General features: G+C 43.6%; 1 protein-coding gene and 1 long non-coding RNA gene across 4 annotated transcripts in view; one reads left to right on the forward strand and one right to left on the reverse strand.

Moving 5' to 3' along the window:
- Window positions 1-6892: 6892 nt before the first annotated feature.
- On the forward strand, window positions 6893-56669 carry SP4 (Sp4 transcription factor). Of its 3 annotated transcripts, none has more exons than XM_072650893.1 (6): window positions 6893-6994; window positions 8146-8288; window positions 8769-10344; window positions 42912-43134; window positions 43652-43851; window positions 52362-56669. In XM_072650893.1, exons 2-6 carry the CDS (start codon window positions 8217-8219, stop codon window positions 52607-52609), a joined length of 2319 nt encoding a protein of 772 aa, XP_072506994.1. In that variant the 5' UTR covers window positions 6893-6994; window positions 8146-8216; the 3' UTR covers window positions 52610-56669. The 3 variants fall into 3 exon arrangements, with proteins under 3 accessions (XP_072506994.1, XP_072506993.1, XP_072506995.1); XM_072650892.1 differs by lacking the exon at window positions 6893-6994 and adding an exon at window positions 7626-7667; XM_072650894.1 differs by lacking the exon at window positions 6893-6994 and having other exon boundaries at window positions 8198-8288; window positions 8803-10344.
- A 14398-nt stretch (window positions 56670-71067) lies between these two features.
- Window positions 71068-71498, reverse strand: part of LOC140532433 (uncharacterized) — a 2084-nt gene continuing 1653 nt past the window's right edge. Inside the window, exon 2 of the long non-coding RNA XR_011976512.1 lies at window positions 71068-71362. This is a non-coding gene — a long non-coding RNA (uncharacterized lncRNA). The remainder of the gene's footprint in view (window positions 71363-71498) is intronic.

Here is a 71498-nt window from a genome sequence, read left to right on the forward strand (position 1 = left end):
AGGAAGGTCAAGGCTCAGAGGCAAAGTCAAAGAGAGGATGCCCCCCAACCCAAGAAGGATGGAATCGGCTAAGAACCATGAACCCGGATGGGCTAGAATGACCTCACTCAATTATTCTGATTTCAGTGCAAGCGTTTATACCTCAGAAATCAACAAATGCCACAAATTAGGGTTTGGCTTATCATTTGGTTATTTATCTAGATTTAATAGAGTGATATAAACAATGTGTCTCTTGCACACATCTTTTCTCAGAGAGGTGGTGGTTAAGCATTTATTAGCACATTCCAGGCTAGAATACAGAATAAACTAGAAAGGACAGTGCAGCCTAGTGCAGAGGGGACACCAGCTGTGTAACCTTAAGCCAATCAGCAAACCTCTCTGGGCCTTAGTTTCCTTATGTATATAATGAGAGGGTTGAGCTGTGAGCCTAAGGAATGGTGAGTAGAGCTGGGAAAGCCACTTAAATATTTAAATCTATCCCCCTAACTATTTTTCCCTCACCTGAGTCACTGACCAGGCCACAAGGAATCATTTGACAAATGTCATCAAGGACCTGCTCTGTGCAGGGCACTAGACTGGGCCCAGGGCTTTAAGGGTGAAGAATTAAAAATCCACATCTGCAGGGGGTTTACATTCTAATGGGGAAGCAACCAGACACCTAAATAAACAAACATAAGTCAATATTACCTGCCCATGAAGGTGGCTAAATCTATTGATTCAGATTAGGCATCACAGCTAAGTCTTGCCCTAGTGAGAAGAATTTGTCCTTGGCACCCCACTGCTTCCTGAGAGGTTGATTCCACTTCAGTTTGACAGCTAGGTTCCTCCCTACCAGTCTACAGTCCATCACCAGGCCTGTCCCATTTAGGTACAGTCTTGCTGGGGACCAAGGAATCAGACCTTGATAACACACTCATAAGAGGTTTAAGGTCCAACATAATGTGTCAAAGGAAAACGGTTGCCAGATCTAGGGCTTAAACATATATCATCTCACTGGAACTTTGTAATAAGCCTGAGAAGCAGGTCTTATTTGTGAAATGGGGAAACTGAGGTTAGTACTGCTGGTACAAGGAAGGCTAGATTTCGAATTAGAATATCTGCTTTTGAAGTCTGGCCCCTTATGACCCATATAGCTTTGGGTAGGTCACTTACACTCTCCAGGCCTCAGCTTCCTTATCTGTAGTTGAACAAAGGTAAGTTTACAGATGACTGCTAACCTTTGCTCTAGTTCCAAATTCTATGCTCCCCATCATACAACTGTCTCAGAGTCACACAGCTGGTAAGTATCCAAGGCAGGATTTGAATCTACTTCAAAACCAGCATTCTTCCCATAAGAATATATACTTGAAAGGGTCCTTGGGGATCTAATGGAATTCCTTCCTTTTACAGGTGGTCTAACTGTATATACATATAGCAATCTCCTTGAGGACAAGAATATTTTTCTTTTTCTTTGTAGCCCCAGTCCTTAGCACAGAGGAAGTGGTTAATAAAGGCTTGTTGATTGATTTATTAATAGATACTAATTCAAATCAAGTTATAGCTTTGCTCTTTGCCACTTAAATCACTCATTTTAGGTCTTAGTTTCATCATATCTACACACACATGTATACATATGTAGGTACACACACACACACACACACACACACACACACACACACTAGTTAGTCACAAAATGGAGGCTCAGACCAAAACGTAGTTCATTGCTCATCCCAAGTTAATGGTCACAAAAACTAGCCTTATAGTGATTCTAAGCATGTGATGCTTACATTAGGAGTGGACATAAGCACTGATATCACATTTAACATGAGAATGTCTTTAAAATTGTCCTTAATGGACCATGGAAAACTAGGCTTTTTCAGTTGTCCCAAGATCTCTGGTGGCAAGTTTGAAGCAGGACAAGGATATTATCCATGTATGAGAAAATGGGGCATGGGTTTTTCATCTTTTCCTCTCTTTATCTAAGCCCAACAATCTTTTGCCTACTCCTAATCATTATGTCATTCATAAACATCTTTTTCTTGCAAAGTCCAACTTAGTTTTTTCATTGACTGCCCTACTTCTTGGTGGTCCTTGAGAAATTGTGGCTGTGGTCTGATAGGGTTGTGTCCCTGCTTCTTCCCCTAAGTATCTAAGAAAGGAAGCATGTGCACCTCCTTCTCTGCTGGAAAATCTGGGATGTTGGAGGTGATAAGATTCCCCATTGTCATAGCGGTGATGCTTTCTATCACTGTCACTTCAACTCCATTTAGACATGGAACAATCGTCCAGAGGATGTAAGCATGTTTTGTTAAAGTGATGTTCAAGAATGGACACCCAGAGAGATATGCTCAGAACACTAACAGGATGCTGATGTCACAGCCCTTGCATACCTTTCAAAAAGAAAAAGAAGCAGGCAGGTCTCTGGTGAGGAGTTATCAAGACCCACAGTCTCTGCTGATTTCCTGCTCCAGAGGTCTTTACAGGAATAAACTGGAGGCCTGCAGGTCAACTCCACCACATCTTGGCTTCTTCAAGTGTTCCTCCTTTCTGAAGGAACCAGGAAAAAAACTTTGAAATCAACAGGGAGTGGAGCTATAATCTTAAATTCATCCATGGAGGGGGCCAACTTCTGCCAGGTCTATCTGTTATTTCATTGGCTTACAACAGTTCTAATAACTGTTTTTCAACCAGTAACCTTGAAATGGCTTCCTGACATCACCAACCTTTGTTTCCCCTACACATTTTTAAGCTCAAGTCTTAAGCATCTGATTGAATCTCTGTGCCATCTCTGCCCCTTGGAGGTTACACGCTAAATGAGAGTTGCCCATAATTTCGCAGGCTTCAGCCCAATTCTTATCTTTGTAAACAGGGAAGTATAATCCTTGATCACTCTCAGCCACTACAGGCAACCACAATAACCAAACTCAGTGTTTCCATAGTGAGGTCAGCATCTGCCTACGTGCAGGGGAGAACAAAAGCTAGCCCAATGCATGTGCAGAACGGAGTTTGGCAATAATTTACTAGTTTTATCATTAAATGGGCTAATATAGCTACTTGTCAGGCTGTTCTCAGAGCCGACAATGGGGGACAGATCAAGGGAACAGTTTCTATAATGATCTCTCCTTGTGACCAATGGGGCGGAGTAGTATTGTAGAGCAGATCACCACTTCCCCTAGCCTTGGTCCTGTTTTCTCTTCTATCTAAGATCAAAGTGCGCTGGACAGCTCAGTGCCCATTCCATAATGATTCTATCCCTTCCATAGATCTCTCTGTCGCTTAGTAGAGTCTTTGAGTCAACCAGCCTCCTGTCCAAGGATTTCTTTGGAACTTGGCCAACTGCAGCTATATAAGTATACATTCACACACTCATGCATACATACATACATACATACATACATACATACATACATACTGCATGCATAGATATATATGTACACACATAGCTATGTAGCTAAATATGTACATATACCTATCACCCAGCCTGTACCTGAAGCCCTTCAAGCTTGGCCAAAATTTCCAGAGCTTGAATTCACTGGCACATTCATCCTCAGTGGAGGAGAGAGCGTGATGTAATTCTTTTAGAATAATTTTGTCTTGCCGAAACAACTTGCTATCTGCCAACATTGCCACTGTCTTAACAAAAACGGGGAAATGCCTTATCTCGTACTCTAGCAAACCCAGGAAACGACTGTCAGTAAGGTAATTCTGGGTTCAGAGGACTAGGTTTGAACAAGGAAGAGGCTAGGCTCTAAGAAGCAGGGGACATCCGTGAGCCTTTGAAAAGGAGAGTGCATAAGGGTTTGGAAGGCCAGAAGGGCAGACAGGTCAGCCTAGCAGAAGCAGTGAGGCATCCTGAAGGACAGACAGGAGGCAGCATGTGACAGGAAAGTCGAACCACTGGGTGGCAGGTAAACCCAGGAGCCCCAGGAGTGACAGCGACACCAGGACCCTCAGGACAGTTTCCTGCCCCATCCCCCAAACTATCATCCCAGGGAAGCTAGCCTCCAGGAGAGATGGATGATCTGCTAATTGCTTTTGCAGGGGCTCCAGACACAGCTAATGAAAACCCAGGAAAAAAGTGTTCTGACCACCAAAGTCCTTGGCCCTGTCAAATGGTTCAGTAGCAGAAACCAGAATGTTTTCATCAGTAAAAATGGCACTTAAGATAAATGACCACCTGCTTGGCTGCAGCACCCTAAGAAGCATCGGAATGGGAGCTCCTTGAAAGCAGGCCCTGCCTTTTCCATCTACATTCTGAGTGCTTAAAAAGGGCTCTTTCACTTGTTTATTCACTCCCACAATGGCATCTGGAGGACTCAGGCCTAGCTCTTTACCACTTTCTAGCTATGGAACCACAGGCGAATTGCCTCATCTCTCCAAACAAGGAGACACCACCACCTGCTCTGCCTGTTGCAGAGATCAAGAGAGACCGTGTATGAAAGTGCTTTGTAAGCCTAAGCTCTATATCACGTAAACTAGAAAGCCAATATTCCAGGACTGCTACTCCCACACTCTCAAGGTATTCCTGATGCCTGGTACCCGCCTGGTACTTGTCGGGTTCTGGTCCTCTCGAGGAGATGTAGCCTCTGCCTGCAGTGGCTGCCTCTTCCCAGCTCCCTTCGGCCTTCGGAAGCTCCCTTGTCCTTCAAGGCCCAGCAAACTCGAGGCTAGCCCCTGGGTGAAGCTTTCTTTGGAGTCCAATCACAAATTCTTTCTTCTCTGACCTCTTCAGCTCTCATTCTCTTCCAAACTATCTGCATGGTTTTCAACCCCATGAGGGCAGGCGCCATGTTTTAACTGTGCTTGGCACATTGCTTTTAAGAAATGTTATTAAAATGCTGCACTTGGATAAGAGGTAGCTCAAGGTAGATATAGCTGTAGACCACCGGGGATTCCTAACCTGGGTCAAATAAAGACCGCACACGGAAGCCCCGTTAATACATCAGGCGCCCTCCATGTGCCAGGCACTGGGTCTATAAAAAAGACAACTGTTTCTGAGTTCTTCAGTGGAGGCCGGGAGGAATCCCTGACACGCACAACCGGGCTCCTTACAGCCTACAGAACTCATTATACAGACAAGTAGGCTCTGCGCACACAGCGGGGTCCACAGACCCCAGGGGGTCTCTGCTGTGCTCAAGGGACCTCCGCTGTCCCCAGGGGGCCTCTGCTGTCCTCAGGGGGCTTTCGCTGTCCGCAGGGGCCTCCGCTGTCCTCAGGGGCCCTCCGCTGTCCTCAGGGGGCCTCTGCTGTCCTCAGGGGGCTTTCGCTGTCCGCAGGGGCCTCCTCTGTCCCCAGGGGGCCTCCGCTGTCCTCAGGGGCCCTCCGCTGTCCCCAGGGGGCCTCCGCTGTCCTCAGGGGGCCTCCGCTGTCCTCAGGGGGTCTCCGCTGTCCCCAGGGGGCCTCCGCTGTCCTCAGGGGGTCTCCGCTGTCCCCAGGGGGCCTCCGCTGTCCGCAGGGGCCTCCGCTGTCCCCAGGGGGCCTCCGCTGTCCTCAGGGGGCCTCCGCTGTCCCCAGGGGGCTTCCGCTGTCCCCAGGGGGCCTCCGCTGTCCTCAGGGGCCCTCCGCTGTCCCTAGGGGGCCTCCGCTGTCCCTAGGGGGCCTCCGCTGTCCTCAGGGGGCTTCCGCTGTCCGCAGGGGGACTCCGCTGTCCCCAGGGGGCCTCCGCTGTCCTCAGGGGCCCTCCGCTGTCCCTAGGGGGCCTCCGCTGTCCCCAGGGGGCTTCCGCTGTCCGCAGGGGCCTCCGCTGTCCCCAGGGGGCCTCCGCTGTCCCCAGGGGGCTTCCGCTGTCCCCAGGGGGCCTCCGCTGTCCCCAGGGGCCCTCCGCTGTCCCTAGGGGGCCTCTGCTGTCCTCAGGGGGCTTCCGCTGTCCGCAGGGGGCCTCCGCTGTCCCCAGGGGGCCTCCGCTGTCCTCAGGGGCCCTCCGCTGTCCCCAGGGGGCCTCTGCTGTCCTCAGGGCACGGGGTGATGCTCCTTTGGGTGGGTGTGAGAGCTGACCACCAAGGCCCCCCGTTCCGTGCTCGGGGGCGCAGTGGAGGCGCTCGGGACGCCCGGCCAGATGCTAGGCAGGAGAAGCCGGCGGTCCTCATGCCGGGTCCAGACAGGACCAAGGCCGGCAGGCGGCTGGAGGCTAAGGCTGGGGCAGAACTGGGCCCGGAAAGTCACGAGTCCTGGATTCGAGTCATCCGGTCCCAAGGAGTCCCCGAGACCCGAGCGGGGCAGGAGCCTTCGGACCCTGCGCTTCGGCCTCGGGGCACTGCGTGCCTCAGTTTCCCCCTCGGGCCTCTCACACTTCGCCCATCCCAGGAGAGAACGCGCTCCCAGGGCCCTGGATTCCAGGCCTGCCGAGCCTCAGTTTCCCCATCCGCAGGGCGTGAATGTGAAACAGACCAGAGGATCGCTTTTCTGCCCCACCCCCACCCCCGGCCTCAGTTTCCCCAGGTGTCCCGGGGGCGGGCCCGTTGCAGGGCTGCGGCCTCCCGCTGCGGGGCGGGCCCAGGCGGCACCAGGCCTCTCCGGGATAGGCCCAAGCCCCGGGCCCGGCCGCTCCCCTCGGCCCATTCGCCTCCCACAGCGGCCGGCCCCGCCCTGCCGCGCGCCCGCTCGGGCCTGCCCCGCCCCCCGCTCGCGCTCCCGGGCGCGAGGCGGCAGCGGCGTGCGTGCGTGCGTGCGTGCGTGCCCGCCTGGCCAGGCCGGCTGGGCCACCGCCCCCTCCCGAGCGCGCGCGCCCTTGTGCGCGTTCCCTCCCGAGCGCGCGCGGCCTTCCCCGCTGCCGTCACGAGCCGTTACTGCACAACCACCGCCCCGCCTCGCGCCGGCCCCCTCCGCTCCCGCCCTCCCTTCCCCGCCAATCAGCGCGCGTCACTCGGGTCCCGGCCAATAGCGAGCCCGCTAGGAGAAAGAGGCGGCTGAGGCGGGAGGTGCCTGCGGGAGCCACGCTCGTTCGGCGCCGGCGGGGGCGGGGCCCTCAGCTGCCGGAGCGGGGCGGGGCCCTTCGCTTTCTCCCCGGCTCGGTGAGGTGTGTGACTGTCTTTTCTCCCGCGGCGAACCCTACTGGGACGTTAGGCCGCGGCGCCGGGCGCTCTCGCAGGACAGCGCGCAGGCCTGGGTCCGGAGCTAGGCCAAGGGCAGAGAAAGAAGGCCAAGCGCGAGAGCGAAAACGAGGCGCGGGGGGGAGGGGAAAGCGAGCGCGCCGCGGCGGCCAATCGGCTCGCCGAGGGGCGGGACCTGGGCGGTGACCTCGCGGGAGCGGGGAGGGGCGGGGGAGGGGCGGGAGGGATCTGCGCGCGGCCCCGCCCCGCGCCGGCCCCGCCCCCGCTCGGCCCCGCCGGCTCCTCGCGCCCCCGCCGCCGCCGCCGCCGCCGCCGCTGTCAATCAGGCGCGAGTCCGCGGGGCCCGGGCGGAGAGGATCTGCTACGCCACAGCCCCGCGGCGGCCCTGCGCCCAGAGCCGGGCCGGGCGGGCCGAGCCGCCGCAGCCTCGGGAGCCGCCGCCTCCTCCCTGTCCCTCTCCTCCCTCTCCTCCTCCTCGGCCGCCGCCGCCTCCGCCTCCTCCTCCTCCTCCTCCTCCTCCTCCCCCCGCGGGCGGGCGCCCGGCCCGGCCCGCCCGGCCCTCTGGTCCCCGCCCCGCCCCGGCCCCGGCCCCCGCCCGCCCGCCCGCCCTCGGGCCGCGCCGTGAATGCGGGATGAGCGGTACGTTCGGCGGGCCTGGCCGGGCCGGGCGGGCCGGGCGGGCCGGGATGCTCCAGGGGGAGGAGGCGGAGGAGGGGCCGGGGGCGGCGGCGGGCCGCGCGGGGCGGGCCGCCCGGGTTTTGTCTCCGCCGCGGAGCCCGGCTGCCGCCGCCTTCTGGGTGTTGCTCTGGAGCCGAGGGGTCGGGTTTCCAACCACGTTCCGAGCGCTCGGCCCTCCTCCCCGCCGGCCGGGCCCGCCTGCCCGCCGCTGCGCCGCCGCCGCCCCGGGAGGGAGGGGGCGAGGGGCCGGGGGCGCCCCCACCCTCGGGATGGGCCCCCGGAGCCGCGGGGGCCCGCGAAGGAGGCACTTCACCCGGGGGATGAGCCCCCGGATCCGCGGGGGGCCGAGGGAGGGACCCCACCCCGGGATGAGCCCCAGCGTGGGAGGGAGTCCCGGGGCGAGCCCCCCACTAACCAGGAGGGCGGGGGGCTCTTGCAGATCAGAAGAAGGAGGAGGAGGACGAGGTCCCCCCCGCAGCAGCCGTGGCTGGGGCAGCCGCCGGGGCTGCCATGGCCCCCGAAGGAGGGAAGGCTTCGGAACCGGAAAACAACAATAAAAAAGCCAAAACCGCCGGTTCTCAGGTAAAGGTTCCCTGCCGCCCTCCCAGCTCCTTGGGGAAGGGGCAGCTTCTCCCCCGGGGGTGGGGACCACTGGTAAATGTAGGGTTTACCTGCTAAAGGCCTTGCGGGCTGCAGGCTCTGGGGGTGCTTATAAGTTGCGTCTGGAATAAAGAAATGGCACCCAGAAGCCCTGACAGGAGATCCCCCCACCCCCAGGGGTTTTTCCGTCTTGTTTGTTTCTGCTTTTTTTAAGTAGTCTGTCTTGGTCTCCAAAAACTTTCCAGCGATTGACCCTGTATGTGAAGCTTGGGTCCCAGAAGGTCCCATTTCCCCATTCGGGCTTCTCAGGTCTCTAACTGGCTTTTTTTTGTTCAAAGCACTCTTTGATTTCTGCCACTTCCTGGGTAAGTTTGGATATTTAGAACTGTCAAAGAAAAAAACCTGCCCCCTCCTGCCTTCCACTAAACCCGCCCCTTTTCTTCCCATCCCCTCTGCGGGCAGGACTCTCAGCCTTCTCCTCTGGCTCTCCTGGCAGCTACTTGCAGCAAAATAGGGACTCCTGGTGAAAACCAAGCCTCCGGGCAGCAGCAGATCATCATCGACCCGAGCCAGGGGCTGGTGCAGCTTCAGAACCAGCCCCAGCAGCTGGAGCTGGTGACCACACAGCTCGCGGGAAATGCTTGGCAGCTTGTTACCGCTACACCTCCCTCTTCGAAGGAAAATAGCGTGTCCCAGGCAGCCTCGAGCGCGGCCAGCTCGGCCAGCAGCGCCAATGAGGGCAGCTCCCCGACCAAGGCCAAGCCCGGCCAGCCTGCCACCTCGGGGCAGTTTCAAGTCATCCAGGTACAGAACCCGGGCGGCAATGTTCAGTACCAGGTGATACCCCAGCTGCAGACCGTGGAGGGCCAGCAGATCCAAATCAACCCGGGCAGTGCTGCCTCTCTGCAGGATTTGCAGGGTCAAATCCAGCTCATCCCTGCGGGTAATAACCAAGCTATCCTCACAGCCGCTAACAGGACAGCTTCTGGGAATATTCTTGCCCAGAACCTGGCAAATCAGACAGTACCGGTCCAAATTCGGCCTGGGGTCTCCATACCGTTGCAGTTACAGACAATTCCAGGCACTCAGGCTCAAGTTGTGACAACGTTACCTATCAACATTGGAGGAGTGACTCTAGCTTTGCCTGTGATCAACAATGTGGCTGCTGGAGGAGGCTCCGGACAGATTGGCCAGTCGGCTGCTGATGGGGGGGCATCCAATGGAAATCAGTTAGTGTCCACCCCTACCTCCACCCCCCCCACCACTACTGCCTCTGCCAGCAGCACGATGCCTGAGTCCCCCTCCTCCTCCTCCACCACCTGCACATCCACTGCTTCTACAACTCTGACGAGCAGTGACCCGTTAGTGACTCAGGTGGACTCAGGCCAGTATGTGAGCACCGCAGCCACTGCTGGCGGCTCAGAAAGGGCCCTTGAAGAATCCCAGACCCCTGCCCCGGAAGCTGAAGCCCAGAACTCTGGTCAACTCCAGCCCAATGGCCTTCAGAATGCACCGCAACAGGAGCAGGCCAACTCCCTCCAGCAAGTGCAGATTGTAGGCCAACCCATCTTGCAGCAGATCCAGATCCAGCAGCCTCAGCAGCAGATTATTCAGGCCATCCCACCCCAGTCATTTCAGCTCCAGTCAGGACAGACTCTTCAGACCATCCAGCAGCAGCCTTTGCAGAATGTCCAGCTTCAGGCTGTAAGTCCAACTCAGGTGCTTATCAGAGCACCGACCTTAACCCCATCAGGGCAGATCAGTTGGCAAACTGTGCAGGTTCAGAATATTCAGAGCCTTCCCAATTTGCAAGTTCAGAATGCTGGGTTACCCCAACAACTCACCATCACTCCAGTGTCTTCGAGTGGTGGCACAGCTCTTGCCCAGATTGCCCCAGTGGCTGTGGCTGGGGCCCCAATAACATTGAACACTGCCCAGCTGGCATCGGTGCCTAACCTTCAGACGGTGAGCGTGGCCAACCTGGGGGCTGCAGGTGTCCAAGTGCAGGGAGTTCCAGTGACAATCACTAGTGTGGCCGGTAAGTCACAGACCACATCTCCTTCAGTCACGTTAGACCATTGTCATAATTGCAAAGTTATTGATAATTTTGCTAATAACCCTTCAGTTTGACCCCTACCTCGAGGGGAAGACAGGAGAAAGAAGATGTTAAGTACAAAGACACTGGGAAGCTCCACTAACTCCTTCTGCTTTGTCTGTAGCCACCATTGGGCCCACTTCACCTTGGTGGGATTCTCCATGTTCAGGATTTGCGTCTGCCCCGGGACCGGAAAGAGATTGTCCTTAGCACCTCCCGGGCAGAAGGTTGAGTGGTTGGGTCCAGTTGTAAAGTTTCCATTCTGAGCACTAGCCTCCTCCTCCAAACCTCATGTTCCTTTTTGGGCCATCCCAGGCAGAGTGGAGCCTCCACTCCCAGAGTGCACATGGAGAGCGAATGAGGCTCAAAGCCCTGTGATTTCTTGTGTGTTTGGGGTTTGGGAGGCTGCTCTGACAGCAGGTCACAGAACATTTTTAAAAGTGGACGTGATGGCTCATGTTTCCTTGTTTTGTTTCTGCTTCAGTGTTTCCTTGCCCTGGGTTGTTCTTTGAAACCAGCGACAAATGGCAGCAGGTGGGAGAAGCTACCACATTTAGCTGCAGATTTTTTTTTGATTAACTTACACATGGTGATTGTTCTGCCAGAATGGAGATTGGGAAAGAATTTTGAAATGTCATCATTGCAGTGGGAGGGCAGGGCTTCCCCAAACAGGCTTAATTTACGAAATTCTGTCTTCATTGTGTACCTTGGTGTGTTGATGTCTGAAGGGCAGGTCTCCGGTTTCCTTTTCAGTATTTTATTGTGGTGGAAGGGCAGTTAGGAATAGCAGCATGTAGAAGATTTCTCCAGTTTGTAATTGCTGGAAAGAGGTTGCTATGAATTTGGGGATATTTTGTCCACATACTGAGTTTTGTAACTTTTCAGAGCTTCAAATCCATTCAGACTTGCTGCTCTGCACTAGTAGAGGCCCTCTGGGCAAACCTGTTTTCCTTAATAGATTGGATTTTTCGTTACCTTCATCCTGTTTGTAAATGTGCTTGAAAAGTTCTGTTCAGTATTTTAAACTTGACCTACAGTCGCCTCATTGGTACACATTAATAATGTAATCTAAAAAATTGATTTTCTTAGGGAATATAAATTTGAACCCAACTAGTGAATTCTGGATTAATGGAGTTCTTGGTGCCTTTGTGATTTATTCAGCCATTTTAGTTAAGGAGTCCCATTTTGATAAATTCTACATCATCTTGCTTAGTAGTCTTTCTCTTGAACAAAAGTGAACCCAAATTATGTGGATGCAATTCTCTTATGGTTGACAACTCAAAGGGACCTTTTATATTTGAAATTCTGATTTTGTTACCCACTTCCTAGACACAGTCTGAAAGAGTAGAATATAGTGATGTTTGAATGAGTTTGAGAATCTTTGAATCAACTTTTGCAACTCAGAATGTCTGGCCGGATTTGAAATTTTTACTTAATAATCTGCTTTCTTTCTTCAGTAAAATGGGATAATGTACACAAAACAGTCCAAAACTTTTGGTAACCAAGAAATTTGAGTTGTGGCTGTTGAATGGGTTCACTATGATATGAGTCCTTTTTAGAGAGTTGGAGGGGAGTGTTTCCTGCTCCCCAGCAGAAGTTAATCTTTGAGGATCCACTTATAATCACCTGTACTTATCTTTAGTAATTGCTGAATTGTTGGATGCATATAAGAAGTGAGGTTATGTAGGATTTAGATTAGAAAACCAGTCAGCTGTTATTAGATAGATACTTATTCACTGAAGAAACATTTGGCTGTCTGTTGCCTAAGGAGGCACTTTGGGGAAACAAAAATGAATGAGAGATGCCCTCAGAAGCTTAGTGAAGTTTGCACATCTTGCAATTTAAGGCTTCTTTCCCTGTGTTCTGCTCATTCATATTCCAGATTGCCAGCAAGGAGGCTGGGCATGGAGTATGGTATTGTGGTTACTGATTGGAGCCTAAAAGCTGTCGTACTTAATATCATCTACTCTTTTAATCCATTCTGTTTCTCTTATTGTCATAGGGTTTGACTTTTAGAAAAGATATACTCTTTTATATAGAAGTGTCTGAAGGATTTATTTCTGAGTCCATACTCCAGGATTTTTTTGTTTTGTTTTGTTTTTAGAGTTCTAAATACAACATATGTAGCTGAATTTTTGCATTTTGCTAAAGTTTTAACTCAAATTTTATTACATGACAACATTGTTACTCTGGCTCTGCCAGCAGTCCCAGTGTCTTAGTTCAGAATGTCCCATTCTAATTCTCACCTCATATCCTCGGACACTTGTCAGACCTTCCTGATCCACCTTTGCAGTATTTTTCTTCTCTCCACTCCCACATCTGCCACCTTGGCTCACGTTCTCATCATCTGTCCTCTGGGATACTGCCCTGGCCTCCTAATTGATCTTCCTGCCCCAAGCATCTCCCAACTCCTGTCTGTCCTACATGCTGCTGCCAGTCATTTTCCTTAAGCTCAGATAGGACTCAGAGGGGACTCTCCTACTCAAGCCACTCCAGTGATTTCCATTGCCTCAAGAATAAAATGTAAACTTCTCTGTTTAACTTCTAAGGCCCTATATAACTGGGCTTAGCCTCATTCTTCTTAATGTCTTTGGACACTACTTCCCAGGGTGAATGTTCCACTTTTTTCTCTGGTGCTTACCTAAAAGACCACTTCTGTGGTCCCTAGGCACCTGCACTCTCCAGGGTTCTTGGTGGTTCCCCATGCCTGAAATACTCTACTTTCTTACTTCTACCCCACAGAGTTCCCCTCTCCTTTAAGAAAGACAGCTTAAACACCATCTTCTATATGACATCTTTGCTGATCCTCCCAACTGCTAATGCCCTCCCTCCTAAACAACTTGTATTTAACTACTTTGTTTATGTGTATGTATGATATATTTGTATTTATTCACTTTATATGTGTACTATATATGTATGTGTATGTGTCTGTTAGTTATCTATCTACCTACCTATATATATGCATACTTCTCTCCCCCCTTTAGAATGTAAGCTTCTTGTGCTTAGGTATTATTTTGGTTTTTGAACTTGTATCCCCAGCACCTAGCCCAATGCTTGGCACCTGGTAGGTCCGTAATAAATTTACATGTTGATTGATGGGTCCCACAAGTAAGTGCAGTTCCTGTTGGGCCAGTTCAGTTTCCTTGGGAGGGAGTAAGAGCCCATTTGAGGGGATTGGAACTGACTTGGAATATAGCCTTGCAAACTTTGACTTCATTTTTGAATTGGATCTAATGTTAGCAACCTGAGGTAGGGCTGTACTTCAGGTCCTTCTGAGCAGGGGACAGAATAGTCTGCTCAAACGCTTAGCCCCTCTGTGTGTTCAGCAGTCCAGACTAGAGGGAGCAGTGATGCTCATTAAAAGGGCCAGCCTTGCCATTATTTCCCATCAGAGTTGTGCTGATCTGCTTTTTGGTGGCCTTTGTGTGGTCCTGAGGTGATGCTCATCACCTTCATTTTGACACAAAGTTACAGGGAAAGCGTTGCAGGATGCCAGTAGGAAGGAAGACCCCTAGGGCTCCTGCCCTCCATGCAAATAGTGGAAATGACAGCTGTCTTTTATATTGAATTTTGTACTTACAAAATAGTTCCATTTTCTTGTTCGATGTTATGAATGAGAATTTCAGTATAAAGGAGAAGCCAAAATTCAGTGATACATTTTTGTGGACCATAAGTTTTATTTTCTTTCTAAATATTTATGGTATTTGTAATCAATTGTTGAGCAAGATTATTATTGAAACTTTTTAAATGAATAAAGTATTATTTATTAAGCATTTTCTTTGTCCATAGCTGCATTAAGTGCTGAGGATACAAATAGATACTAAGCTATGTCTAATGTATAAATGGTTTGCCCAGTTAATCAAATGCATTTATGTAGCGCCTGCTCTATGGCAGATCCTGTGCTAGACATTTCATATACAGGGACAAACATGAAACAGTCATTGATCTCAGAGTTCACATTCTTTCTTCAAAAGTACACCTGTGCTTTTGAGGTACCAAAACTTGTCAATATTTTGTTTCAGTGACATTCTCCATATATCCTGTTGTATACCTTCGCACTCCAGATATCCCTTCTTTACAAAGAGTAAGAGAAAAAGAAAGTTGTTCACCATAACTCCCCAACGTCTCCGAATATGACCACGTGGGATGTTTCACCCCTTGGATCATCCCGCCTCCTCGGACCCTTCTCTCACCTCTCTGGGGCCGGGCTTGGGCGGTGGGATTGTACTCTTCACTTTACATTGTTACAGGGATGCTTAGAACAGAGAAGATGCTGAAGTGTTTGTTGGTTGATTTTGTATCAGTTCACATGCAATCTTCCTATGCTTCTCTGTATTCTGAGTAAAACATTTCTTAGGGTGCAGTAATGTTGCATTACCTTCATGTACCATGCTTAGTTTAGCCATTCTCCAGTTGATGGGGGCTCATCTGCTTTATTAGTTCTTTGTTACTGCAAAGAGCATTATTATAAAGATTTTGTCATATGTGGGACATTTTTATCTTTTAGCAGCTCCTCAAGGTATATGTCTAGCAGTGAGATCTCTGAGTCAAAGAATATGGAGATGTTAGTCCCTTTCTCAGCATAATTCCAGAGTAGGAAGTCACATTCCATTGAAGGGGAAAGCACGTACACATAAGTATTAGGGGGAGGTGCCACCAGATTCAGGGGAAGGAAGGAAAAACCTTATACAGGAGGCAACTTTGCAGAAAACTATGGGGGGAGGCATCCCTACAGCTTTCAACAAATCAAGGAGATGGCAGATGTGTACTGGGAAAGGTCATGTTTGAGTCACAAGAAAGCAGCCAGTTTGGCCTGAGCATAAAGTATGCGAAGGGAGAGCCATGTGTAAAAAAGCCTGAGAAGGTAGTTGGAGCTAAATTGTGAAGGGCTTTATATGCCTAAAAGAGGAGTTTGTTTTGCATTCGATCCTAAGGCTCCAGGGAACCACTAAGGTTGTGACCATGAATGAGAGAGCTATGGTCGGATCTCTGCTTTGGGAAAGGGAGAGACTAGAGACCTGAGAAGCCAGTTAGGAGGATTTGTCAAACATCTAGTCAAGAGGTGATAAGAGGTTGAATGAGATTTTTTGTAGTGGGAGGGCAAAGAAAGGGCAAGAGGGGGTGTGGTTTTGTGGCTGTAGAAAGAACAACACTTGGTGCCGTGTGGTAGGAGGGAAAATGAAGAGTCCAGGATGCCCCTGAGATTGAGAATATGAAGTAACTTGGTGAAATAGAGTTTTTAGGTTATTAGGAAGAGCTGCTAAGTGCAACCCTGTGATGGGGCTCCAAGATACCTGCAAGGAAACTCTCTGTCTCACTCATGTCATTGTCCTGAGTGCAGACCGATGATGCTGTTGCTTGTGGATGGGGACAGAGATGCAGGAGGGGCTCAGGCACTTGAGCAACATTCCAAGAGAACCAGGGCTCAAGACCTACCTCCTATTTACTGTGCTCTACCAGTCGCTTCATCTCTTTGGGCTGAACTTTCTCATTCGAAAATGTTCTGGTTTCAGACTTGATGACCTTGAAGACCCCAGAACCTCAGAATCCTGTGATCAATTTTTGACCTTTCTTGCTATGGATGCTTTGAGGGTTCTTTGTGTCTAAACTGATAATTCTACAACGTTGGTTGGGCTTAAGAGTAGAATGAAGATGACCTTAATTTGATTTGGAGTAGGAAGAGTCCATCTGATCGGCCTTTGATAAAAACCACATTTTTAATAAAATTGTGAACCAGATTAAAATCAGTACAAGTTCTGCTCTTTGTGACAGAGAGGTTATGTGACCAAGTTCGATGCTGAGAAGGCAGTGAGAATGGCTGTGGGTAACGAGGCTCATTACCTTGAAAGATGTCACCCTCATGGTCTGTTGCAGCATGTGAAACAAAGCAATACAAGGTAGTCCTCGGTCCTGGGCTTACCCTTAACACCCTTCTGTGGTGATGGCAGGCAAACCATTGAGCCAGACTGCTACATAAGTCAGGATAACTTAACACTGTTTCCTTCCCCAGCCCAAGGGTAATACAATTGAATTTGAATCTCAGAGAAGGTATCTTGGGGCAGAGAGCCTGGACCTAGTTAGGAAGACCTGATTTCAGACACTTAGTAGCTCCGTGACCCTGGGAAAGTCACTTTACCTCCGTCTGCATCAGTTTCCTCCTCTGTAATTGGGGATAAAAATAGAGCCTCCCTCACAGTATTGTTTTGAGGATTGAATAAGATAATAAATAAGTAAATGATAGATAAAGAAGTAACGCACTTAGCTCGATGCCTGACACGTAGGAAGCACCATGTAAAACCTAGCAGTTGCTACCGGGTTCTTTCTCATCCTATTGCAGCCGTATTCGGCTCCCTGCTGACCTTCTGACTCCCCATTCCAACACACACCATCACTGGGATTCTGAGATAAAGCAAGAAAAAAACAAAAATCCAGGAAACATTTATTATGTACCTGCTACGTACAAGACAAGCTCTGGGTGTTCAAACCTTAAAAGTTCCCATAAAATAAATAGTGGAGGAATTTGAGCAGCCTCAGTTTTCCTTTGACCTGTCTTAGAGATGGGAAGGGATATAGCCCAGAGCTGGGGGCTCTTGGCTGAAAGGGAGGATCAGCTGCCTGTTTCCACAACACGCTCTGTGGCCAGAGGGCTTTTATGGAGCAGGTCTAAGGAGAAGGTGAACTTCTGTCAGTGCAGGTACTTAGAAACTTCAGATTTTATAGCTTTAGTTTGTTTATTGACTACAGCTGTTTATCTTCAAGTCAGGAGCAATGTGTCAGTTTGTTTTTAAGCCGTGCTTGTGTTATGGCAGCTTCATGTTGTTGGTAACAGGTTGAAGCACCTGCATTTTATTTCCCAGATTTTTCTAGCTCGCATTTTCCTCCAAGTGACCATATTTGGACTAGAACAATCTTAGACCATATAATCACATCCAAGCCTGTGACTGTATGGATAAGGGGGCTCAGACCCAAAGGGCTTAGGACCTGTTAATTCAGTCACAGAAAACCACCATGAGAATCTAGGATGCCTGACTCCCAAGGAAGATTAATTTGGTTTTCACACAGGAAAAGTTCAAGTTCGTAAATTAAACAGTGATGATTCTTCCAGAACTTTCCTCTGCTTTCCTTTTTCTCTCTAGAGAATTTGAGACTTGAAACTAGGGACATGTAAGCATCAGAGCCCAGGTACAGAAGAGGCAACTAGCTCTTCCTTACAGGTGAAAATGAGTACCTGAGGGATCCATTCAAATTAACACTCAACCTGAAAACCTTGCCTTAACTACTACATCTAGCAGTGGCTTTACCGCCGCCAACCCCTTTGGACAAGTTTTTACCCCGAGCTATTAATGTGCTGGGTTCCTTCACTTTACATGCTTATCTGTTCTTATTTTGGATTTTATTTAAATGGGACACTCCATATGAACATTCATGTGGCTACATGCATATATTTGTGTCATTTCATTTCATAGTACTTTCTTTTTTCACCCATAATCATAAAGGACTTCTCTAAGACAGTATTAATCGTTTGTTTTAGAGGAAAATGTATGTTTTTGCAGCTACAGGAGGGGAGTTTTGGGTAACAAAGTTACCCCAAAGTGGGGGGGATCTTACAACAAGCACTCCAAGGCATCTGAGGAGAGTTAGCGAGTTGTCCAGATGTACCTAATAGCTTAACAAAGCTAGCTGGGAAACCAGTTTTAACTTTCTAACTTTACTGAGGAATAATGACAAATAATAAAATAGTGGCATAATTTCTGCATTTGTAAGAGGAACCTTTTGCTTTAAATCTTCCATGGTGCCTCTGTTCAATATAATTGGAGTAGGCAGATCTATTTAATCTTATTAATCTGGCCAAACTGGCCAGAGCTGAGCCTTGCAGATGCATGTGGCCTACTTGCTGTTTCCTTTGTGTGACGTGCAGTCTCCTGCCATAGCTCCTGAAGGTCTCCAGGTTCAGACCAACTCTCCTCATGGCTACCTGGTGGAATCCCAGGCTCCCACACACAGCTCCCACACTGCCTCCTCTCCTGTTCTTCCCCATTTGTTAGGGCTGTCTCCTTGAAATGGCTTCTGTATTACTTTGCATTCTCTGGTCACATGTCAGTCCTATCTCAGTAGAAAATAAACTTCTCAAGGGCTTGCCTTTTTTTCTTTAATCTTTGTAACCCATTGCTTGACATAGTACCTTGCACATAGTAGGCACTTAATGAATGGCTGAATTGAATGAATAATAACAATTATATTTGTGTAGCATTTTAAGGGTCACAACCAGCTTTATATACATTATCTCATTTGAATTACCAGTGGTGGAATACTAGATATTCATCTTCATTTCTCAAGGCTCTAAAAGGTAACAGAGTCATTTGTTCCCATTTTGAACTAGTTATCTAAGCCAAAAGAATCTGAACCTGTGTAAGAATTCCCAGAGAAGAGATTCCCTTCACAAAAAAAGATCCCAGGTTTCTCTGCAACAGCATCACGCTGTCTTAGAAAGTTAATGAGAGGTTAATTTAGTTGTCTAGGATCACTCCTCCAGTAGGTGTCAGTCAGGACTTGAACCCAAGTCTTTCTGATTCCCAATTTTCTTTTCACTATACTCCATTACCTTTTCTCTTGCCTTATTCACTTGGATGTTTTGTTCCTGACTCTCCATGCAGTGTTATTCCTAGAAAGAATGCTCACTACACTAGGATAATCATTCTGTTACTCCCTGATTGATTTCCTTGCTCCCCACAAAAGCTGCGCAGACCTGAACAGGAACTGTTCCTGCTCCCCTTTTCTTCACTGCAGAACCCCTTGGCATCACCCTCTGCTCTTTCCTCCTTTTCTTTTTGTCTCTGATAATGATTTGACCACCCGTCTGGCCCATCCATTCCCATCTTCTCCAGCTACTTGCTTCCTTAGTTCTCTCTCTCTCTCTCTCTCTCTCTTTCTCTTTCTCTCTCTCTCCCTCCCTCCCTCCATCTCTCCTTACTCCTTTCCTACTTCCTTCAGACATGCCCTACACTCCCATCTTTCATAAACGTTGCCTAGACTCCAACATCCCCTCATGCTACCCAGCCTCTACATTGCCTTCCTTTCTCAGTTACCTTTCTACAAAAAGCTATTTGTTGACTCTACTTCTCTGCTTTCCCTCCTCAACTCTCCTCCATTTGTCTTCCAGCGTCATCACTTAAATGAAATTGCTGTATCCAAATGTAGCAGTCATCTCATTTTTTCAAAAATATTTTTCATTGATTATTGTTTAATATCATATACACTTCTCACTGAATCTCCTCCCACCTTTGCCTACAGATCCATCCCATGTCACAAGGAATATTTTAAGAGACAATAATCTATTGGCATGCAAGAATAAAATATGAAAATGTGCAATGTTTGGGGCCATGCTTAATGTTTCCAATTTTGTAACATTTTCTTATGATTATTTTGTGGTTCTTTCCATTTTCATTGCTGTAGTCATTGTATTTACTGTTGTATTGGTGCTGTTGACTTCATTCTGTATCAGGTGATGTAGATCTGTACAGGTTTCCCTGTAGTCATCATGCACATCATTTCTTATAGCGCAGTCCCATTCAGTTCCATTCACCAGAAAGTATTTAGCCTTTCCCCAATCGATGGGCATCTACTTTGTTTCCATGTCTGCTTCCACAGAAAACAGTGCTGTAAGTATTCTGGTCTGTGTAAAAACTGTCTTTTTATCAATAATCTCCTTTATGTACATACCTAGTAGTGGAGTGTCTGGGCCAAAGAGCATGGACATTTTAGTCACTTTATTTGCATACCTCCAAGTTACTTTTCTTAGTGGTTGTACTGATTCACAGCTCCACCAGCAACGTGTTAGTGTCCCTGGGACACGGTAGTGGTCTCCACGCTCTCTCAGCATCACTTCTTCCTAGTAGGTCACTCTGGATGACCTCATCCTCTCTGCCAGCTTGTCCGCTTTGCCCCATATGCAAACTTCGTTCTTTTCTCTCCTTCCTCTTGGGTCTGTTCTAGGCTTTGTTCCATAATTGCCTTCTCTTCCTTTCCTTCCCACCCGTCAACCTCTCTCGCCTTTACCTGTCCCTTTCATTTCATTAAAGTATTTTCCTTTATTTATCATTTAAACAACTCCTGAAGTCTCCAGAAGAGAAGAAAAGTTTGAGTCAGGCAATGACAAAGAGGGGAAGATACACACAGGTTTCCACTTTGTTGAGCGTTGTCCTCATCGAGGAGCCTTTTAGGAGTTTCCAATCTCCACTGGTTTCTTTCCCCTCTGCCTAAAAGCACACCAAGGGCTTCCCTCCTTTGGAGGAAAGCAATCTTCAAGCCATTCTCTTTCAAATCTCCTAAAAGAGTAGACCCTTGGTTCCCAAAGGGGTCTTGTAGTGTATTTTAAATTTGAGGGGAAACACCTCTCTGTGATTCTAGACGCATGCCAGGCCCCTATTGTACAAGAAGTCAGGATGGTTCTTGGGTTCAGCATGAGATCAGTGATGTTCTTGAATGTTTGAGATCGGTTTTGATTGCATTGGAATTTCCACTATGAACTTTCTTGTTTGTGACATCATATTTTTGCAAAGCTGAGTTTTCAATAGTTACTGTGATAAAAGCAAGTCTTGCATGAAAATCACTGTGGAACAGGAAATGAGGGTGACAGTGGCCAATCTGCTACCCAAGTTTGAGAAGTGCATATCCCATATCCCATAGTAAAGAGTTATAATTTAAGAATGAAATAAAAGTATTTTTTTTTTCAGTGTATGTGCATGTGTTTTTTTCAAGTGGTTATTAAGTTGTTAGAACATAAATGTATATGTAAGTTGTTTGACACTAACAGCAACTGTTTGGTATTTCTTTTGGGTGCCAACTATGGAGATACACAGGGCCTTAGGAATGGAGGAAGTTTGAGAATTTCTGGAGTAGACTATTCTTGCTCATTTAATTTTTTTTGAGACTGAGTCTCTCTGTCTTAGCCACACTAAAAATGCAATGGCCCCTCATAAACATAAGCCTACCCCAAGTCTTCCCCCAAGCTGTAGCTTGCTCCATTTCTGACCTGAGCCAGTCAGGTGGGGAAAGGAAGGAAGGGAAGAAACATTTATTCAGCATCTACTAGATTCTGGGCACTCTGCTAAATGCTGCTAAGTCTGCAAGCATGGTTCTGTAATGATCCCCATTTTACAGTTGAAGAAACTGAAGCAGACAGAGGTGAAGTAACATGCCCAGGGTCACCCATCTAGTGTCTGAGGCTGGATTCGCACTTAACTCTTCCTGAATCCAGGCCCAGTGTTCCTGTGTATTCTTGGTACCCTACACCCCCTCATAGGTGCCAGGCAGCTCATTGCAGATACCTAGAACCCCTGAATTCAAATGAAGTACCACCCTCCAGCTCCCAGGAGCACTGCAGTGCCTCACCTTGTCTCATCACTTTTCCTTCCTTATAAGCTTCTGTCCTGTCTTGTCCACTGAAACAACCCTTGAAAGGGTCCTGGGCACTTTCACCCTTGACTGAGAAGCTTCCAGAACATTTCTGGAAATCCTCCTCTCCTTGGGCTTCCAGAACCTTGCCTTATTCTCATGCACTTTCTTCCCTGATTGTAGATTCGAATTCAAGTATTTACTTTTTCTGATCTTCCCATTTATACATCTTGTTCTTTCCCCAGGCTTTAATTATGACTTGCATTTAGATGACTCTCCACTGTATCTGTCCTCAGACTCTTTTCAGAGCTCCATCTAGTGCCACATGGCCACCTGACTGGATTTTTCTGTTTTGATGTTCCATTGGCATTTCCAACCCAACATGTTTCAATTTGAGTTAATCAACTTCCCTCCACAAGCCTGCTTTAAGAGCCATTATGGGGGTGGGATTGAAGGGGGAGCTCACCCTCTCTTGCTTAATGAGCTTTCTTCTTTCTTTATTAAGCAAATTTACTGGACAAGTATTCGACAGCTCTCTCTCTGAGCTTTGATTTCCTGGCCTGTAAAATGGGAATGAAGACTACTGCACCACTTTCCTTACAAGGCTGTTGTGATGGAAAGACTTTATAAACCTTAAAGCACAATACAGATGTTATCTAGTAGGAGAAGAGGTAGAGTAGCAGAGCAGGTGGAGAACCAGCTTGGAGTCAGGAAGACCTGGGTTCAAATCCTGCCTCTGGTAGATGGTAGTTGTGTGACATTGAACAGTTCACTTAAGGCCCCATAAAACTATTAGACTCTAAGTTGCAGAGGTGTGGGACCCCCTGCATATGTAATCCTAATAATAGTAATAGAATCAGATAAATACATAGAGAAAAGGATGAGAAATAGAGGGAAATAAAGGTTTTTTTGTTTGTTTTTTTAAGGAAAAAAATGAACTTTACCATACTAACTTGACATTTGTGATTTTATTCAACCTTTTAATGCTAGTTGTTTATACTTTTTTTCATAGTCTTCCTGTTTGACAGCAGTAGGATGTAGCCACTATTAAAAAAGCTAATACAATCTTAGGCAGCATTAATAATGGGGTCCAGATATGGGAAGTAATATTCCTGTTATATTCTTTGATATCCAGATTATATCCAGAATATGATGTTCCATTCTTGTCTCCCCATTTTAAGCAGGACATTTTGTGTGACCTTGAACAAATCACTTCTCTCAGCTTTGATTTCCTCATCTCTAAAATAGGGGAGCTGAACTAGCTTGTCTGTTGGGAACTAGAAGCTTGGGAACCACATGCAGCTCTTTTCAGTTCTTTATGTACAAACCTATGTGTCTTTTTAGGCAAAAATAAGGAATGAATTCAGTACCTGAGGGTTGATTCATCTCATTAACATCCAAATGGGTTACATACTACAAACAGTAGCTGACCTTGGAGGTGAGTAGAACTCATACTCTCTGTTCCACTGCCTGAAGCAGTGGCTGCCTGACTTGGTCTCCCTCCTTGCTTGTTGTACGCATAAATGTTTATAGATTGATTGGTTCTGATGAGCTTTCCCTTCTCCTTTTGTCCCCATTTGTCTTCTATGTCATTCCTCGAAAGTCACCTTCTGTCCTTCAAGGTGAGCATTAACTAATCTGATAAGATTATTGTACTAATGACCAAATTGGAGAAGGCTGTAGAAGTGTTATTGGTCTGTGGCTCAAATTTCTAGGTAATACGTGTATATAACAAGGGCCTTTTAGAGACGATGCCTAAAGGTAGAAATGCAGTTGGTTCTAGAGTACGGAAGTAAGATTCAGTGGAGGGAACCAGCCAAGAGTTCAAGGGTCAGCATTAGGAGATTCAGAAGCCAGCCAGTCCTAGCAGCATCTGAACAGGGATTCCTTGTGCAGTGGCAGCCAGTGGCTGTCCAGCCTTAGCTGGAAGAACTCCAGGGAGGCAGCCCATGCACATTCCCAACCTGAGAAGCTTTAATCCTGGTCAGGTCAACGGACTTTTATTAAACATTTATGTGCCAGACACTATGGAGCTGACGTTCAAAAGGAAGACAACCTTGGAAGCAGGAGGTACACTCCAGATAAATGTAAAGTAGAGGGCAGGTCCTCTAGTGCCTGGGGGCAGGGGAGCAGCCCCTGGAACCCTGTGAGCAGGGAAGGACACCGTCATATCAATGCTGTAGAAATGCGCTGTGGCAGAAGTGTGGAGGATGGACTAGAGTGGGGGGAGACTTGAGGCAACAAGACAAACTAGGAATCTTGAAGTAATCCAGACAAGAAATGATGGGGCATCGACTAGGGTGGTGCCGTGTGAGAAGGGAATGTGACAAGGTTTGGCAGTGGATCGTAGCTATGAGATGAGGTCAGTCAGAGGATGCATTTATTAAACTCCTACTGTGTGCCAGGTACTATGTTAAGTGCTGGGGATAAAGGAAAGTCAAAAAAGGCTGAGGTTGTGAACTTAAGGGAATTTTCATTTGCCAGTTTTGCTAACTTTATGTGACTTTGAGGATTATGCCTCTTAGCTTGGTAAATATGTATTTGTTTTTTATTGCGTAGCCAGTATAATTAAGATAAATTTCAGTAAATGTGTAAAGTTAGTCAACTTATCCCATTGCTTTTTGGTAGTACTCATTGATCATGTATATAGATGAGCTGTTTTTATGTTTTACATGCCTTTTTATTTGCAGAATTAACCCTTTTTAAAGTAGTGGGGGTAATTTTATGACTCAGTAGATAGAGTACTGGACCTAGAGTCATGAAGATCTGATTTGGCCTCTGACACTAACTAGCTGTGTGACCCTGGGCAAGTCACTTCACCTCTGCCTTAGTTTCTTCATTTATAAAATGGAGATAATAACAGTCCCTCCCCCCCAGGGCTGTTAGATGAATCAAGTAAGATAACCTATGGGAAGCACTTTGCAGACTTTAAGTTACACAAATCCAGCTGCTGGGTTTAATTTGTGAAAGTGTTCATTCCACCTTTGTAACTATCACCAAAACCATTCTAAATAAAAATGTCATAAAGCCCTAAACTGAAATGATTTATAATTTATCTTAAAATATGCATAGAATGAACTTGAGCAGAGTCATAGCAGCCCCTTTCGTGGGTCCAGGTCAGTTCCTGATTTTGATTTGGTGGATTCTCTTTTCGACTTTATTGCTGTTACACAGTAATGACACTGTTCACAGAGCTAATGTGTGGCTTCTGATTGTGCCTTCATGCCCAGTCATCCCTTCACGTGAGCCCTTCAGGTGGAAGGTTGACAGAAGAATGAGGCCATTGGTGAATGCACCTTCTCACCTCCTCCTGCCCTTTAAGATCTCTTCTAGCTTTAAATCTATGATCCCATGTTAGCCCGGATATTCACAACAGTCATTTCATACATTGTTGTTCAATCGTTTCAGTTGTGTCCAACCCTTTATGACCTCATTTGGATTTTCTTAGCAGAGATACTAAGCTGGTTTGCCCTTTCCTTCTCCAGCTCATTTTTCAGATGAGGAAACAAACAGAGTGAAGTGACATGTCCAGGATCACACGGCTAGTAAATATCTGGGGCTAGATTTGAACTAAGGAAGATGAACCTTCCTTGGCCTGAGCCTGGGCTCAGGATGTACTCTGGGCATTATGGTGCCACCTACTTGCTGGATCATTTCTTATGGTGGGACAATATTCCATGATGCTGCTATATTTGAATACTTTGGAAACTGTGTAGCCTGGTGCAGTTGACTTCTATCCCCATCCCTACCTCCACCCCTATTTATGCTTTCTGATCTTGTACTATCCTTGTCCAAGTCCTGACTTTCATGGAGGATTTACCCAAAGCAATGGAAACTTTGTCTGTTAAATAGTTTATGGATATCAGTGGTACACTTTAATGCCGATCTGTTATCCCTTCCTCTTGCTATGCAGTTAGTACACCACCTTTTCCAATTAAACATTATTTTTAATTTCTTCATCTGTTAAATTGGGTTATAACATACACCTCACCTGTATGAAAAACAGCAAAAAAGACTTAATTTGACAAGAACATAGAGTGGAAAAAGGGTAATAATGTATAAGAAAGGTAAGTGGGGGCCAATGGACTTTAAATGCCAGACAGGAGTGTATTTTATTTATCCTAGAGACTATGGGGAGCTGTTTACTGTAACAGTTCATCTTCCCATTTTCTATTGAAATTTTGTAATCCTTTGTTTAAAAATAGCTATCCTTTAAGAAGTGGCATTGGACGTTACTGAGAAGCTGCATAGTGGGGTGGCTCCTGTGCTGGCTAATCCTAGATTCAGAAAGGAATGTATTCAAGGCCTGCTCTCACAAAGCAATTATGTATGAGCCACTTAGATGAGTGACTGATCTCCATCAAAGGAGGGACCTTACACACCAAGACTCCCTTCTATGACTGAAGTAGTAGATTTGGAAGCCCAAATCCTTGAGGGAAAGTTGTTAAGCATAAGGCCATTTCAGAAGTTACTTGATGGCACATTCATAATGATATTTTTAGGAAAGATCATAGACTTTCAGAGCTGGAAAGGAATTTAGAGATTGTGTATTCTGGCCCCTTCATTTTGCAGGTGAAGAAAGTGGAGTGAAATGATTTTTCCTAGGTCCCAAAATGACTTGGTGGCAGAACTAGAAGGAGAAGGCAGGTGTTCTAGTTTCCAGCCCAGTTGTTTTAATCACATCTTGTACTTTGAGCAGGTACATAAGAAAGCAAGAAAGAAACAGATATTGTCACCTATATTTCAGTAACTGTTGTCTACAGCATAGGGTGAGTCAGGGACATGGGTGCCCCACAAGTACTGCTTCTAAAGTCTCCATTAGAAAATCACATTCCTCTTGCTTCAAAGGAAGTGTAGGAGCCACAAGCTCACCTTCCTGCTGCCCTTTCCCAAAGGAGGAGGAGGCCTGAACTTCATTGTCATTTTTCCCCTCCCATGTCGTAGTGGTCCAATTATTAAGCAGCAGGGCCATTTTGTTACACTTTGAGTAAAACCAAAGTGAAAAGATGTTAGATCATTTTTGGCTTTCATATTCTGTTTTGAATTCCTACATACATTTTCCTATGAAGAAACCGCTGACTCTTTTGTGCCTTCTTATCATGGTCAAAATGAGTCATTAACATAGATAACATAGCACCTTTATTCCTATGGTTTTATGGAGCGCACAACTTCAGAACTCCCCTCAGCTTAGAACAATCATCTGGTTCCTCTTCCAAAATCAGATTTTTTTTCTCTTCTTTGCTGCTATTTTGACACTGCTGACCATATTCATTCATTTTTACAGAGATCCAGAGAATAACTGGCCAGGTGCAGATAGACTTGAGAGATATAATGAAAATGACTTGGAAATTTTAATTTAAAAAGCTGGAATGTATTAACAGATATGTGTTACTCAAAAGCAAGGGTACGTACTTTGCCAATGTACTTTGTACTGGTTAGGTCCTCATTAGAGAATTATATCTAGATTAGAATTCTAGATTTTTAAGAGGTATATGAAGAAAATTCATCATAGGGTCATAGATTTAGAACTAGAAGGTACTATGTAGTTACTGAGTACAAACCTTTCATTTTCTAGATAAGGAAAACTGAGGTCCACAGAGATTATGTGACTTACCAAAAGTCATACAGATGATAAGTGACTGGTTCCTGTTCAGGTCCTCCAAATTCAAATTTGTTCATCTTTTCTCCAAGCTAGACTGCCTCACTTGAGAGAGGATCTAGACATTTTAGAAAGGAAGATTGAGTAACTAGAATAGTTTAATTTGGAGAATAAGAATATGGGAGGTGTCTGTGATTTTGCGTTAAAGTTTTAATGGATCTGTGACCTTCTCCATGTAGGTACCCTTCTCCTAGTGTGAAGAGTAATCAATCCGTGTATTCTCATCTGATGCAGTTCTCAGCCTTGCCCTTCCTTCCATAATGTACCATAAAGGATGTCCATTCTGCTTTGGAGTGCTTCCTTTGAACAATCCATCTGTCATAACTCATTATTTATACATCGCTGGCTCACTTCCTTTTCCAGGCATTTATACCATTAATGATACCTTTTATATCACTTATTCCATGCAGAGTAGATTGTAATATGCTACAATCTTAATGACACCGTGTATGTACACTTAGACATATGTATGTCTTTACATAACCCTTTCAGTTTTCTGAGGTCATTGTGTCCCATAATTCACAGCTCTTATAACATCTCCAGGAGAAGACTGGTGGATGTCCTGTACAAAGTCCAAATGGAAAAGAGGTTTCCCTATAGATGATAAGGTTCCCTAAAGGCTTCTATTAGGAATATCTTTGTTCAGATTATTGTAGTGCTTATTCCAGATGTGTTTGTCCAGATGGACAAATTCAACAGGCTGCCCATTCAAGTCTATGTTGTGAAGTATGCATTCTTCAGCTGTTAGATTTTTTTCTTTGTGGGTTACTGGGCTTCTCCCTTTTGAATCATGATCTTTGTTAAGGAGGCTTTGGGTTGTGGTAAGGATCGGTGCAATCAATAAAATGTCATCTTCAAATAGAAGGCTCTGAAAAGTCCCCCTCCCCCCATTTATAGGGTCACCTTTCTACTGTGTTTCTTTCTATGTTTTGTACAGAGTGTCTTCCATGATGACACTGATATATCACCTTGGGTGAGCCTGTTTTATGCCTGTTTGATATTGATAGAAGATCATTGGCAAAATTCTTTCTGGTTGTATTTATAAAGGCATTTATGTGATCTTAATTTGTAAGAGATTCCTTATTGAAGGGAGAGGCTTTAAACTTGTGTGTACACAGTAAGATCTTGTATTATCTGCAGCAGACTGTCACATATGACTGAAATCTGGCCTGTAATTGATCCAGGAAGTCCTGTCTTACTCCATTGTCACGTTTTCATGAAGCATAGCTTGGATTCAATCATAGACCATTTTCATAAAGATTTTTAAGGGCACAGACTTCCAGCACCCAACATGGTAGAGTAAATAGGAAGTCACCTGAACTCTCCCAAATTCACCTCCAAACAACTCTAAAGTAGTCCCTGAAAATGAATTGTGGAAGATGAGGTGAAACAATTTTCAATCCCAAAATAACTTGGAAAGTGGGCCCCAGTGCAGCAGAAGGCAAACAGCCAGCTCCTTATCTACCCCTCCCTTACCCATAGCTTTGGTACAGTAGCAGGTGAGCAGCCAAGGGCTTACAATTGCAGCACGAAAAATTTGGAACAGTGCCCCCTCCACCCCAGGAGCAGATCTCAACTGTAAAAATAATGAATTAGGCTGGGAAAAATGAGCAAAGAAGCAAACAAACAAACAACAAAAAAACTGACCATAGTAAGTTATTATGGTGACAGGGAAGATCAAAAGACAAACTCAGAAGAAGACAACAGTGTCAAAATGCCTACATGCAAAGCCTCAAAGAAAAATGTAAATTGCTCCAGATTCAAAAAGAGCTCCTGGAAGGGTGAAAAAAGAATTTTAAAAATAAAATAAGAGAGGTAAAAGAAAAATCGGGTAAAGAAATGAGAGTGATGTAAAAGAATCATGAAAAAAGATTCACAGCTTAATAAAGGAAGCATAAAAAATGGATAAAGCTATAAGGAAGTATAAAAAATGGGAAAAGCTATATAAAAATTTACTGAAGAAAATTCCTTAAAAAGTAGACTTGGCCAAATAGAAAAGGGAGTAAAAAAGCTAATTGAAGAAAATAACTCCTTAAAAATTAGAGAGACATCAAGAATCAATCAAACAAAAGCAAAAGAATGAAAAAATGGAAGAAAATTGTGAAATATCTTATTGGAAAAGCAACTCACTTGGAAAATAGATCCAGGAGACATAATTTAAGAATTATTGGACTGCTTAGAAATAATGATCAAAAAAGAACCCGGACATCACACTTTAAGAAATTATCAAAGGAAACTGCCCTGATATCCTAGAGCCAGAGGGTAAAATAGACATGGAAGGAATCCATTGATCACCTCTTGAAAGAGATCCCAAAATTATAATTTCCATGAACATTATACCCAAATATCAGAATTCCTAGGTCAAGGGGAAAATATTGCAAGCAGCCAGAAAGAAACAGTTCAGATATTGTGGAACCACAGTCAGGCAAAGGAACTAGGATTACAACCAAGAATCACTTATACAACGAGCATAATCCTTCAGGGGGAAAATAGTCATTCAATGAAATAGAAGACTTTCAAGCTTTCATGATGAAAAGACCAGAGGCTGAACAAAAAAAAAAAAAATTCCGAATACAAGACTCAAGAGAAGCATAAAAAGAAAAGAGGGATTGAATAAGGCTAAATTGCATCCCTACATGGGAAGAGGGAACTTGTAACTCTTAAGAACGGTATCACTATTAGTACAGTTAGAAAGATTATACATAGACAGACAGTATGGGTACAAGATGACTTTGATGGAATGATATAAAAAAATTACAGGATGAGAAAGAAAATTACACTGGGAGCAGAAGGAAGAGAGACAGAACAGGATAAATCCTCTCACGAAGTGTGAAAGATCTGTTAAAGTGGAGGGGAAGGTGACAGAGGGGGTAATGGGCATCACTTGAAACTTGCTCTCATTGGAATTGGCTCAAAGAGGGAATAACATACACAGTCAGTTGGGTATAGAAATCTATCTTGCCCTATAGGGAAGTAGGAGGTGAGGGGGTTAAGAAAAGGGGTGAGAGACTGACAGAAGGGAGGGTAGATTGAGGGAGGCGGTGGTCAGAAGCACAACACTGGTGAGAAGGAAAAGGGTGAGAGGAAAGAGAAAAAGATAAACAAAGGGGAAAATAGTATGGAAGGAAATATACATTTAGTGCTCATAACTGGGAATGGAAATAAAATGGAAGCAGATAGCAGAGTGGATTAAAAAGTAGAGTCCTACAATATGTTATTTACAAGAACATACTTGAAGCAGAGAGATATATGGAAAGTAAAGGTAAGGGTTGGAACAGAATCTATTATTTTTCAGCTGAAGAAAATTAAAAAGCAGGGTTAGCAATTATGATCTCCAACAAAGCAAAAACAAAAGATAGATCTAATTAATATAGATAAGGAAGGAAACAACATCCTGCTAAAAGGTACCATAGACAGTGAAAGCTAAAAGGTACCATGGACAGTGAAGTAATATCAATACTAAACATATAAGCACCAAAGAACTTACAGGAGGAAATAGGGATTTCAACTTTCCCCTCCCAGAACTAGATAAATCTAACCAAAAAATAAATAAGAAAGAAGTTAAGGAGGTGATTAGAGTTTTTAAAAAGTTAGATATGATCACTCTCTGGAGAAAATTGAATGGGAATAGGAAAGAATTTACCGTTTTCTGAGTGGTACATGGCACCTACATAGAAATTGACCATCTATTAATAGGACGTAAAAACTTCTTAGTCAAATGTAGAAAGATAGGAACATTAAATATATCCTTTTCAGATCACAGTGCAATAAAAAATTACATGTGGTTAAGAGCAGTGGAATGATAGATCAAAATTTAATTGGCAACTAGTCCCAAAGAATGGGTCAAAGAATAAATCATAGAACCAATCAATAATTTCATTAAAGTGAATGACAACAATGAGACAACATGCCAGAATTTATGGGATGCAGCCAAAGCAGTACTTAGGGTAAAATTTATATCTCTAAACTCTTACATCAAAAAAGTTAGAGCAAGAGCAGAGCAATAAATAGTATGTGCAGTTAAAAAAAAAAATTAGGAAAAGAACAATTAAAAACCCCCAATTAAACAACACATTGGAAATCCTAAAGTGAGATTAATAAAACTGAAAGGAAGAAAACTATTGAGCTGATAAATAAAAGTGGGGGCTTGTTTTATAGGGGAGAAAACCAAGACAGATAAATCATTAATTAACTTGATTTAAAAAGAGAAAGAAGAAAACCATATATCTAGTATCAAAAATGAAAGGGGTAAATTCACCACCAATGAAGAGGAAACTAAAGCAGCTATTAGGAACTCTTTTGTCCAATTGTATGCCAGTAAATCTGACTGTCTAACCAGAATCAATGAGTATGTATAAAAATACAAATTGCCCAGAAGAGGAAACAGAATATTTAACTCCATTTTAGAAAGAGAAATTAAACAAGCTATCAGTGAGCTCCCTAAGGAAAAATCCCCAGGGTCAAGATGGATTAAGTGAATGCTACCAAACATTTAAAGAACAATTAATTCCAATACTATATAAACTATTTGGAAATAAGTAGGCAGAGTCCTAACAAATTTCCTTTTATGATGCAAATATGGTGTTGAAACCTAAACCAGTAAAAGCAAGCACAGAGAAAGAAAACTATACCAATTTTCCTAATGAATTTTGAAGCAAAAATTTGATAAGAAGATTACAGCAGTATACCACTAGTATCATACACTATGACCAGGTGGGATTTATACTAGAAATGCAGGGTTAGTTCAATATTAGGAAAACTAATGGCATAATTGACCACATCAGTAACAAAACCAATAGAAATGTTTATCTAAATGGATGTAGAAAAAGCTTTTGACAAAATACAGCACCCATTCCTGTTAAAAACACTGGAGAGCATAGGAATAAATAGAGCTTTTCTTAAAATGATTAGTAGTATCTATCTAAAAACCATCAATAATTATTATTTGCAATGAGAATAAGCTAGAATAGGATTAGAAGTGAAGCAAGGATGTACATTGTCATCACTGTTATTCATTATTGTACTAGAAATGTTAGATATAGCGATAAGGAAAGAGCAAATTGAAGGAATTAGAATATGCAATGAGGAAACAAAACTTATTATCTTTGCAGATAATACTTAGAGAATCAACTAAAAAACTGGTTGAAATAATAACTCAGGGGAAGTTGCAGGATATAAAATAATCCCATATAAATCATCAGTGTTTCTACATATTACCAACAAAGCCCAGCAGCAAGAGATAGAGGAATTCCATTTAAAATAAATGTAGACAATATAAAATCTTGGGAGTCTACCTGCCAAGACAAACTCGGGAATTGTACCAACATAATTACAAAATGCTTCATGCAGATAGTCAGATCTAAACAAATAGAAAAATGTTAGTTGCTCATAGATAGGTAGAGTCAATATAATAACAATGAAAATTCTAAACTAAATCAACTTACTTATTCTGTGCCATACCAATTAAACTACCAAAAAATTTATAGAGCTAGAAAAATATAATAATTCATCTGGAAGAGTAAAAGGTAAAGAATATCAAGGGAATTAATGAAAAAAATATGGAAAAGAAGGTGGTCTTAGCAAAGCTCAAAACTATGATAAAGTGATAGTCATCAAAACTATCTGGCATTGGCTAAGAAAGAGTGGTGGATCAGTAGAATAGATTAGGTACACAAGATGCAGTAGTAAATGACCTTAGTAATCTAGTGTTTGATAAATTAAACACTCCAGCTTCTGGGACAAGAACTCACTATTTGACAAAAACTGCTGGGAAAACTGCAAAACAGTGTGGCAGAAACTCGGTATAGATTTATGTAGTACACTAAGATAAAATAAGGGGCACATGATTAGACATAAAGGGTGGTATAAGCAAATGAGGAAGGCATGGAATTCCTTACCTTTCAGATTGATGGAGAAGGGATCGAGAACATTATGAGCATGAAATGGATAATTTTGATTGTATCAGGTTTTAAAAGTTTTGCACCAACAAAGCCAATGCAGCCAAGATTAGAAGGAAAGCATAGAAATATGAATCTAAATTACATTTCAGTCATTAAAGCTGTTAGCACTTAAAAATACACTAAAACTTCTAGATGGGCATCCTACCAATTTCTAATTCCCTGTCACCACAAAAATTAAGTTCCTTTGTCATTTTAATGTATAGTATGTTATTTTCTGCATTTAAAAACATTATCATGAGAAGAGGTCTATAGGTTTCATCAAAGGAATCCATGATATAAAAGGTTAAAAATCCCTGCCTAAATTGCTTGCCACTGTTTCTAGCCGTTGCAGCTTAATAAACTGGAAGGCTACAGGTCTACTGAAAATGGAATTTAATAGAAATTGTATAGATTCATACATGTAGGCGGTATGTCCCATACTCCAATACTCCTCTTTGAAGACAGACTTTCCTTAATATTCTTGGGTACTTAGGACAGTGACTAACACATATTAAGCACTAAATGCTTATCGAAAGGTTCAAATAAATATTGTGATCTCAAATACATGGGTGTATTTTTTTTTTTTATCATTTTGTCATCACTTAGAAGAAATGTTTTGACTGTTCCTTAAACCCTTAAAAGGGGGACTATTGAACAATGGTTTTTTTTGTTATGTTTTAGGATTAAAGTTTCTCTCTGCACTTCAGTGTTGTGTTTGCCTACTTTGACAACCCTCCCACCAGCACTCAAAAAACAAAAAAAAAAAACAAAAAACAACCCTACGTTCTGGGTCTTAAAACGACATTCCGAAGTCAAAGGGGCTCTATCAAAATCTGGGTTGGTGATTGGATGGACCCTCCCTTCTGTTTCTGGGACCTTCCTTTCTCTTTTTTGTTCTCCCCTCAGAGAGACAGAATAGGGAAACATGAGTGTTTTCTGTCTGCCTTACTCCTAACAGGTGATGTTGTTTTAAATTGATAGGGAGGATCAGAACTCTTCTAAGTAACAGCATTTAGAGGCATTCAGTCTTTTTTTAAAAAAGTAAAGGTTATCACACATAACCAGAGTGATTAGAAATGAAGTGCCCTGTCCAAGGATGAAGGCGAGGCAGATGTTCATCATACATGGGAAAAAGGGGCCATCCTCAAGCTTTGTAAATAGGACATTGCAAATCAGAAGTGATCAATAAACATGAACTGATAAAAACAAAATTCAAAATAGCATACAAAACCATAGCCAATTTCTGCCATGTTGTATATGAAGAACATCACGAAAGCAGGTTTGGCTGGGCCTCAATGGCAGAACAACAAGGAACGTGTGGTCAGACCGCAGAAGCCATTGGGGCAGACTGGCAAGGACTCTGAGAGCCAAGCAGTGCATTGACCACTGATTTCCATGGCCTGTGCTTTCACTCATCCCCTATCTTGAGAACACTCTCTGTCTGCTCTCAGCTGGTTAACCTTAAGAACTAGACTCCTCTACTTCACAAACTCCCATGGCTTCCTGTTACCTTGAGGATCAAATAGAGACTCTCTTGTTTTAGCTGTAAAGCCTTCCGTATCCTGGTCCCAGCCTATCTTTCACTGCCCTTCCCACATTTTGTTCCATGTTACTTTTCACAGGTATCCATATTTGCATCATCACCTTGCCTTCATTTTCCTCTCCCATTTTATTACATATAATCATTATCTGTAGATTAAAATGTGAGAGAGCATTTTTGAGGCATTATTTTAAATTATAAACAGTCATATGAAATAGGAAAAAGAGAGGGAAGAAACACTTATTAAGTATGGAAGGAGGAAAAAACCATTCATTAAGCACCTACTCTGTGGTTTGCTAAGCAGTTTGCAAATATCCTATTAGATTCGCACAACACCCTGGGGAAGTAAGTGCTATTATCATCTCCACTTTACAGGTGAGGAAACTGAGATAGAGGTTAAGTAACTTCCCCAGTGTTTGAGACTGGATTTGAACTCAGGGCTTCCTTACTCTAGGACCACTGGCACCTAACTGCCTCATTTTTAAAATACTTCAAGGATTTGGAATTTAATAGTAACTATAGAATTGAATTTTATAACAAATTGCATTATATAAAAGCCGAGAATAGCTAAATTTTTGACCTAGCCACTTTAAAAGATGAAAACTATTGAGCATCTTCTCCCATTTCTCTGTCCCTTGAATGCATACTTCACTGTTCCATCAGTTCTGCCTCAGAAACCTTATCTTCCTTCAGGCCTCAGCTCAAATGTCCCTTCTTCTGTAAAGCCTTCTCTGATGCCCCAGTTGTGCATGCTCCTCTAGTTACCTGGCATTTATTTCTCTATGCCCACATCATATTGCATCAGTAGAATATAAGCTCTTTGAGGGCAGGATTATGTTGTTGTTATTGTTGGTCTTTATATCTAATAACTTGTGCTTAATAAATGTTGTTGGCATTGTTTGTTAAATGCAGCTCAGTTTGGAGTTTTTGCCTGGATGTATTTTTGTTGTAAATTTTAATCTATCTAAACTCCTCTCCAAATTTTCTAGGCCAGTTGGTGTTCTCGCTTATGTGCTGCATACAAAGGAATTATTGACGAGATGTTCTCACTTTCCCCAGTTGTAAATTTGGCCACTTTCTTTTTCCTCTTCTCAAATGTACATTCGATAAGTAGCTGCCCCTACCATACCGTGTTTACATCCAGCATTCTCCTGTATCACTAAGATCCTAGATTCACTGAAGGAGTCAGTTTCACCAGAAACTAGAAAAACTGCCTTGTCCCAGAATGTCTCCACTCATGCTCCTCTCTTTGCCTTTATTAGAAGTGATCATTGACTGTTGCTGTTGTCAGCTCTGTTAACCGAAGCAGGGAGGAAGGAGGGCTACTGACAAGAGGAGGATGTTAAGGGGTCCCATGTAGTGTTAGGGTAACTAACCCAAACTCTGAGGAGAAGAAGCTTTTGAATTCCAGCTAGAGCTGCCTGTCTTACCCACTCATGATCAAATATACCATTGCTCTGGGGAGATGAAATAGAGAAGTAAAAGGTAGGAAGGGTAGTGGAGGAACCTTGTTTATTAAGAAAATATGAGGAAATCCAGAAACCAGAATGGGGGCCAAATGGAGGAGAAAATTTGCATAGTGATCAGTGTAGGGAAAAGCAAATAATTTTGTAATCAGAATATTCTATAGATCTTTTGGACAACAAAGTTGAACATAGATGATGGTTTGGGGAAACAGATCTCTAGCCTGGTATAGAGGCATGATGGAGTTAGTAATGGGATGAGAAGTCATTTGTCCACACATGGGTTGGTGCTCTCTGTGCCCAAAGCAGAGCTACTAATAGCTGTCATAATCTCGTCGTGCAAAAGATGTAGGAACCAACAGGGGATATTCAGACCCAAATCAGCTCTAATTCTGATTCTCATTAATGAGGAGACATTGGTTGCTAGGGGACAGAAGGGGATGAAATGACGGGAGCATTTTTGTTTGTATTTCAGACTTGAATATTTTTCTGTAATAAATGACCACACTCCTTGAGTTTGATAGGGGAGAGGAAAACTATGTAGAACCTGACATGCACCCTGACATACACTTTCATGCACTTGAAAAAGCAAATTTCTAAGGTCTAATTCTAATGATGAAAATAAGAGTTAACATGTATAGTTACTGTAAAAATATTATCTTATCTTATATTTGCAACAACCTAAGGAAGTGCTATTATCCCCATTTTACAGATGAATAAACTGAGGCAGAGATTAAGTGATTTACCCAGGGTCTCACAGTTAATAAGTGTCTCAAGTCTTCTGACTGCAGGTGCATCACTGTATCTACTCTGCCACCTACTTTTGCATTGGAAGTCAACTCTGCAATGATGGGAAACTCTCAAGAATGGAATTCTTAAGGTATAAAAGGAAATCATTCCAAAAAGGAGAAAAAAGTGAGAGGAAAGGAGGGGCCAGATGTCTGAGGGTTGTAAATTGGCATTTTCCTGTTTCAGTGCCTACTTTGTGTTGCAGTCTATGTGCCTCAGGTAGGCAACCCAAGCTGCATTGGCTATTTGTCAGCCCATCCTGTTAAGCTGTTTGTGGCACCATTTTTCTGCAATGTCTGCCACATGATTGGGCTGCCCCTGCTCCAGGTTCTGTTCACCAGCCTTGAGACTTTAGAAATTCTACTGAATTACTTCACTGGGCCTAAATAGTCATGGTACCCCCTCACAAAAAGGCTGGTTGATAAGCAAGCAAGAACCCAATTGATTAATTTGTGGATAGGGGAGAATATCTTTCCAGTGTTTAGAATACTTTTGTCTGGTAATCAAGGCATATCAAGTTACCTGGGAAACCAAAGGTAGTCATCAGAGGGTTGCTTAGTGAGCACAGCACCAGAGGAAAAGGGGCTGGCTGGCTGGCATTATAGTGATATTGCATGTAGTCAAGCTTAAAGCAACATTCCCCAAACTGTTTTCTATGTAATATGAAGAATGGTTCCATAAGAAGGTTTTCAGGGCGGCAAGTTGACTCAGTGGATAGAGCACCAGGTCTGGAATCAGGAAAACCTGAGTTCAAATCATGGATCATGTGGTCCACATGGTCCCACTGATGACAGGAAAGTATTCATGCGGGCAACGCTTTTCTCACTAAAATATGTTAAATAGGACATTTTGTTAGACACTTTCTCAGCATGAACATTAATTTCATTTCCTTGCCCCCAGATTTTCCCAACCTTTGACCGCTCTATTGGTTTTGGAAAAGTCAGCCTCAATAAGTGTTCTTATCATCCTTCTGAATAGTCCATTTGGGTTTGTTTCTACAAGAGACACTTCTTCACTTCACTCCTTTCCCCTGCTACCCTCCAACCACAAGTACTGAATCAAAATGGAGGAGTGTCCACTGTTAGATGACTAGTATTCTCCCTGGAGAAGGATCCCTCAACAAAAGGGTCTTCGTTTTCTGAAAGGCTATTAAAGTGAACTAGGTAACTATTTTTGTTAGTAACATTTAAATATCTCTTTCTAAAGAAATTTGAAGGCTTCTTGATGACCTACCTTGAGAAAACACCCTTATCAACCACAATTTTACAAAACGTCTCTCAGGGTAGATAACTTTGCAGTGACTAATTTTACTGTGGACCGTCATCTCTTTCTTCTTCATTCTCTTTCCCTTAGTAATCTCATCTGTTCTCTACAGGCTTAAGTGTTATCTCTACAAAGATGACTCTCAAACTTATAACATCCGATAATGATTGTTCCCTTGATCCAGTATCCAGTCATTAGATGCCTGTTGACTTGAAAATTCTATTACAATTTAAGATCAACATCCCCTGTACAGAAGCCTTTTTTTTCCTGTCTTGACCCTTCTCCCAGGCACCCGGCTTCATAATCACAAGTATCACTGACTCTTGCCTCTCCATCACCCATGTAGACAAGTTCGGTTGCAGTGCTCTGCACATGGTACATGTTTAATGGATGTTTATTGAATTGAATTGTCCTTCCATAGTACCTCTGGAGTCTGTTCCCTTTTCCTCTACATACAGGGCCAACATCCTAGTTTAGGACTCTGTCACCTCTTCCCTCAATTACTGTACTGGATTTCTAATTGGCTTCCCTACTTCCAGACACTTTTCTCTATAATTCATCTTTCTCTGAAATATTCAGATGAATCCATGATCTCATCAATGTGAGTTTTCCTTCTCATTTAATGCAGAAAACTGGAGCGTGAACAGAAGACATGGTGGCATCAGAACTGATTGTAATTTCATATAGGATCTAGGGATGTGGCTAATTGCCATCACCAGGCCAGAGAACTCGCCACCTTAACAGGGAAAAATGCTAAACTTGCAGCCCAAAGAGAAGTGGCTCTCAAGAACCATAGCAGTTTGGAACATAAACTCATTTATGAATTCATGGGGAGAATGGTGGCAGATTATGAACAGTGTGGCCTCATGAAGCAGTGGGAAGTGATGATGGAGGGCAAAACCAGCATGGAGAAAGCTTGGCAAGAGACCTCTCTAAACAGAGTCATCTCCAGGGCATTGAAAGATGAAACTGGGAGACAGACAAAAGAGGGACAAGAGGAGCAGAAGTACTCACATCTTCAGAAATTCCCCATTTACTCTAATGGAGTCAGTGAAATCAATTTTGCAGAATCGCCTAATCCTGGAATTGGAAGGAGCTTGTGAGGTTACCCAAGCTCTCTGTCCCTACACAAGACAAAAATCTCTTCTGCAGCATTCCAGAAAAATTATCTTGGCTCCCTTTTCTCCAGGCTAGACCACTCTCCTTTGGCACTGCTCTGTGTATTGTTAGGACATTTTCCTTATACTGAGTCAAAATTTCTCTTCTCCCTCGCAACCTCACATTTCTTCAAGCCATTGATGGTACTTCTGTCTTTCAGAGGGGCCCAGATACTCTTTGGGGAGGTTCTAATTTTTAGAAAGTTCTTCCTAACCTCCAACCCTAAGTTTGTCTCTTCGAAACTCCCCCCTGCTCCTGGTTCTGCTTTTAAGTACCAAACATCCACTGATATCCTTTACCAGAGAACCACCTTTGTGCTCCCTTTCCTCTTCTTTTCCAGGCTAAACAGCCATAGTTGTTTCCAATAATCTGCTTCGATACTAGCCTGATTATTTTCACATCAATAATCTATGGACTGTCCTCTGTGGGAAATTTCAAGTAGAAATTCTATGTTTCTCGGTTGCATATTTTATCATGGGCATCCCTTTCAACTGTGGCCTGGACTAGCTAGCATCTCTCCCAGTCCTTAGATTCAGAGATTGTCACATCCCTTCCTGCTTGGTCAAAACTGTATCTTAGAGCTCCTGTCTTTTTTCCCCTCAGTTTTATTGAGGTGTTTTGTCAAACAAGTATGGATACTCCAGCTTCACAAGCTGTCTCTTTAACATGGCAAAATAAAACCAAGAGTACAGGAGCCACATCTGAAAGTTCCTGCAAAATTTCACATCCGGGCCTCTCTATTAAATAAAACTTACTTATTTTCTCTTTCTATCCCCCACTCCATTAAAGAAAAAAAAATAAATTTCTTGTAAAAAAATATGAAGTCAAGCAAAGCAGATTCCCCCAGTAATTGTACGCAAATGTGTGTGACAGAGAGAGAGAATCCACACCCCAACGTCTTCTCTGACAAAGGGCAATGCTTGGCATGTTTCATCGTCAGTTCTCGGGAACCTTGAGTGGCGATTGCCTCGATCATACTTCTTATGCCTTTCAAAGTGGTTTTGGCAGCGTTGTTGTTGTATGTAAATTGTTCTCCTTGTTGTGCTCATTTCATTCTGGATTAATTAATAAAAGTCCTCCAAATAATTTATTTGAATAGTGTTGATGTCATAGTGAGAGGCAGCTAGGGGGTGCCACAGTACACAGAGCACTGGGCCCAGGCATCAGGAAGACCAGAGTTCACATGTGGCTTTCTCGAGGTGTCCAGGCCTTGGTAAGTCACTTTAATTCATCTCTTTTTGCTTCAGTTTCCTCATCTTCAAAATGAGGATAATGATAACAGCACCTCCCTCCCAGGGTTGTGAGTACGAAAGGAGACAGTACTTGTGAAGAGCTTAGCACAGGGCCTGGCACATAGTAGGTGCTATGTAAACATTAGCTGTTCTTGTTACAAATTGTTCTTCTGCGTTTGCTCTCTTTGCTCTGCATCAGTTCATAGAAGTCTTATGTTTTTCCAAAATCATCCATTTCTTCATTTCACTATCACTTCAACACTATCACTTCAAAGGGCACACAATATTTAGTAGTTTGTCCAAATTGGTTTCCAGAATGATTGTCCCCTTTCATCAGCAGATCTACCAACAGACTGCATCATCAATGGGCCTTTTCTCCCACACCACCTCCAACTCTTATCACTTTCCATTTTTGTCATCTTTGTCATTCTGATAAATATGAGGTAGAATCTCAGAATTGCTTTAATTTACTTTTCCCTAATTATATAGCAGAGATCTGGAGCATTTTCATATGGCTACAAATAGCCTGTGTTTGTTCCTTTGAAAACTGTCTTTTCACATCTTTAGACCATTTATCAATTGGGAAATGGCCCTTTTTCTTAGAAATCTGAATCAGTTCTTTTTATATCTTAGAAATGAGATCTTTATGAGAGAAACTTGCCTCAACGATTTTCCAAGTTAATTGTTTCCCTTTTAATCTTAGCTTTATTAGATTTGTTTATGCAAAACCTTTTTAATTTTATTTAATCCATATTTTCCATTTCATCTTTTGTTGTCTCTCTAGTTCTTGTTTGGTCACGAATTTTTCTTCTCATCTACAATTCTGATAAGAAAAGAGTTTTTCATGTTTCTCTAATTTATTTCTGACATGACCTTTTATATCTAGATCAGGTATCCATTGGGAGCTTATCTTTGTAAGAAGGTGTGAAGTGTTGGTTTAAATCTAATTTCTTCCCTACTACTATCCAGTTTTCCCAGTAGTTTTCGTCAAATAGTGAGTCTTTATCACAGTAACTGGTAACTAATCTGTTACACTCATTGATCTCTCTGTTTCTTAACCAACAACAAATTGTTTGAATAACGGTTGCTTTGTGGCAACTGCTGCGTCCCCTTGGTTGGTTGCCAAGAGCCCCTATCTCTTCACAGCTTGGCCTTTTCTTGGCCTCTGCTCCTTGGTCTTGGTCAGGTCTCCCTTTAGTCTGGTACTTCAGGTCCATCTTCTGCATTTGGTTCCCTACATTGACTACCTGTCCCTCCCCCCAAAACTCCCAGGAGTAACTTGCCATAGGAAGAGTCTTGTAGAGTTGGAGGCTTAATAGGGGAATGGAGATAACCTCTGGGATGGGATGGGTGCTCAGAAGCTGAATGTATCCTAGCAGGTCTCCTCTCATGTGCACGTGCACAAGCATATTTTACCCTCTTTAATGGGGAGTCCACTTGCTCCATGGCCCTTCCCTCCACCCCTATCTTAGCGCCGAGGGTTGGGTTCAGTTGCAGAACTGAAGGGCCTTCCCTGGAGATGACCTTCTGTCTGCTCAGGAGCTGTCAGAGCATGAGCTCCTTGAGGGCAGGCAGGGGCCTTTGCTCTTAGTCTGTGGACTGCCTGACCAGCCCTGGCTATGCGTGATCATTACAGTGATTGTACTGCCAGTGTAGTGGGGGACATTCTGGCCTTGGAATCTGGGCTGACTCACAGAGGTGCAGACCTGCCCTGGGAGAGGGAGTGTGCTCATGTGGGAGTTCCCTCTCCTTAGGACAATGAGGTCCTAGGTCCAGGCCCTGTCCTCATTATGTGGAAAAACAAAATAAAATCTGTGGCTTCAAGAGACCTTTGGACAATTCACCAACCTCTTTTCAGTCTTTCCACTAGCTTCTATTTCCTTTCTCCTGCCCTTTCCTTTCCTTCCTTTCCTTTCCCTTTGTAAGACTCAGCATGTTAGAACTGGAAGGAAACAAAGATGAAGCACACTGGGATTTGAATAAAAAAGCTCCAATGTGGCTTTTGTGTGGCTGTGGGGGACAGTCTGCTTGCTAAAGCCTCGATGTAACCGTTGGGGCGTCTTTTCTCAACAGGTCAGCAGCAAGGCCAGGATGGAGTGAAAGTGCAGCAGGCGACCATTGCCCCAGTGACAGTAGCCGTCGGGGGCCTCGCTAACGCCACATTGGGTGCTGTCAGCCCTGACCAGATCACTCAGCTGCAGCAAGCCCAGCAGACGTCAGAGCAGGAAGTGCAGCCTGGCAAGAGGCTTCGGAGAGTGGCCTGCTCCTGCCCCAACTGCCGGGAGGGAGAGGGGAGGTGAGTGCGGAGTGGCAGTGGGGGCAGGGTTTGCCCAGGTCTTTGAGATGTCTCACTTCTCCAGTAACAAAGGAGCCTGATGCAAGGGGTCTACCTAAATTGAGGGAACAGCTGCTCCATGAGGCCTGGTGTCGGGGAGACTTGAGTTCAAGTCTAGCCTCAGAATAGTAGCACCAACGTCAGAGGATCTTTGTGAGGATTTGATGAGATCATGTTTGTAGAGCACTCAGCCCAGTGATTTCCTGGCAGACACTTGAGGAATGCTGGCTTCCTGCTGTCCCCTGAGGGTGGGGATTCTTTAATATGACCCAGTCATCTCAGGACAGTTTGGCATCTGAAAGGCACCTGGAACTGGGTCTTGATTCCATACTCTTGGGTTTTACTTGGATAAGTGAGATACTTCTATGGCCTCCTCTGTTAATTCTACAACTGTGGGCTGGGGATTCACTTTGGGTGCTTCATGGTAGTGAACTAACCTTGTAAAGGAAGATGAATGTTTGTCTTTTGTTCTTGATAGAGGCACAAATGAGCCAGGGAAAAAGAAGCAGCACATCTGTCACATTGAAGGATGTGGGAAAGTTTATGGCAAAACATCCCACCTGCGGGCCCACCTGCGCTGGCACACTGGGGAGAGGCCCTTTGTGTGCAACTGGATCTTCTGTGGTAAGAGATTCACAAGGAGCGACGAGCTGCAGCGGCACCGGAGGACCCACACAGGTACAGCGGCTGCTTCTCCTCCGTCTGCCTTTCCCGTCAGCTGCATCACATTCCAAGGGTGCTGGCAGCATCTTGCGATCTGAAAAGTTTTATTTAAAATGCTTAAAATCAGAAAGGTTTCAATCATTTTTATGATCAAGTTTTTACCTATGCAAAAAACTAAATATTTTCATGTATTTAGTTTTCTTCCATCGGATTTTAAGTATCCCCAAATGTTGAGTTTACTGATGTTATTGTGACAGTTTTTAAACTGGAAGGTGAGACTTGGAATTCTGATCTTTTAGTTGACCTCATGCAGAGGATGAAATGTTTTAAGTTCAGTTAAATTCAGCAGCTCCAACACTGTTCGAGGTCCTGAGAGTGAGGGGAGAGGATTTAGAGACTCTTCTTTCCTGTTCTCCCTTCCCAAAAAAAATGTCCTACCCCTCAGGAGCTTGGGCTGGGGGCAAGTGGGCTAGAATATATAAATAGCCAAGGAAATAGAAGATAATGGAGTGGGAAGAGGGCCATGATGACTCCTCTAATCCAGGGCTCAGGACAGTCTTCCTGGAGGAGATGATAACCTGGGCTGGCCTTGGAAGAAGAGTGGGGAGGGTCGTGAGCGTGGCCTGGATCCCAGCCAGCACGGCTCTGATATGAGCGGCATGGCCTGGACGCCAGCGGTCTCCTTTCACAGTCCATGTTGGGGAGCAGTGACGCCCTTGTGAGGTGCTGAATTTTGAACAAATGACAGAGTTTATTTTGCCCTGATGTAGCAGGCCCAGTGGGGCCGGTGTAGTTGTCTAGGGGCTGTGTCGGGGTGACAGCTGGTGGGAAGGAAGGAGGGAAGGGCTGGGAGCTGATGTTCACATGGGAAGATGGAATCTGAGACATTCACAGGTTCCTGTCACCCCACTTGTTAGTGCAGCCCCCCAGGTTCCCCACTCCCTGAATGTGGGAACGTAGTCTGAGGTCCCAACCCTGAGGAACGCTGGTGATCAAAGTGGGGAAAAGACCAAGAGCTGTGAGAGGCTGCCGGTGTGAGCTGGCAGCTCCTTCTGGGGCCTTCCAAGAGTGAAGCCTCCCCTGGTCACCATTCTCCTGTAGGCCGGGAGATGATAATTAATAGAGGGTCTGAGTTCAGATCATGCCTTGGAGAAATCTGAACCATGAGCACCCGAGCAGGCCCCTCAAATGTCTTGGAGCCAGTTCATCATCTGTAAACTGAAGGTCACAGAATTTGCCTCCTGGGGCCATTGTGGGCATCTTATGAGGTCACTAAGGGGAAAGCCACCTTTCAGAACTGATGCTGGAAGCTTCCTGCTTGCTCCAGTGAGATGCCAGGTTCTTCCTGTCTGGTGGGGGGGAGAGTCCTTTGACCTTCTTTGGCCCTCAATATCACCCAGCTCTCCTCCCTCTCATCTCACATGACTGCTCAGACGCTGCACCTTCATCCATCCATCTTCCTACCGGACAGGATCAGTCACTTGACTGCTCTGCTCATAAACCTGCTGTAGCTCTCTGTTTTTCGCTGAATGTCACCTAGGCTGAGCCCGGCTCCTACAACCCTGGGCAGATCCTTGAGCCAAGAAGCTAAGAGAGCAGTGAGGATAAAAAGTAGTGAAACACAGGATTTGAATTGTAAAGAAAATTAGGCAGCCCATTTGCGGTAGCTAATAAACACGGCAGATATGCTACTCTCTTCGGTAGTTTGTGAATAAGATCCTGCACATGGGCTTTTCCACCCAAACAAAAGACCTCAACTCTGGCCTTTAGGCTCCAGCCTGGACACTTTACTGCATTAAGCCCATCAAATCTTGTGTTGTCTGCTCAGCTCTCTTGTGTGTGGGTGTATGAGTGGGTATGTGGGTGGGTTTCAGTATGTGGTAGGGGTGGAATGGGGGATATATGTTTAGACATTTTCCATTTTCCCCAAACCTCTGGAGCCTGTGGGTTCCTCTGTCCTCTCTCCACCATCACCACTTAGAGGCCACCCAAAGGAAGTAGCCAAGTCCTCCCCTGGAAATGGTGCTTGTACTTTGCTAGCACTTCAAATACTTGCAAATACCAGTTTGTTTGTTTGTTTAAACTGGTTTTAATTAAAAATATAGTGATGTCTTAGCTTCATAAGACTGACTAAATACCAACTAATTTTTAGAAATGATCAGTCAGTCCCAGTGAAATCATTTGTAAAATGTTAGTAGCAGGGAGTTTAGGGTAATGTTTAAAGATACACAGTGAGTAGCATATTGTAATAGTTTTTAATGACTGCACCATGTGTTAGGTATTGAGGATACAGAGGTGGGGCATGAGTTTCCCTCTCCAAGGAGTTTCTGTGTTCTAGAGAGAGAGAAATGAGATGCCCACATGGAATATCTGCCAAGTAGAGACAAGGAGCTTAGGGTGGGGGGAGGACTAGCAGCAGGTGAAATCAGGAGTGGCCTTGTGGTGGGTCATGGCCTCACAGTGGCTGGTGTATTAGGTGGGTTCTAAGAGGCTGAGGGCAGAAGCAGTGAGTTCTGGTTTGGAGCACAGGCCTGCCTGAAGTGTGGAGAGGAGAGATGGGCATAGTATGGGGAGTGCGGTGCTGAAGAGTACAAGTGATAAAATATAATAATGCTAGCTATCCTCAATAGAGCACCTACTGTGTGCCAGGCACCATACTAAGAACTTTACAAGACCCTCACAACAACCAAGGGAGGGAGGTGCCCATTAGTATCCCCATTTTACAGATAAGGAAACTGATAGCAAGGGTAGTAATCTGTCATAAGGTAGAAAAGGTAGGTCAGAGTCACTGTGAGTCTTTAAATGGAGTAATTGTGAGTCACTGGGGTTTACTGAGCAGGATAGTGACCTGGTCAGACTCATGCCTTAAGGATGTTGTTCTGCTGGCCATAAGGTGGGGTTACCTCCCTGCTGCCTCAGTGTCCACATTGGGGACTGTTTCCCCAAACTTCAGAAAACCCTTTTTGACCTGCCCAGAACCCCCTGAACCTCTTGGTTTCCATGGCTAAATTCCCTGAGAAAGCCTCTCTCTCTTCGAGTTCAGACCCCGACTCAGAGCTCCGCCCAAACTGCTTCCTCTGCAGTAGCCAGTGATCCAGTGACCTCCTCCCCTCATCCTTTTCCCTGAGCACTGCTGAGCAGTCTCTCTTCCTCAGGATGGTTTGGAGTCGCCCCTCCCTCTTGGTTCTCCTCCGACCTCTCTGACCGTTCCTTCTCTGTCTCTTTTGCTGGGTTGTCTCCTCTTTTCCCTCTACTATTTCACCTACAGTAGATTCAGGCAATTGAAGCGTAGATTCCCCAAACTTCAGGCATTTTCTCTGTCCATCCTACATGCCTGAAACATTCTCTCTCCTCCTCTCCATTCCCTGGCTTCCTAACTTCCTTTTCTTCTCCACAAAAGCCCCACCTTCTGCCTGAAGCCTTTCCCAGCCCTCTCTGATCTTGGCGCCCTCCCCTCTGAGAAGACCAGGAGCTCTCCAGGAGAGCAGAGCCTGCTTTTTGCCCATGGCAGCCATAATACTTAGCACAGTGCTGGGCACATCATCGGCATGTAAGAAAGGCTGGTTGTGGTTGAGAGACGGAGGTAGGGAGGCCATTCTGAAGACTCTTACCATTTTCCAGGCAGGAAGTGATGAGAGCTGGAACTGGACTGGCAGCCTTGGAAGTAAAGAGAAGTGACCAGATGTGGGCGGTGTAGATGTTTGGGGTGAGAACAGCCTCTGAAAATATAATACATAATGTACAGTCAGTGCTGCATGGGTAGTAGACTGAGTGTTGGACTCTGAGTCAGGCAAATGAGTTCAAGGCTCAAACCTGGATCTTGGGAGCTGTGTGACTGCAGGCACATCATGCCGTGAAATGGGGAGCTTGGGCCAGATGGTCTCCCAAGATCCTGGAGCCCCAGCATTCTGGGTTCTCATTCTAGGAGCATTTGCTTTGATCTACTCAGTGCACTTGAATCTGCAAGTCCACTTCCAATGCTGAGCCAGAATTTGTCCAGAGAAGTTCCTGCCCTTGTGATATTGTACTTGTGGGTGCTGGGAAAGGCAGGGTCTACAAGCCAGCAGCTTGTTTGACACCTGTGTTAGAAATAGCGGTCTTCAAAGTAATGTCAGCATTTGAAACAACAGTGTGAAGCAGAGGCCGTGCTTCACCACCCCTGCTCACGTCCTCTTCCTTAGGTGCTTCGTGACGTCAGGTGTTTGTTGTTTTATTGTCTGTGCTTAGATACAGTTTTGTTTGGTCCTGATATGTTGTAAATAAACTTCTTCCTGAAAAAGATGATTCAGAAAACAGTTCCTCTAATGTGGATAAGCATTTTAATGATATATATCATTTTCTAATTGAAAGATTACAGTTAGTGTTATTAATTGAATTCCAGCATCTGCGAGGTGTGGGCAGATCATAGAGTCCACCAGCAAACTATCAGTGAAATTGGACAGAATCGGCTGCTTAAGTTCCCATGGACACTTTGGCAGATGGCTGCAATCAGAGCAAGTGAGGGAAACCAGCATCTACTCCTAAGAGCTTGCTCTGTCCAGGGGACTGGTGTGGGTGGTCTCCCACTTGGACTCCCCTTGTTACTTCTTTGATGCCATCCTCCCTATTGGCCTCCCTGGGGCCCTGGCAGCTCATTATGACAATGAGGGGTACAGAGGAGGAGAGAAGGGCTCTTGGGCCATGGGGTCTGTGCAGCCCCAAAGGCAAGGCCTAATAGATCGAAGGGAAACGTTTGCTTCTGAACTACTGGCTGTACCGGGAACGATCAATCAGTTATCTTGCCATGCATCTCATAGCATTTAAAGGTTTAGTAGAAATGACATTTTTAGGGAGTGGGGGAAAGGATATCATTCAAAATGGGCTTTCTGTCTTGTCTGGCAGAATCAGCTGAGCAGGAAAACCACATTTGAGTCCTAGGATCTTAAATGAAGAGCTAGAAGGATCTTGAGAGACTAGAGAGGCCAACCTCTCCTTTTTACAGATGAGAATGTTGAGGCATGGAGAGGTTCAGTGATGTGCCTGGGCTCACACAGTCAGTCAGTAGCTGATGCAGACTTTAAACTCTCTTCTTCCTGACTCTATCCTCAATACTCCCCACTGGGTGCCATGGGGCTTCTGTCCATCAGCATTGGCAGCTGTGGAGAAGCATCCAGCCACCAATGCAGTGATCATCAGGATGAACCTGGTGGACCATATTTTTGTGTCTCCTTGTTTCACGGGATGATTTCACCCAATTACCTGGTTGAGGAATTTTTATGATAATTGAGGTATCAGAGTTAGTGAGAGACAGTTCTCAATGAGTTTGAGGGGAAGGTTCTGGGTTCTGGTGATGCAGAGTGAGGACAGCTTCTCTTCCATCTCTGTGTCCCCAGCCTGCTCACAGGGCCAGTGTGGTTGGTCACACTTCCGTGTCACCATCTCTGATTTTAGGCTCTGTGTCAAGTGCTGGGATACCACTAGATAACACAATCAGCCCTGCCCTCAAGGAGCTGCACATTTAAACCCATTTTACCCTGGAGAGATAGCCTTGACCTTAGGCTCTAGGCCCTAGGCAGCCTCTGCAGATGGTGCCAGTCTGCCTGCCTGAGTAGGAGGGAGTACCCTCATCAGCACAGCACCTCACATCACTCATTCACAGCCCAATCTGAATCCTTAATTTTTATCTGAACCTTTAAACACATTCTTAACTTTGAACTGAGCTTTCTCAAGTAAGACTAGATCTTAAGGCATTGTTGTAATTAAGATTTTCTTCCATCCTGCTCAGTCAGTTATTTTTTGAAAGCATTATAGGTGTATCCTGGAGCTGGAAGTGACCTGAAGAGTTATCTCAAAAGTGACATCCCTGGGGAGTAAGTATCCAGATGTCAAAAAGAAAAGCCACGCTCCTAAGGCCTTGTGTGTAAGTCCCTGGACAGAGGAGCTGCACCTCCCATGCCTGGGGCCCCCCATTTGCATTCTGTGAAACGTGAGAGAATCCAGAGGCCTGTTTTGTTATTGATGCATCTAATGCAGGGAGGCCTGAATGCAGCTGTCCCTGGGGTGGGGCAGGAGCCCCTGGTTCAGGCTGAACTTCAGTAAGATTCAAGCCAGCTGGTCAGGTTGCCACTGTCCAGCAGCAGCAAGAGCAGCCCCCAAGGGCAAAGGACCATGTGGCTACCCGAGGAGCTGGTTATCAAGGGGCAGGACCCCGAGTGGCTCCTGGGTGAGGGAGAATCCAGCTGTCCTAGCCTACTCGTTTAGAGTGTTCTCGACATGCGTTGCATGATTTCCCTTTCCTTGATAGATTCTTCAGTCCTTGGCTAAATGATTCCATTGGAGGATGGGGATGGGGTACTTCATGCATTGATACACACTGCAGCCTACTCCTCAGTGCATGGTATCACCTAAGGCCCACCCTCTGGGAAGGAGGCACATCATCAGACCCATACTGGAAGCCTTGCTAGCCTGCTGGATGGGCTGCCAGAAACAGAACTCCTTTGGCACAGATGGGGGATCTGAGGGGCAGGACATGATGCCAGCGTCTCAGTTTTTAAAAAATGAACAAACATCTATTTTCTTTCCTTCAGTTTCCTTCCACTCCCAAAGAAAAAGAGAAAACCCATGTGACAGATATGTATGGTAAAGCCAGATTATCACACTGACCATTTCTAAAAAAGTGTTCCCTGTATCCTGAGTCCATAACTCTGCCAGAAGATGGGGCGGGGCAGCGCTTTGTCATTGGTCCTCTGGAGTCATGGCTGGTCACTGCACTGATCAGAGGGTTGGAGACTTTCAGAATGGTTTGTCTTTACAATGTGGTGGTGGTTATATAGACCAGAGAGTTAAAAGTCCCTTAGAAATGGGGGCTCTAATCCATCCTTCTGTGGTCTACATATTGACTAAGTTTTAAAGTGTGTTATGATGTCTGTTTTATTATATTTTTTTTGTTGTGTTAAATGTGTCCTGATTACATTTGAAGCTGGTTCAGGCTGCCCTCAGCTGTGTGTTTGCTATCTCTGCCTCTTGGTTTGGCTTGCTCTGCTCCACATCGGTTCATACAGATCTTTCCAGATTTCTCTGATCCTATCTCATCACGTCCTTCAGCAAAATAAAATGTTGTTAATATTCATACACCACTCCTTACTATCTCCTCATTAACTCAGGCCTGTTAAGTGATTTACTTGCCCCAAGTCACACTGACTGGAAGCCAGTCACAACTGAACTTTGAAACAAGGCCCTCTGGCTGCACATTGTATAGGACTGCATGTGGAGATCACCAAGATAACCCCCAAATGCGCTGCCATCTGGTGTCTTTGGGCTCCCCACCCATCCTCAGCCTAAGCTTCTCCTTTATCCTTCCCATTGACCTCCCCAAACAGGCTGCCCTTTTGTTTCTCTTCTCACCGCCAGGCTCAGAGGCGTCTGCTGAGAAGTGGGGTCAGTTCAGCTCAGCCGTTTCCTCCATTTCCCAGCTTGCATTTTTGTGCTTTTCACGCAGCTTGCCATTTACAACACTTAGCCATCTTTACCACTGTCAGTTACCACCCTTAGATTCTGGTTTTTGTGACCTCATTTCTAAATGCCTGATTAAAGTTTATTTTTTAAATGAAAAATCTATCAGAGAAACATATCAGAATCATATTGAATGAATATTCTTATTTGGAATGATTCTGGAGGCTTGTAAATAACCAATTTAAAAAACTTTCTGAGGCATATAATATAGCACTGTTTTTATGTGATCAATGAACATGTATAGAAAGTAATTGTGGAAATCTGTTAGTTACTTTAAAACAATTTAAGAAACTGTAGTAATTCCAGGCAGCTAGGTTATGAAGTGGGTAGATTTGCTTGGCCTGGAGTCAGGAAGACCTGAGTTCAAATGTGATTTCAGATACTTACTGGCAGATTACCCTGGGCAAGTCACTTAACCTCTGTCTGCCTTAGTTTTCTCATCTGTAAAATGGAGATGATCATAGTACCTACCTCCCAAGACTGTTGTGAGTAGCAGATGAGGTCTTTGTAAAGGGCTTAGCACAGTGCCTGGCACAGAGTAGATCCTCATTAATAAATGATTATTCCTCCCTCCCTCTATCACCTAAATCCCTGAATAGCAAGGACAATAATGTTAAATACTTTTTTCAAACTTTGGGAGTTAATTTTTACTTTTAAATACTATTCTCCATTGGAATAATATGATTACATCTCATGTAATACCAGCACTGACAATCTACTTTTAAAAACTAGAGATGAAAGTGACCTTACATTTTGGTGTCAGAGCTTAGTTAGAATCCAGCCCTCCCCAGGGGGCTCTGGCACCTGCTCTTCACGTTCAGAAGGACACGTGGTACCTGGTGCCTCCCTGGAAAAAATGTGTCTCTTTCCCAGGCAAAGTCAGGGAAAGGTAGTAAATATCCTTGCACTTGGGGACCTGATGGCCCCAAGCAAACCACTTTTTACTGTAAAACAGAAAAGAACAGATTCAGAAGATGAAGATTAAATAAAATGGGCATGATAATCACTTCTCTTTGTCTCTGCTTTTTATTTAGGTGAAAAGAGATTTGAGTGCCCAGAATGTTCTAAGAGATTTATGCGGAGTGACCATCTCTCCAAACATGTCAAAACTCATCAGAATAAGAAAGGCGGCGGCACAGCCCTTGCCATTGTGACCTCTGGGGAACTGGATGCCTCTGTGACCGAGGTGCTTGGCTCCCCGAGAATTGTGACAGTTGCGTCCATTTCACAAGATTCAAACCCAGCAACTCCCAATGTTTCGACCAACATAGAAGAGTTCTGAAAGGATTTACACAGAGACATCGAGGGCTGCACTTCAGTTTACACACCTTTCAAGATATGGAAATGGGCCGGTAATGTGGATTACACAGTAGGAAATCATGTTTTCATGCTTGGCTTCTTTAAAAAAAAAAATACCAAGTTTTAGGGTCAGCACAGGAAGTGTATGCAGGTGCATCAAGACAATTTTCAAAAATACAAAATTCAAATTGATATTCTGGAAAAAAAATGTTGGAAAAATATTTCCATCATATTGTACTTTTCAGTTATTTGGAACTGTTATCATGATATGTAAATTTTTTAAATGAAACTTTCCCCTCTTTTAACATTGTATGTTAATATGTTTATAAAGACAGACCTCAATAGTTTGTAGGCTGGACCTTAACTGGACTTGTTTTCATTTGGATGTACTTTGTTATAAATGGAATCAGTAACATTTTACATGCGTTTCCTTTCACTTATGGCACTGGACAAGATAGGCGTATTCTGTATTTCCTTAGTTTGATTCCTGTGAGCAAACAGATAGTATTTTTGGCCGTCTTTTCTCAGCTTAGAGATTCCTCAGAAACCGAATTAGGTGAGTGCTGTCAAAGTAATCTGAGGAACATCTCAGATAATTATGACTACTACATTATAGTAGTGTGGACTTAGACAATCAGGGAGCTCCGATTAATTTCTCCATTTGGAGACATGAGAGGAATTGAAAACCGAATCTTAGATTAAACTTTAGAAAAATACTAAAAAGGTTTTACGAAATTCATAATGTCTTTAAGAAAAATGTGGCAATTTAGGTGTAGAGGGTTAGAATTAGAATTCATGGGTTTTCTAACCCTGGCTTTGATCACAAAATTGATTTTAATGTTTCTGTTGGAAGTTGTTTAGAGTCGTTACCGGAGTGGTGTAATTCATTCTGTAGTTTCATACTCTGTAAATATAAGTTATGCTGATGTTGTGCAGAATTCTTTATACTTTTACTCGGTAGCCAAAGAAAAGTATGAATTATCACTTTTTTAAAGGCCAGCAGAAAATCTGTTAGTTACGTTGTAACGTTCTTTTACCTCTTCTGACAATTGGCCAGGTACATTTAATTTCAAGTAGGGGGTTAATAATTTCATAAGGAATTTCATATTCACACTTCTTCATATTATGTTAATACCTAAACCTTCATAAGGCAACCTCAGAAACATGCTGAACTAAAAAAAAATGTAAATCGAATAAATAATGGAACTGTAGGGAAAAAGTAAAGTTCATCACATCTTTTCTGTAAGTCTGCCACCACGGATCAGGCAGGATGGCCAAAAGTTTCATGTGAAGAATTTTAGATTGTAGCAACCGTAGCTTAACCTTTGGTTCTTGACTTTTTTTTTTTTTAAGATTTGCACAGAAAATAATTAATGAAAACTGATCCTTTTATATAGGGTAACTTTTTTCCCTGAATAGTTTATTAAAAATTGAAAATTCGGGGACTGTTTAATATTAGGTAACTGTTGTCTTGTGCATTTTTCTCTTTCAGAAAAAAAAATATTGACTTCTCATGTGAATTCTCTTCCAAACTTGGTCGTATTTCATGTATTTTTGAAGAAGGAAAAATACTGTCCTGATCATTGTTTACACTGTGTCCACTTGAGGCCCGCCCTTTGTAGCGTTCTATAAAGCTGAAGGTCTTTTGTGCTTTCAGTTTGCATAAAAAGCTTTGAGATTAAAGGAAAAACAATTTTACACTGTGCTTATAAATTTCAAGTTTCTTAAAGCTTTTGTAGACTTGTAACAAAGTCTTTAAATTTTAGTTGGGTTTTGTACATTGTTTTGTAAATTTTATTTAATGTACTCTTTACTGATCGATGTGTCTGGTTTGGAAGCCTCCAGAGCAGGTCGATGTTATGTTTAATACAAGTGAACACTAGCTCGAGTGCTCATTGTTAGTTTGGTTATATAGGAACTGAAACATCAATGCATCTATTTTATCTATCCTTATGCTACACAATCAGTGCTACAAATTTCTTTATGCAAAGAAACATTCTTAATGTTTTAATCACGTTTCCTCGTAGTAACATGTTTTTGTTAAAGGAAGTATGGGCATTCTGCAGCCTATCCCATAACCCACTGTTCATGCACATCTATAGATAAATGGGTGTTGCTAGAAATGGAAGTTATTTTTTAATCAGCAATGAGGCCTATTATAAATTTGTCCAACTGAATCTGGATGACTTTACAGCATGTACAGTGTATTAACATGTGTTAGCAGGTGCACACTTCACACTGGAATTAGACACATTCTGACAGTCTGTTCTGCAGACCATTCAAAGTCCTCTTTTCTGTCGTAGAAGGATCGTAAATTCCATTGTCCTTTATTTGACTCAGTGGGATAGAGCTGGTGTGAGCGATAGGGCACAGCTGTGCGTAGGACTCTGTCTAATGGCATTTCATTGTTCATTCCCTTTGCCCATCACAAAACTTTGTTTTTATCGTAATTATCAGTGCAGAGTTGTGTATTTATCACGGTAGAACTCCAGTGTTAGGATTGTTTTTTTCTTACAATACTCTTTCTTTGCTTAGGTTTGTGTATATGTGTTGCCAATTACATTAGAACTTGGTGTTAAGTCATTATTTATCACACTCATGAGAGCAGTAATAAAAGTGTGTGATCTAGGAGAAAAAGTTAATTTGTCCAACTTAGGGTAAGCATGATGTTTAGGTCCTACTTTTCAATTTTATAACTGTTTTATTGCAACAATATTTGTATTTAAGTCTTCATTTTAATGCCTTGTGGGTTTTTTTATGCATGTCACTAAATTGTCATCCCACAAAAATTGATGTGCAGCATAGGGTATTAAATCTCTATAATGATTTTGAAACAGAAATAGTTGATGGTAAAATGTAAATGTTTTGCAAAAATTCCTTATAAAAAGTTTTGTAGTAACATTTCACTTGTAAATTTTTTTTCTAGAAAAAAAAGAAAAAGATTTTTTAAAAAGGAAACCAAGCAGGAAAAAAAAAAAAGAACTATTTGCCACAGATTCAGATTTGGAACAATCTGCTGGCTAAGCCCGCGGCTCCGGTGACATTTTTACGGAGCTCGTTTGTATAACATTTGGTTTTTGTGGATTTGGAAATAAAATCATGTACAAGTTGTTGCCTGCAAAAATAATTTGCAAGTAACCTATTAAAAATTCCCTGAGCTTAAAATGTTTCTTGATTTAATTATGTATACCATGAAGCAGTAATAAAGTGTTTGACTGATCACCCTGCTCACCACAATGAATACTGGATGGCAAACGCTCCTCATTGAGGAAAGGATTGGCAGCTTTGCAGCGCCACGTAAATAAGATCAACCTGCTTGGCAAATAGAACTAACCAGTTCATACCCAGTAGGAGTTTGTAATCTGTGGTCTTGGTTCATTTGAAATGAAATCAGATTGAGAGAAATTTGTTTTTCTTCAAATTAGCAAAAACAAAAAAACAAAAAAAAAGTCTGTTAAAGGCAAATGTTGTCAAAAGTTGTGGAAGATGAAAAATTTGGAAAATGAAACAGGCATCGGAGTCAATAGGACAGGCACTACCACGCATCACAAATGGCAGACTTGTAGTTTTCATTTCCAGAGCAAATAGTTTCTAAAAGTCAAATGCGTGATCTTCAACAGAAATGAACACTTCAGTCAATGTACAGATTGTATTTGGCAACGTAGCAAGCCAACTGTGGGCACTTTTACTGTTAAAGGATTTGGAATTTGTCAAACAAACTAATAGACTAGCTACCTAAAATCTCAGCTTTATAGAATTTTGCAACTCCCCTGTTAGAATTATGACTTACTACAGTATGATAAAGTGTACTAGACAGAGGACAGAGAGCACAGCTTGATCCACCTGCATGTCAGCATTCTTTGATATACCGTCGGGATTGGGGGTCGGGAGGTTTGACAATATATATGGAAGCGAGGACTCCAAGCCTCCCTCACCCTGCACACACAGCTCTGGCTGCAGTCACCTCTGCTTTTGGCTGCCCCGGACATGAGGCATTCGTGATATGATCAGCTGATTAAAGAATTGTACACAAGTCCTTCAAAGCACGTGTCTGCAGGTGTTTGTTTGTTAGAAGTCCCTGTTGCTCCCAGCATCAAGGTGACTTAGGGGACGGGACGGGATGGGATGGGACTTGCGGTGAGTGTTGCTGGAGCACACCTGGTCTAGCTTCAAACCCCTCTATCTGCTGTGCAAAGCGCCGGCAGGAGGACCCTGTGCTGTTCCTAGCTCCCTTTTTAGTACTTTATTTGAAGAATTCCATCAGAATAATTTCTCCTTTTAAAACCTGCTCCTGAGGCTTGCTGACATGTCCCCGTGGTGATGCATGGGCACAAAAATGGCTTGTGCATAAATGCATAAGACACAGAAAGGAAGTTAATTGGGAAAATAGGACGTAATATTCTTCAAGGCTTCCCTTCCACCTCCAGCATCTCATCAAATCTGTGTATTCAAAGTGCGATCTCGATGCCTAGGCACAAACCAGTGAAGATTTCAGTGCTCTGCTTTTGCCATATGATTCCATTTAATAGAAATAGTTCAAGTTAATTTATCTGGCATTCATTGACTGGACGTCTGTGTACCTATAGTAAAATAACCATTGATGTTTAGAATGATAACCTTGAGGCAGAGAAGATGTTCCAAATGAAAGAAAATAAATCATTTGATATCATTTTAACAATAAGTGTACTTTAATTACTTGAAGTTTGCTCTTTGATGTATGCAGTCATTCAGTTTTAACAAATATGTATTAAGTGCCTACTGTATACAAGGCATTGACAGACACCGAGGATACCTGGTAAAGAGTCCCTTTCTCAAACAGCTTCCATTCTGTCCAAAATGTCTGAGTAAAGTGCAGCAGAAGGCTTCATCACGTGTTTCGTGATGCAGACCCCTTGAGTAAGTAGTGCTGTGAAGCCTGTGGGCATCTTCTCAGAAACGTGTTTTTAAATAATTAAAGGAAATGCTAAATTTCAGTTAGAAAAGGGACTCCTAAATTGGAGAATTATGAACTTGGCTTTTAAAAAGTAGTTTTATAACTGTACTTCAATATAATTTATTTCCCCTGTAATCTTATAGAGCTCATTGTATGCATTTTAAAACATCATTCTGTGGGTTGAAACATTATTCTGAAGGGTCCTTAAGCATCATCAGAGCACTGCCAAAGAAGATCATGACAAAGGTTAAGAACCCCTGATTCAGGTAATAGTGAAAATGAAAATTATTTTTTTTTCCTGTCCAAGTTCATGGGACCTCTTGAAAGCTATTCCCCCTGGAGGTTTGGGGTGGGGCAGAATAGTCTGTGGATACCAGGTTAAGACCTTAGCAGAAGGAAGCTTTCACAGAAGAGGTGGCATTTGAGCCAGATAAATATGAGAAACATCATAGACAAATGCTCAAAGGTGGGAAACGGAATTGTTTTGGGAAACTACTCATCCACGTCAGCTAGGATATAAAGATAAGGAAGAAGGAAGAATGTAAATGAGGAGAGAGTTGGGAGTACTTAGCTAGGTGGCTCAGTGAATACAGCTAGGCCTGGAAGCAGGAAGTCCTGAACTCCAATCCTGTCAAATACATTTTCTAGCTGTGTGACCCTGGGCAAGTCACTTAATCTCTGAATCAGTTTCTTCATCTGTAAAATGGGGATAATAGCCTGCCTTTGTAGGGTTGTTGTGGGGATCTAAATGAGATTTGTTTTTTTTTTTTTAAAGGACACAACACAATGCCTGGCACAGAATAGGTGCAATGTAAATGCCTATTCCCTTTCCCCCAACCCTAGTTATGGAGGGCCTGAATTTGTGTTTGATCCTTTGGCATTAGAGAGTCACTGAAGATTTTTGGGTAGAAGCGTAAGGTGCTTAGACCACTGCCTCTACCATAAGACACTCCTTTGATGGAGGTCAGGGTCACAAGGAGGGAGATCTGGGGAGGGGGGAGTGGCTGCCATAGTCCAGACTAGGATTGATGAAGGTTTGAACTAGAGGGGTAGCTGTAGGGGACAGGACCAAGAGATGTAAGTAGACTCAATGAGATGACAACTGATGTGGTGCCGAGGGAGGGGAGAGCTGCAAAGTTACAGAATAGATGAAATTGGGAAGTTGGGAAGAGGGGAGAGAGTTGAAGGGAAAAGCTGTTTGAGATAGCAATGAGACTTGCAAGTGGAGATGGGCAGCAGGAAGGCAGAGATCAGGGGAACAGGACGATGGTTTTGAGAGACATCTGCATAGAGATGGTCATTAAACCCTTGGGCACCAGTGAGATCCCCTGAAGGGAGAGGAGTCCCTAGAACAGTCTTGGGGCACACCCATGGTAAGGGGGCTGGCAGGAGAAGATGAGAAGTGATCATGAATGTAGAAGGAACCAGGAAGGAGTTCAGAAAGGAAAGAATTTTTCAGAGAGGGTAGTCAAGGATGTCCAGTGCTGCAAAGATCAAGAAGAACTAAGAAAAGGCAGTTGGATTTAGCTCTTAATAGATCGCTATTAACCTTGGAAAGAACAGCCTCAGTCAAGCAGCTGAGTCAAAAGCCAGAGGGTCAAGGACTGAGTAATGTATGGTCAGGGAGAGCAGACAGTTTCTTCTAAGAGTTTGACTGTGAAAGGCTTAGGTGGGGGGGAGGGGGGCATTTTTTTTAAAGAAATAAAGAGGAATAAAAGAAACCACCAAATCATTTTGCCTAATTATATGTCAAGAAAACATAATACATGAAATGCAAGAATACTTACAAAAATATAAAATACCCAGCTTAACAGAAGAAATGGATTATTTAAATAACTATCAGGGGGTAAAACGAAATTAAAGCATATGGGAATTACCAAGAAAAAAAAACTCCAGGTCTAGATAGATTTGCAGGGGAATTATATCAAAACATTCAAAGAAAAACTTGTTCCAATGTTACATAAAACTATTTACAAAAACAGGAAAAGAAAGGACCCTTCCAATATCCTAAACCAGGGAGAGACAAAGCAGAGAAAGAAAACTAGAGACTAATATCCTTAATGAACATTGGTGCAAATATCTTAAATATTCCCATTCCATTTCTCAGCTCTACAAATATTTTCTAGCTTTCTCCAGTGTCTGGAATGCTATTCCTCCTCATTTCCATCTACTGGCTTCTTTCACATCCCAGCTAAAATCCCATCTGCTACTGGAAGCCTTTCCCAAACCCTCTTAATTTTAGTGCCTTCTCATTTATTTCCTATTTACCCTACATATGAACTTGTTTGTGCATTTTTGCTTGTCTCCCCTATTAGATTGTGAGCTCTTTAATGATAGAAAATGTCTTTTGCTTTTTTTTGTATCTCCAGCACAGTGTTTGACACTTAATAAATGTTTATTGACTACAAAAGCTTATTTAAAAGATTATAAGATTGGGTTTCTAACAAGAATGCAGATTGACCCAACATTAAGAAAACTAAAAACATGTCATATTAATAACAATAAAAACTATATATTACATCATTAGATGCTGAAAACACTTTTGCTTAAGGTCCAACATTCATGTTTGTTCAAGGAAGGAAGGAAACAAAAATTTATTAAGCACTTGCTCTGTTCTAACCCTAAAAATACTGTAAAATGTAAGAATGAATGGACTTTTCCTTCATGTGGCAAGTCTTGTCTTGTAAATCCAAGAGTGAACATAATCTGTAATGGAGAACCATCCCAGAGAACCTTCCCAATAAGCTGTTGGTGAAACAGTCATGGCCTGTCTTGTCACTGCTATTTAATAATGCTATTGCTGGCAATAAGATGGGGAAAAGAAATCAAGGGAATAAACATGGGCAAAGAGGAAATGAAACCTACTTTTTCCCATCATTCAATGGTCAGTGGGCATTTATTAAGTAGTTATTAAGTGCCAGAGAAAAGCAAAAGACAGTCACTGCTCTTGAGGAGCTCACAGTCTAAGGGGGGAGACAACATGCAAACAACTACACACAAACAAAGATACAGGCAGGATAATTAGGAGATAACCAGCAGAAGGAAGGCACCAACATTAATGGGGATTGGGAAAGACTTCTTACAGAAGGTGGGACTTTAGAGATATTTGAAGGAAGCCAGGAGGGGGGACATACTAAGTATGGAAGATGAAGAAAATGCCCAGAGTTAGAACAGCAGGAATAGAAGACTACATGGAGATGAATAGAGTGTAATGGGTGGGGGTGGGGACTGGGCAGCTTATAAAGGACGTGGAACCATGCCAAAGAGAATTTTTCATTTGATCCTAGAGTTTTAGGGGAATTATCCAGTTCTTTCTTTATGAGTTGCAAAGAGGTAGGATCTATGAGAGCTTCCCTTCTCTGAAATGACTGTGAAGCCTCAGAATGCTCTTCCTACCTGGATAAAGCATCAGAGACTGTTTGTGGAGTTCTGGGCAGAATGAGTGGAGAAAAGCGTGAATTTGTATTTGTTGTCTTAATGAACAATCAAAGTTGTAGCTCAGTCAAATAGAGACTCATCAAGGAAGGTCTGAGTTTGAACACAGATCCTCTGACTCTTCCCAGTGTAGCAGGCATTAGTGGATATCTCCCCTCTCTTTCCCAACCAACCACTTTAAAACAAAGTAAAGATTTGCTTCATCAGGGTTTTCTGGAATGAGTTGGTCTAAAGTTGGACTAAATGACCATTAAGGTCCCTTCCAGTTCTAATATGTCATGATTCTTTCAGAAGTTATGGGTTCAGATTTGTGCCTCTGTCACTGCAGTGCATAAATTATACTTGGGACAAGCAATAATTTTGATGTGGTTTCATTTTGTGACCGTAGTGGAGGAGTTTTCACTTTCTCTCTACCAAGGTGTAGGGTTCTTGAAGTTAGAAGAGCATAGAGAATGCCAGTTTTTTTTTTAATGCCAACCATTCCTATTATGAAAAGAAATGATCATTAAATATCTCAAAAGTTTTACCTAATACCCATCAAATTAGCACAGTTGACAGAAAAGGAAAATGACAAATGTCAGAGGACCTGTGGGCAAACAGGTAATTGAATGCATCCTTCTTGGTGGAGCTGTAAACTGGTCCAGCCATTCTTTTTTTTTTTTTAATTTATTTATTTATTTAACTTTTAACATTCATTTTCACAAAATTTTGGGTTCCACATTTTCTCCCCTTTTGTCCCCTCCCGCCACCCCAAAACACCGAGCATTCTAATTGCCCCTATCACCAATCTGCTCTCTCTTCTATCATCCCTCTCTGCCCTTGTCTCCATCTTCTCTTTTGTCCTGTAGGGCCAAATAACTTTCTATACCCCTTTACCTGTATTTCTTATTTCCTAGTGGCAAGAACAGTACTCGACAGTTGTTCCTAAAACTTTGAGTTCCAACTTCTTTACCTCCCTCCCTCCCCACCCCTTCCCTTTGGAAGGCAAGCAATTCAATATAGGCCAAATCTGTGTAGTTTTGCAAATGACTTCCATAATAGTCGTGTTGTATAAGACTAACTATATTTCCCTCCATCCTATCCTGTCCCCCATTACTTCTATTCTCTCTTTTCATCCTGTCCCTCCCCATGAGTGTCAACCTCAAATTGCTCCCTCCTCCCCATGCCCTCCCTTCCATCATCCCCCCCGCCCTGCTTATCCCCTTATCCCCGACTTTCCTGTATTGTAAGATAGGTTTTCATACCAAAATGAGTATGCATTTTATTCCTTCCTTTAGTGGAATGTGATGAGAGTAAATTTCATGTTTTTCTCTCACCTCCCCTCTTTATCCCTCCACTAACAAATCTTTTGCTTGCCTCTTTTATGAGAGATAATTTGCCCCATTCCATTTCTCCCTTTCTCCTCCCAATATATTTCTCTTTCACTGCTTGATTTCATTTTTTTAAGATATGATCCCATCCTCTTCAATTCACTCTGTGTACTCTGTCTCTGTGTGTGTGTGCATGTGCATGTGTGTGTGTGTAATCCCACCCAGCACCCAGATACTGAATAGTTTCAAGAGTTACAAATATTGTCTTTCCATGTAGGAATATAAACAGTTCATCTTTTGTAAGTCCCTTATGACTTCTCTTTACTGTTTACCTTTTCATGTTTCTCTTCATTCTTGTGTTTGAAAGTCAAATTTTCTTTTCAGCTCTGGTCTTTTCATCAAGAATGCTTGAAAGTCCTCTATTTCATTGAAAGACCAATTTTTCCCCTGAAGTATACTCAGTTTTGCTGGGTAGGTGATTCTTGGTTTTAGTCCTAGTTCCTTTGACTTTTGGAATATCCTATTCCACGCCCTTCAATCCCTTAATGTAGAAGCTGCTAGATCTTGTCTTATCCTGATTATATTTCCATAATACTTGAATTGCTTCTTTCTAGCTGTTTGCAATATTTTCTCCTTGACCTGGGAACTCTGGAATTTGGCCACAATGTTCCTAGGAGTTTCTCTTTTTGGATCTCTTTCAGGCAGTGATCTGTGGATTCCTTGAATACTTATTTTGCCCTCTGGTTCTAGAATCTCAGGGCAGTTTTCCTTGATAATTTCATGAAAGATGATGTCTAGGCTCTTTATTTGATCATGGCTTTCAGGTAGGCCCATAATTTTTAAATTGTCTCTCCTGGATCTATTTTCCAGGTCAGTTGTTTTTCCAATGAGATATTTCACATTATCTTCCATTTTTTCATTCTTTTGGTTTTGTTTTGTGATTTCTTGGTTTCTCATAAAGTCATTAGCCTCCATCTGTTCCATTCTAATTTTGAAAGAACTATTCTCTTCAGTGAGCTTTTGAATCTCCTTTTCCATTTGGTTAATTCTGCTTTTGAAAGCATTCTTCTCCTCATTGGCTTTTTGAACCTCTTTTGCCAATTGAGTTAGCCTATTTTTCAAGGTGTTATTTTCTTCAGCATTTTTTGGGGTCTCCTTTAGCAGGGTGCTGACCTGCTGTTCATGCTTTGCTTGCATGTCTCTCGTTGCTCTTCCCAGTTTTTCCTCCACCTCTCTCACTTGATTTTCAAAATCCTTTTTGAGCTCTTCCATGGCCTGAGCCCATTGAGTGGGCTGGGATACAGAAGCCTTGACTTCTGTGTCTTTCCCTGATGGTAAGCATTGTTCTTCCTCATCAGAAAGGAAGGGAGGAAATACCTGTTCACCAAGAAAGTAACCTTCTATAGTTGGTTTTTTTCCCTTTTCTGGGCATTTTCCCAGCCAGTGACTTGACTTCTGAATATTCTCTTCACATCCACTTCACCTCCAGATCCGCCCAGCCAGCACTTGGGGTCTGAGATTCAAATGCTGCTTCCCAGCCTCAGGGCTTTGGGCGGGGGCAGGGCTGCTATTCAGTGTGAGATTAGGTTCAGTTGCTCAGGTGGGGGCAGGGCCGCCTCACAGGCTCAGTTCCCTCAGGGGGTTTATGCACAGACCTTCAACAATGGATCTGGGCTCCTGCCTGCTTGGGGAGCCCCAGTCTGCTCCCGCCTCCTCTGCTGCCTTCTGAGGGGGCCTGAGTTATGGGGGCACCCCACTCCCCTCTAGACCCACCAAAGAGACCCTCTCACCAACCCTTGTCACCTGTGAGTGGAGGGACCCGCGCGGCCACTGGAGCTTCTGTCCCTGAAGCCTGCTCAGATCCACTCCTCTCAGTGCCGCGTGGCCAAGGCGGGCTCAGCTCTGGGTCCAGGGCATGATGGACCTTTTGCGAGAGGTTTGCAGGGCTCTCCGGAACAGAAATCTCATCTGCTCCATTGTTCTATGGCTTCTGCTGCTCCAGAATTCACCAGGAGTTCTTTTTTACAGATATTTTATGGGCTGTGGGGTTTGGAGCTAGTGTTATGTGTGTCTTTCTACTCCGCCATCTTGGCTCCGGCCCTGGTCCAGCCATTCTTTAAAAAAGTTTAGAAATATGATTCCACAGATACTAAACTGCATACTTTGACCTACTATTAGGACTAAGGATTACACCCCTTTAAAAGACCAAAAAAAAAGCGAAAAAGACCCATATTTGCCAAAATATTTGTAGAAGCTCTTTTTGTAGCGGCAAAGAATTGGGAACTAAGGGGGTGTCTATCAATTGGAAATTGGATGAATCAGAGAAACCTAAGAAGTCTTGTCAATGCAGAGTAAAGGAAGCAGAACTAGAAGAACAATGTACACAATAACAACATTATAGGAAACACAGACTTTGAGAGACTGCAGAGCTTTGATGGATGCCATGAGCAGCCACTATTCTAAGACTCTCCAGAGGACCATTGATAAAGCATTCCACCAACCTCCTGACAGAGAAGTGAAGGACTCGGGGTGCAACGAGACATTATTTTGGAAATGAGCAATGCAGGATTTTATTTTTTGGTTGACTATACATATTTGTTAAAGGAGTTTAAATGTCTTTGGGAGGGGGGAATGGGAGGGCAAGAAAATAGAATTCTGTTAATTAAAAAAATGGAATTAAAGAAAAGAAAATTCCTTGTAATGGGAAAGAGAAGACAAAGACTGGAGTCCTAAAGTTTTTTAAGGTGATTTTTACAGATGAAACTCATTCAAGGCTGCACCAAAGTCATTTTTAGAAGTTCAGGCAGCCCTAAATCTGGATGTCTTATCAGACTGTAAAAATAGCCACCCCATCCCCAAAGTGTTTTGGAATTACTTTTGGTTTTTTACTTCCAGTGGACCTGGAAGTCTTGTCCCCAATGAGGCAATGATGAACTCTTCATAAATGTATTGATGTGAGGAGAAGCTGACTCGTCCCAATATTGCAGAAATCCCTAAATGGAGATAGGCTCCCACAAGACCACCTTGCATGATGCAACATGTCACAAAAGACTGAGAAATGTATCCAAGCAATGGAGATAAGTGTGCTTTGGTGGCTGGGGAACTCACTTGAATGAATATCTATAGGATGTAATCAAAATGACTTTGAAAAATGGAGTATCTGTCAAAAGTATGCTTAACATCCAGGGTGATAAAAGGATAGTTTCATGAGGAATATTAAAGAGCATGTGTCAAAATCTTATGAATTTAAGGTCAAACCATGTAAGATAATTAACTGAGGCAAAAGGAGGATGTACTGCAGGCTATTTTTTAAGATATAAAACGTAAAATGTATGGCATCTCAGTAAACTGAATAATCTGACTTTGTCCCAGATTCTTTGCACAACACTGTAGCTGTGTGACCCTGAGCAAGTCATTAAACCTTAATATGCCTCGGGGACCTTCCTAGGATTTAACTAGCAAACAATCCAGAGATGGTCACTCTGTGCCTGGGTGGAGGGTATTTCCACACCAGGAGTTACCACACACTTGCCAAACTCCCAGGTCTTTCTCATATTCTTTGTGTAATTGCCTACTTGCTATTATAGGACTAATTAATTAATTATTGGATTCCCCCCTTCTCATTCCCTGGGAAAACAAACCTGGACTCTCGTGACTGAGCACTGCAGCATCATCTTTCCTTCCTTTAACAGGAATAGCCCTTGTGCAGACGTTGAACGTTCTCTTTCCCTTGACTGAGCTTCAAATGGCTACTGAAGGTCAGCAGCAGTTCCCTTGGTGCCAACTGGGCTTTGGCAAGGGGTGTCTGCCACAAAGCAGTGAGCAATAAAGAATATGCCATCATTCATCTGAGATGAATGCATTAAAAGGCCCTGCCCTCTTGGACTACATAAGAAAAAATTAGGACCCAATGGAAGTGCTTGTTTTCAAAGGTTGATGAGCCATTTCCTGTCCACAAGGATTCTCTTCATTGACATAATGGGAACACTGAAGCAGCTGTCTTCGTGGCTGTACTAGAAGATCTTTGGTGTTACAGAAACCCAGAAAGCAGCAGCTTGGAAGAGTGGTTACAGCTTATTAGAAGTGCAGTACATAAAGGAGGCTATAATCAGCAGCAACAAGAAGCAGCCGTTAACTGCCTACTATGTGCTAGGCACTAGAGACACACATGGAAAGAAAATAGCACTTGTCCTCATGAACCTCCCATTCTCCTGGAGGGCGGATGTAGAGTATAACATGTACAAGCAAGGAGAGAAATGAAAAGTGATAGGAAAGAACTTCGAGAGAGAGATGGAGAGACAGAGATGCAGAGAGAGGGAGAGGAGGGGGAGAGAAAGGAAGAGGGGGAGAAGGGGAGAAGGGGAAGGGAAAGGAAGAGGGGGAGAAGAGGAAGAGAAAGAAGAAGAGAGGAGAGAGAATGAGAGGATGCTGGAGAGAGGAGGGGAGAGAGGGAGAAAGAGAGAGGGGGAAAGAGGACAGAAAATGAGAAGACAGGACAAGACACCAAAGAGGAAGGTATCAGGAAAGGTCTGATGTAGGAAGCAGTACCTGAGCTGTTCTTGGAAGGGAAAATAGGGATTCTACGAGGGTGAGGTGAAGTAGATCATACCAGACATAGGTGACAACCTGCAAAAAGATGTAGAGGTAGGAGATTGAATGTTGAATGAGGTGAATAGCAAATAGACAAATTTGGATGGAATACAAAGAACATGAAAGGGTGGGTGGTATCTAGATTGGGGAAGCTTTGAGTGCCAGTCTGAGGCCTCTGTATATTATCCCTGAGGCAAGAGGGAATCATGAAAGATTTTTAAACACGAGTGACAGTAGCCATTTCTAATGGTTTTCCTCTCTAATGTCCACTCATTGCTCTGAGTTCTGTCCTGAGCCCCTAGTTCTCCCCTGTCCTCCCTCTCCTCATTTCTCTTCTCCTCTCTTTCCAACTTCCCCTCCTCCTGTCTCCCTCTCCTCTCAGTTCTCATCCCCTTCCCTCATCTTCCTTCTCTTCTCCCTTGCTGTCCTCTTTCCTCCCTTCTTCTTCCCCCCTGTTCCCTTCCCCTGCCTTCTCCTCCCCTCTCCTTTACATCTTTCCCCAACCCCCCACTCAGTCAACTCCACTGTCATCTCTATACACTTCCTAGATGAAGTCTCTCAATGCTACCTCTTCTTCCTTCCCACCTAGATGTACCATAGGCATCTCCAATTCAACACATCCCAAGCCCATCCTTCTTCCTCATATCCCCCTCTGTGAAGGGCATCGATATTCTCCTTCACACAAGTTCATCACCTCAGAGTTGCCCCCTTCACCCTCATATTCTTAGTTATTTGATCTAAACAACTGACCTCAAATTTTTGCCAGTCACTTCCCTCACACAGCCACCACCTTGATTCAGGGCTCTCCTCACTGTCAGGGCCAATAAAGCTCTAATTGATTTGTGTGATGTATGGTCACTCTGGCAATAATGTACTTAAGGATGTGTCTGCTAGATAGGATTTTGCAGCCCCAAGTAGCACTTTCCTCCAATAAACATACAGAAGAGTTGATATTACTTGCTAGATAATGGATACAGGCCATCTTGTTAAATTAAGGCCTTTTCCTTTCTGGCACTGGAATCTTTGTGCAAGTTTCTTCCTTGAACCCCCAGGCCAGGTCAGCATTCACATGTAGAAGCCAAGGGGGGAAGTTGTGACTCTTTAAAGCAAAGACACGGCACACAGTGCAGCTCAGGAAGCATGGAGCACAGCTTGACTTGATAGGGCCAGGACCCTGAATAGACTTCAGGGAGCCACTGGCAGCAGCAGTTCCCAGATTTCTCAACCCACAAACACTACAGACAGCTTCAAAGGTCTGTGGGAGGGCTCAGTCACCCAGGAGAGGGGAGCTCCCATTTTTGGAGCCCTTGGTCTGGAGCCCCTGGGAGAATTGAGCAGCTGATCTGAATGTCAGCTCTGAGTTTATCCCTGACAAAGAACTCAAAAGTCAAGTAACTGACTGGGAAAATGCCCCCAAAAAGGAAAAAGAATAAAGCAATAGAAAGTTACTTTCTTGGTGAGGAATCATTTTCTTCCATCCTTTCTGAAGAGGAGGAACAATTTAGGTCTTCAGAGGAAGACCTAAAAAATCAAGGCTTCAGCATGCAAAACCTCCAAAATAAATATGCAGTGGTCTCAGGCCATGGAAGAACTTGAAAAGGATGTTGAAAATCCAGTAAGAGAGGTGGAAGAAAAATTGGGAAGAGAAATGAGAGCAATACAAGAAAACCATGAAAAGTAAGTCAACAACTTTGCTAAAGGAGACCCAAAAAATGCTAAAGAAATTAACACCTTAAAAAATAGGCTAACTCAAGTGGCAAATGAGGCCCAAAAAACCAATGAGGAGAAGAATTCTTTAAAAAGGAGAATTAGTCAAATGGAAAAGGAGGTTCAAAAGCTCACTGAAGAAAATAGTTCTTTAAAAATTAGAATGGAGCAGATGGAAAGTAATGACTTCATGAGAAACCAAGAAATTACAAAACAAAATCAAAAGAATGAAAAAATAGAAGATAATGTGAAATATCTCTTTGGTAAAGCAAAGACGCTATTGTTTTCTCTTGGGAAGCAAGTGCCAAGTGGTCAAGCTCCAGAGACACAAGTAGAATTCCCTAAGCTATTCTTGATTGTAGCATGAATAAATTGGATTTAATTGAGGCAGAGTTGCACAAAGTCATCATCCTCACTGTCTCTTCCTGAGTCCTCAAAGTCCAGTGGCAAGACAAAGTTCAAGATGACCCAGACCCTAACTGGGCTCCACAACACCTGCTTCCTCCACTTTTATGGCCATTGTAACAAATGGTTCTTATCCACCCATTCCACTGGGGGAAATCTTCCCATGTTGGAGGTAGACACCCCTGTAACTCACCAGTGGGTTTGAGATCTGTCAGTTACCTTCAGCCTGGTTTACCCTGCCTGCCCAGATGGTTTTACCAGGGTATGGCCTCTGAGCATGCGGCAGCTTCTTGGAATTAGTTGAGGGCCAACTAGCGCTCACACTAGAGGGGCTAGTCCTCCTTGAACACCCCAATACACCCCAAATATTTACTAGTTCTGCAAGCATGGGCAAGTCAATTAACCTCCCTTGACTTCAATTTTTTCATCTATAAGATGAAGGAATGGCCTGCTTTTACTATGCATTTGCTAATCTAGTTAAATTGCATTTAAAATCATAAACAGAATGAAAGTTATTTAATGAAATATTATGAAAAGTGTCAAAGGCATGCCTAGTAAGAGGTGAGCATGAACCACAAAATTGAAGGAATGATTCTCCTATAGAAGATCAAGGCTTTGTAAAGTACAACATATGACAATAACTCATATTTCCAGTGCACCCCAAGGGGTCATAAAGCTCTTTCATGGGAGCCTACTAGTATTATTTCCAAGTGAGAGGTAATTGAAGCTGAGATGAAGAGACTTGCCTAGGTTCTATAGGTTTTAACCTTCATTCTCCAGCCAGTGTTCTGTCTACAAAACTGTGACATAGCTCACAGTCCTACCAATGGAACAAGGCTCTTTCCAGATTCTCTGAGAGGTTGCTCTCATTCCATGCAATACAAAGCTCAGTTGGGGGCCAATCTCTCTTGCCTTTCAGGCAGGCAGGAATTGCTTGTTCTCTTTGGGGGAGAACAAGTTTTGAGGAGATGCAGAGGGCTCATGTTCTTCAATGCCTGTAAATAGTCACCTCCTGGAAGATTTTGTACCTGGAATGGGTCAAAGCTGCCCTCTGGAAGCAGTCTAGAAAGTGAGGAAGACATTGAGAAAAGAGACCTGAGCTTTGCAATGACTTTGTCTATGTGCAGCATGACCTGCTTCTGTTTTATACTGGCAGCTGCATTCAATCTTTTCTCTGCATCTTGTTAGCTTTTATTCAGTTGTTTCAGTTGTGTCCAACTCTTTGTGATCCTATTTGGGCTTTCTTGGCAAAGATATTGAAATTTGCCATTTGCTTCTCCAAATCATTTTACAGATGAGGAAATTGAGGCAAACAATGTTAAGTGACTCACTCAGGGTCAAACAGCTAGTATCTGGGGTTGGAAGTCAGCCCCAGAGGAGTCTTCTGGACTCCAGGCCCAGTGGCTAGAGGGCCACGAGGGTGCCATTTGCTGCTCCATCTTATTAATTAATAATTCTAATAATGGTTCACATCCCTTAGCACTTCAAGGTTTACAAAAGAAGTCACAGAATGCCCAAATCTCTGAAAAGTCACATATGAGTATGGCAGTGGGCCATGGATGGGGCACTTAGGACATGAGCTGCCTCCAATAAGAAGCTATGGAAAAGAACTGTCCATCAGGAAGCAATTAGTAAGGACCTACTATGAGCCAGCACTGTGCTAAAGGCAAAGAAAACAAAGAAAGAGGAAAACAGCCCCGGCCTTCAAGAAGTTCAGTCTAATGGAGGTAAATCAAAGAGATATAGGACTGACAAATTAGAAGAGCTGGTCCTGTGGTGAAAGTGAGCAGACAGCCTGCTTGTTCCCCGGGGAGATTGAGGAAGGCCCTTGAATAAGGGATAGACCCCATGGACATCTTGTGGGAGGAGTGGTCAGGAGGCCAGCCAAGGGCATCAACAGGGACAAGGTCAGAGTACGCTTGAGGGTCGGACTTCTCTGTAAGGAAACTCCCCTTGGTGATGCCTGTCTGCACTGTCATCCTTTATCACCCTGGAGAGTCAGGATCTGTTTGATTTATACACACCCTCATAACCTGGCCCCAACCTACTGTACTCACTTAATTCCAATCCAGTTCATGTTTATTAGGCTTCTACTAAATGCAGGTACTGTGCTGGTGCTGGGGATAGGACTAATAAAAAGAAAGAGTCCCTGCCTGCAAGGACCTTACAATCTGAGGGGGGAAAGAACGACACAACACAGAGAGCAAGTAAAAGCCAAGGGGCAAGTCTGCCCTCTATAAAGGAAAGCATGTGAGGAGGAAGGCGGCTGAAGAAGATAATGTCCATCAAGGCTCGAGGCAGCAGCATCAAGATGAGCTTAACCTGGGAGGGTCATTGTGTTCTCTGGAGTTGAGACCTGGTGGGACAGCAGGTGAAGAGGGGAGTGTCACCATGACTCCCCTCCCTTTGCCTTTGAGTGCACCCAGTCTGGCCCCTTGCAGTTGTCTCCAGCCCTCTTGTGATGCACAAGCCATGTCCCACATCTAGAACAC

This window comes from Notamacropus eugenii, chromosome 3 (genome assembly GCF_028372415.1).
Source record: "Notamacropus eugenii isolate mMacEug1 chromosome 3, mMacEug1.pri_v2, whole genome shotgun sequence".
In the NCBI taxonomy this organism is placed as follows: domain Eukaryota; kingdom Metazoa; phylum Chordata; class Mammalia; order Diprotodontia; family Macropodidae; genus Notamacropus; species Notamacropus eugenii.

What these genes read in the sequence shown, in the direction of transcription:
- SP4 (XM_072650892.1), top strand. An exon ending in GACAATCACTAGTGTGGCCG is followed by an intron (nt 10,345 to 42,911) that starts GTAAGTCACAGA and finishes TTTTCTCAACAG; the next exon opens with GTCAGCAGCAAGGCCAGGAT. An exon ending in GCACCGGAGGACCCACACAG is followed by an intron (nt 43,852 to 52,361) that starts GTACAGCGGCTG and finishes CTTTTTATTTAG; the next exon opens with GTGAAAAGAGATTTGAGTGC.